At 49.6% G+C, this 65,478-nt stretch overlaps 1 protein-coding gene and 1 pseudogene across 2 annotated transcripts; one reads left to right on the forward strand and one right to left on the reverse strand.

The window, feature by feature from the left end:
• The first annotated feature begins 16,259 nt into the window (after positions 1-16,259).
• Positions 16,260-16,963, forward strand: LOC308260388 (superoxide dismutase [Mn], mitochondrial-like; annotated as a pseudogene). The gene has a single exon. The product of its transcript is annotated as a superoxide dismutase [Mn], mitochondrial-like (transcript).
• A 2,287-nt stretch (positions 16,964-19,250) lies between these two features.
• SLC28A1 (solute carrier family 28 member 1) lies at positions 19,251-51,256 on the reverse strand (the record flags this gene model as incomplete). The annotated part of the gene is made up of 17 exons (XM_080691681.1): positions 19,251-19,323; positions 19,574-19,685; positions 21,199-21,297; positions 21,922-22,003; positions 24,192-24,389; positions 24,515-24,683; positions 26,856-26,986; positions 30,567-30,692; positions 33,294-33,374; positions 33,979-34,059; positions 41,681-41,758; positions 43,445-43,558; positions 44,796-44,937; positions 47,040-47,220; positions 49,583-49,729; positions 49,944-50,139; positions 51,164-51,256. 17 exons carry the CDS (start codon positions 51,254-51,256, stop codon positions 19,251-19,253), a joined length of 2,103 nt encoding a protein of 700 aa, XP_080547807.1.
• Between the last annotated feature and the right edge of the window lie 14,222 nt (positions 51,257-65,478).

Here is a 65,478-nt window from a genome sequence, read left to right on the forward strand (position 1 = left end):
AATTGCTGGGGAGGCATGACCAGAATCCTCACCATCCCTCGGGAAGCACGGGGCTTCAAACTGCCTTTCAGATAGAGAACCGTTTTGTTTGGTGCCGAAATCTTCTTCTTTGTGGAAAATGTTTCACCCCTCAAGGACCTACATGCACAGCTGGCAGCGTCAGAGAGCAGACCCCCAGTGCTCCCACGCTAGCAAGGCTCCAGACCTCTGTCTGCATCAGGAGCAGGTGCAGTTGCTCGTGACAGGAAGCCCCAAACAACAGAGGCTTCAACAAGTTCATCTCTCAGATAAACAGAGCTGAAAGGGAGCAACCAAGGACCCAGGCTCAGGGCTCTCATCTATGGCGAGACTCACCGTGTGTGGCTTCCACCTCGCAGGTCCAAGATGGCGCCAGGCAAACCTACGCTCCAGCTGGACAGAGGAGCAAGGGGTGAAGGAGGTGACTGACAAGCCCGGCGTGCCCAGGACTAAGGGACGCCCCAGAATGCAGGACTTTCAACGCTCAGACCAGAATTCTCAGGCAAACTGAGACAAGTTGGTGATCTGAGAGAGGGCACGCCTCTGCTGAGTTGGAGTCTCTCTGGGAATGTGGGCACTGTGGGAGAGGATGGAAGGTCTGTAAGCTCCCTGCTCCCTGGCTGACCCACACTGTGCCCAGTCCTCTCCTCTCCACTTCAAGCCTCTCCTGGGAGCAAAAAATCTCTCCCTCTTCCTTCCCAGCGTCCTCGCAGGCCCACCCTTTCTTCCTTCTCTCTTCGGCACATCTCAGGATATAGAGTCATAGTTATTACGAAAGTGAGAGATTCACTAATGGAAGTTTCTAGGCTCACACCACTCAAACATCCTGAGGCCAGGGACTGTCTCTCTGCTTGAAAGAGCCAGGGGAGGAGACAGAGAAAACAAATGAGCCTGAGTCATAGGTAGATAAGTCAAGGCGCCTCAGCCGCTCAGTGAAGGGCACATCTCGTACCCGCACAGGAGCTGCTGTTGGTCTCACAGATTTCCTGGCGACCTCACCTAGCTCGAGCTTCCCTTACCCAGCATCCTCCAGGAGTACTAGGTCCACCTCGGACTCCTGCCATGTCCATCAACCCTCACCAAATGATCCTGCAGCAACAGACACTTTTTATTTTTTGGGTGGTACTGGGGTTCCTGGAAGCCCTTCTACCTCCAGGCTACACTCCCAGACCTATTTTTACATTTTTATTTGGAAACAGGGTCTCCTAAGCCAGCGCGCACAGCTGGCTTCGAACCTGCGTGATCCTCCTGTCTCTGCCTCCCAAGAGCGGGGATTACAGGCGTGCGCCACCACGCCCGGCTAGTAACAGACACTTTAACATATGGAACCTCACTATGATGTTTAATTGCAATGCATCGATATGTTATCTTAAAAAGAAGAAGGAGAAGGAGAAGAAGAGATGTATTTCTCACTCACAGTCGGAGTGAGCCGGGCTCGTGGGTCTGTTCCACGGCTTGTCTCCATGCTAGGACACAGGCTGAGTTATGCTTGGTTTCAGGCAGATGGGTGACTAGTTTAGGACATGTCCTTGCACTTGGGCCTGAACAAAATTCCTGCATAGTGCTTCCAACCCCCTTGTGAGTTAGACGATGTTCTCATTTTATCACTCTGCCACCTGCCTTGATGCCTCCCCCCCACCACCCCGTTATTCCTCCACTACAGGGCTCTGCTTGAATTTTACAAACCTCCCCACAACAGCGGGGCCAGAAGGGAAATCCTGACTTGCAGGTGCACTGACTCTCACTCTTCCCTCTGCTGCAGCCTCTCGATGCATCCGTGCACCCCCATGCCTGGTACCCTGCTTCCCTGGTCTGGCAGCTCTTGCTCAAGCTCACCCACAAACCCCTGCGGTTCCAGGGTTGCCCAGGTGTGCCTGAAGCCTGGATTTCCAGGATCAGGAAAACAATGGTCACATGGGGCCTGATGTAACGAACACCCCAGGGTACTGAGGGTTCCCCGCCCAAGGGGCGTCCAGAAGCATCTCTGCAGCAGCAGCAAGTCCCATCCGGGAAGGCTGCCGGAGAAATCTCGGGCTCAGAGAAGTTAATTATCTTGCCCAGAGACAGGGAAATGTGAAGACAGGAAGATGAAGCCCACCTACATATCTGTCTGGCTCCAAAGCACAAGCTCTCACTTCCTCTGCTCTTGTGTCCCCACAAAGAAGACAGGGTCTGCCGGTTAAACATTGCAAGTTGAGCACACCCATTCAGCTCTGTTTGCCTTCAAACGCCCCATTTAAAAAGACCAAAGAAATAAAAAATTTATAAACCAACATCAAAGAGAATGAGAGCAACAATAACAGGTAAGAGATTATAATAAAATATTTATTTATTTATTGGTACTGGGGATTGAACCCAGAGGCATTCTACCTCCAACTACACCCCCAGCCCTTTTTTTTTTTTTTTTTTTTTTTTTTTTGGTCTTGAAACAGTCTTCCTAAATTGCAGAGAGCCTCACGCTCACGATGTCACTAAAGCTGGTGGCTGTGAATCTGTGATCCTCCTTTCTCAACTTCCCAAGTACTGGGATTACAGGCGTGCACCACCATGCCTATACCTATTAACATGTAGGAGAGCACACACACACACACACACACACACACACACACACACACACACTGAATAGATGATCCCAGCCCAATCGCTCCACCGTGAGACAGCCGGTTGATAAGCCTTATTTTTCTGCACCCCCACTCCGTATCCAAACAACCCCAGTAAACAAACAACTCTTCAGGGACTCACTATTATATATGAACAAAGAGCAAACGGTCACTATATATTTGAGAAATATCCAAAATAGAAGACAGAGGTCAAAACAAACAAAACACAAGGGAGAGAAATGCAGAGCCCAGAGCAACGCAGATGGACCGAGCAGAGTGCCTTCAGACTATTAATATCCTCAGAGACAGGAAGGTATTACACACATGAAACAGGAAAAGGATATTAGCAACAAAGAAAATCTAGCCATAAGGAAAGCGCTTTTGAAAATTAAAATCATGATAGCAGGAGAAATGTTGGTAGAAAAGTTGGGAGACCAGCTTAGGGACAGTTTCCCAAAAGCAAACAAAATCATAATGGAGATAATAGAAATAGGTGAGAATATTAGAAGATTAAGTCTGGAGGGCCAAATACTAAGAAAGCCAGAAAGAGAATAAAGACCATGAGCAAGAGGAATCTATTAAAGAAATTATATTAAACTTCCCCAAACTCAATGACATAAACTTAGAGGTTGGAAGGTCTGCCTAATGCTCAGCACAGCAAATGAGAAAAAGAGCCGTGGTGCTAAGTGAGAGTGTTGAGGACAAAGCAATGACTTGACCAGCTTCCAGGAAAGAAAAGGCACTAGGGGCTCAAGGATCAGAACGAAGCTGGGCATGGTGGCTGCTGGTGCACTCTAGTAATCCCAGTACTCGGGAGGCTGAGATAGGAGGATCACAGGTTCGAGAACAGACTCAGCAATTTCGTGGAACCCTGTTTCAAAAAAAAAAAAAAAAAAGCCAGGGGTTAGGGTTATGGTTAGGGAGGTAGAATGATCTTGGGTTCAATATCTAGTACCATAGAAATAAGCAAATAATGAGAATGAAGTCCTCATTCATTGAAAATGAGAATGAAGACCATGCCTGCAATCCTACTGCCTCCCCATCAAAAATGACATCAGATCTCTCAGCCTCAACACTGGGACCTGGAATACAATTGGTAAGGTTTTCAAAACTGTAAGGGGAAATGACTTCCGACCCTAAATCCTGTTTTGTTTTCTACCAAACTGTCAAACAAGTATAATAGTATATTTTATGTGTGGTGTGTGTGTGTGTGTGTGTGTGTGTGTGTGTGTGTGTGTGTGTGTTTAGGGAGATACTGGGGATTTTACCCAAGGACACTCTATCACTGAGCTACATCCTCAGCCCTTTTTATATTTATTTTGAAAATGGGTCTTGCTACCTTGAGATCCTCTTATCTCAGCCTCCCAAGTACTGGGATTACAAGTGTGCATCATCATGCCAGGTTGGATAAAGGCAATTTTTAAGGGCTGGCGTGTAGCTCAGTGGTTCAGCATTTGCCTAGCAAGTGTGAGGGCCTAGGATCAATCCCCAGCGACATGAAATAAGCAAATTCAGATAAGCAGTGCTTCACAAATTTTGATTTCTGGGTATGCTTTCTCAGGTGCTCTACCAAAATGAGGGGGTAAATCAAGAAAGAGTAAGACAATGTCTTTAAAATAGGCCATCAAACAGATGCAAGTGCCAGGTGACAGCTGAATCACAGCCCCCAAGAGAACTAGGTAGAGTGAAGCAGCAGAGGCTCCTGGAAGAGCGTCTCCAGGAGAAAAAGGGGAGCCGACTGAGGGTGGGAGTGTTTGACTTTCCAAGAGATCTCAGGGGATTGGCTTAAAAAAAAAAAAAAAAAAAAGCTGGGCGTGGTGGTTTACACCTGTAATCCCAGTACTCGGGAGGCTGAGACAGAAGGATCACAGGTTCATGGCCAGCCTCAGCAACTTGGTGAAGCCCTCGAGCTGAGGGTGCAGCTCAGAGGTAGAATGTCCCTGGGTTCCATCCCCTCTACAACATAAATAAATAAATAAATAAATAAATAAATAATCATGTATTAAGCTGGGTGTGGTGATGCAGGCTTGTAATTCCAGTACTTGGGAGGCCGAGAAAAGATTGCAAATTTGCAACCAGCCTCAGCAACTTAGTGAGGCCCTGTTTCAAAATAAAATATAAAATCAGGCTGGGGGTGTAGCTCAGTGATAGAATGCCCCTAGGTTCAATCCTAATACCACACAAAAAATTTTTAAATAAAATAAAAATCACGTATCTATTGTTTATATAGAGCAAATACGGTACTTTGATTAAAATGCAAGGAAAAAGCGCCCGAGCCATGGGGGGAGTTGGGGGGGGGACTGGGGGTTCTCTGGGCTCCTGGATGCCTGGGTGGCGGTGGCAGCCCTGCCTGCAGCCAGCTGGGGGGACTGAGTGCAGAGCTCCCTGGAGGGCAGCAAGGCCCCTGTGGGACAGGCTGACTGTGGGGCGGCTGGGTTGGGTCAGATGGGGTCCTCCTCAGCCAGGACCTATTCTACCTCGGCAGCCTGGGGAGGCCGCAGCCAAGCCCCCGCCCCACCTGATGGAGGAAGGGAGACTGCACTAAGGATTTACCAACAGCTTTACAGTTGAGAGGAATCCTGCTTTACTACTTTCCTTTCTTTTCTTTTCTTTTGGAATTGGAGATTAAACCCAGGGACATTCCACCATGCTATTGTATATTACTATTGTTGTTGTTGTTATTATTATTATTATTATTATTATTATTATTATTTTGCGATACTGGGGATTGAACCCAGGGGCATTCCACCATGCTATTTTATATTACTATTGTTGTTATTATTATTATTATTATTATTATTATTATTATTTTGCGATACTGGGGATTGAACCCAGGGGCATTCCACCATGCTATTTTATATTACTATTGTTGTTATTATTATTATTATTATTATTATTATTATTATTATTATTGCGATACTGGGGATTGAACCCAGGGGCATTCCTCTGAGCTACACCCCTGGCCCTATTTTTAACTCTTTGGTTTTCGTCTTTTTTTTTTTTTTTTTTTTTTTTTTTTGGCGGTACTGGGGTTCCTGGAAGCCCTTCTATATCCGGGCTACACTCCCAGACCTATTTTTTTTTTTTTTTGAAACAGGGTCTCTTAAGCCAGCAAGGCTGGCTTCAAACCTGCGCGATCCTCCTGTCTCCGCCTCCCAAGCGCGGGGATTACCAGCGTGCGCCACCATGCCCGGCTAACTCTTTAGTTTTTGAAACAGGGCTTCAAAAGGAAGTAGGTAAATTGCAGAGGGCCTCACTAGGTAGCTAAGGCTGGCTGTGAACTGGCGATCTTAGTGTCTCAGACTCCCAAGTACTGGGATTACAAGCATGCCCCACCACACCCGGCTCAACCTTATTTTTTTATTTGTGTATGTGTGTGTATGTGTGTGTTACTAGAGATTGAATCAAAGGCCTTATACATGCTAGGCAAGTGCTGTACCATTAAGCTTCATCCCAGATCTTATTTTTTATTTTGAAACAGGGTCTCAGTAAGTTGCTGAGTGTCTCACTAAATTGCTGAAGCAGTCCTCGAACCTGAGATCCTCCTGTCTCAGCCGCCTGGCTGAGTCCTCAGTGTCAGTGTTCTCATTCCAGATGCTCCAGGACCAGGCGTCTTTGATTCTTGTTTTGGGGCTGCTGTTATCTGCTGATGTGTGGTCAAAGATCCTAAACTTTCATGCATAAAACAACCACTATCTGTTGTGCTCCTGCATTCAAGGTGAGGAATTTGGGTGGGGATGGCTTGTCTGGTCCCAAGCTGTCCTTAGGCTTCAGCTAGAAAGACTCAAGGGGATGGAAGCTGGAGTCTCCTCATTCCTGTGTCCCACCTGGGCTGGGAGGACGGGGAGGCTGGGCTCACCTGGGACTCTCAACCCAGCGCCTGCAGGTTGCCCTCCCTGTGGCTCAAGCTTCCAGCCAGCCTGGCAGTTTCAGCATGACAGCCCTTGAAACAGGTGCTAGGGTGTAGCTCAGCAGTAGAAAGGCCTTGGGTTCAATCCCCAGTGCAGAGAGAAGAAGGGAGGAGGAGGAGGAGGAGGAGGAGGAGGAAGGAGAAGAAGGAGCAGCAGCAGCAGCCTGGCGTGGTGGCTCACCCTTGTAATCCTGGCATTCGGGAGGCAGAGACTGGAGGATCATGGTTCCCCCGACAGCTCAGCTACTTAGCGAGACCCTTCGCAACTCAGTGAGACCCTGTTTTAAAAAATAAAAAGCCGGGCGTGGTGGCACACGCTTGTAATCCCAGCATTCGGGAGGCTGAAACAGGAGGATCATGGTTCGAGACAGCCTCAGCTATTTAGTGAGGCCCCTTTGCAACTCAATGAGACCTTGTTTCAAAAAATAAAGAATAAAAAATAGGGCTGGGGGTGTAGCTCGAAGGTAGAATGCCCCTAGGTTCCATCCTCAGCACCGCAAAAATAAATACATAAATAAATAAATAAACAAACTACAAAATAGGGTTGGGGTGTAGCTCGGATGTACAATGCCCCTGGATTCCATCCCCAGTAGCATTTTTTTTTTTTTTTTTTTTGGTGGCGGTACTGGGGTTCCTGGAAGCCCTTCTACCTCCGGGCTACACTCCCAGACCTATTTTTTACATTTTCGTTTTGGAAACAGGGTCTCCTAAGCCAGGGCGCGCGGCTGGCTTCGAACCTGCGCGATCCTCCTGTCTCTGCCTCCCAAGCGCAGGGATTACAAGCGTGCGCCACCACGCCCGGCCTCCCAGTAGCACTTTAAGAAAAAGAAGAAGAGGAAGAGGAGAAAGAGGAGGAGGAGGAGGAATTGTAAAGGAATTTGCAATATGCCTGTCCCCTTAAAATAAAGTGTTGGGCATGTAGCTCAGTGGTAGAGTGCCCCTGAGTTTAATCCTTAGGAGGAGGAGGAGGAGGAGGAGGAAAAAAGGAAGTAGGTAAAGAAGAAGAGATTTTTTGTCCTGAATAAAATATCATTCTGATTTATATATTTTTAAACAAAAAGATAAATTGCCCATTAACTCCAGTATTTTCTCTTTTGTAGGGGGACTAATAAATTATTGTAAGACACCTTTAAGTGGTCTCGTAATAAAACTCACTAGCATGTTGAAAGCTACCAACACAGCTTCCCAAACCTCATTAGTGCTTACGGAATTCAAGATAATTCACTGATACTTCTTTTTTGGTGGGGGGTACTGAAGATTGAATTGAGGGGCATTCTACAGCTCTGAGTTACATCTACAATCCTTTTTAATTTTTATTTTGAAACAAGGTCTCACAAGCCTGTTTGCTAAGGGTCTAGATAAGTTGCTGGGGCTGGCCTCAAACCTGTGATCCTCCTGTCTCAGCCTCCCAAATACTAGGATTACAGGCACACACCACCATACCGGGCTGGTTCACCGAATACAAACTGTCCAGTAGGAGGAGGCCCTTTCCACATCAGCCATCAGCCTCGGCCTCACCTCTGGCTTCGCATCCGACTTGGAAGCCAACACTCTGGCTCAGAGCAGCTGACATTGAAAGAATGCTGTGCTCCAGGCACAAAGAGGGAAATGAGAGGACATTAGAGATATGTGCCCTCTGGGTACCATCCAAGGGGAAAATCCCTTGAAAGTGGTGTGCTTTGATGAGGTTGATTTCTCCTCTAATTGAAGCATTGGCTTTGGAAAAAAAAAAAGGTTTAGTGAGAATATAAACAAGTGCTTCCTCTAAGAGTAGAAAAGGATTTTAGTTGGAGAGGAAGTTTCAAGGGATAAAAGCAAATTTTCATTTTTAAAGTAAGTTTCCCATCCCTAAATGACGTGTTTTTTTTTTTTTCCTAGAAAAAGAAAAATGGAAGTTTTTCTTTTTTTATTGTTTTTGGTTTTTGTACTGGGATTGACCCCAGCGGTGTTCTCCCTCTGAGCTACACCCCCAGCCCTTTTTATTTTATTTATTTGTTTGTTTGTTTGCAGTTCTAGGGATGGAACCCAGGGGATTCTACCTCTGAGCTACACCTCCAGCCCTATTTTTTATTCTTTATTTTGAAACAGGGTCTCACTGAGTTGCAAAGGGCCTCACTAAGTAGTAGCTGAGGCTGGCCTCGAACCGCGATCCTCCTATCTCAGCCTTCCAAATGCTGGGATTACAAGGTTAGCATCTTCCAATGGTTGAAGGCCTGACATGTGGAAAGGGACTAGAACATGCCTAAAAGGCACCTAGCTATATGATTGAACTTTTAAACATAATGAGCAACCATGACTTGGGTATTGAGGAAAAAAAGAGCTACAGATACTGTACATAAGATGAGACTTTTTTTTTTATTTTCTTTTTTGAGATGAGACTTCTTTTGAATGGCCCAGAGCAGCAAAACTGGGATCAAAGTAAAACACTTTTTAATATTCAAAAAAATGAAAAAGAAGCCAGGCATGGTGGCGCACGCTTGTAATCTCAGCATTTGGGAGGCTGAGACAGGAAGACTGCGGTTTGCAGACAGCCTCAGCTACTTAGCAAGGTCCTTGCAACTCAGTGAGACCCTGTTTCAAAATAAAGAATAAAAAAATAGGGCTGGGAGTGTCACTTGAAGGTAAAGTGCCCCTGGGTTCCATCCCCAGTACTGCAGAAAGAAAGAAAGAAAGAAAGAAAGAAAGAAAGAAAGAAAGAAAGAAAGAAAGAAAGAAAGAAAGAAAGAAGAAAGAAGAGAAAAAGAGAAAAAGAAAGAAGAAAGGAATGAAAAAGAAAAAAAGAGATTCTAAAAGTGGAGTTCAGCTGGGCATGGTGGTGCATGCCTATAAATCCAGTACTGGGGAAGCTGAAACAGGAGGATCAAAGGTTCAAAGCCAGCCTCAGCAACTTAGTGAGGCCCTCTGCAACTTAGTGAGACTCTATTTTAAAATAAAAAGTAAAGTGGACTGGGGTAGAATGCTCCTGGGTTTAATATCCAGAACCACACATACAAAAAAAAGTAGAATTGAAGTCGGGCGTGGTGGCGCACGCTTGTAATCCCCGCGCTTGGGAGGCGGAGACAGGAGGATCGCACAGGTTCGAAGCCAGCCGCATGTCCTGGCTTAAGAGACCCTGTTTCAAAATAAAAAATAAAAAAAGTATAAAAAAAATAGGTCTGGGAGTGTAGCCCGGAGGTAGAAGGGCTTCCAGGAACCCCAGCACCACCAAAAAAAAAAAAAAAAAAAAAAGTAGAATTGTTTGGTCAATAGTGGTACACTCCTGTAACCCCAGTACTTGGGAGGATTGTGGGTTCCAGAATAGCCTCAGCAATTTAGTGAGACTCTCAACAACTTAACAAGACTCTGTTTTAAAATAAAAAAGGGCTGGAGGTGTAGCTCAGAGGTAGAATGCCCCTGTTCAGTCCCCAATATTAATATATAAATAAATATTATATATATATATTTTTTTTTCTGGTACTGAGGGTGGAACCCAGGGGCTTTTCTACCCCTGGCCTACACCCCCAGCCCTATTTTTAATTCTTTATTTTTGAAACAGGGTCTCACTGAGTTGCAGAAGGCCTCACTAATTAGCCGAGGCTGGCTTCGAACCTGTGCAATCCTCCTGTCTCAGCCTCCCAAGGGCTGGGATTACAAACGTGCACCACCACGCCTGGCTATATACATACATACACACACACACACACATACATATGTATATGTATATATGTATGTATATTTATGTATATATGTGTATGTATATATGTATATATATGTATATATGTGTGTGTATGTGTATATGTGTGTGTGTATGTGTATATGTGTGTGTGTGTATATATATATGTATATATATATATATATATATATATATATTAAAGTAAAACTCTCCAATATGAAATGGGTTAACCTGAGAGGTGATGAGGTTCTCATCTTTGGTGGGATTTAAGTGAATGGTAAATGGCCACTTGATTTTAAGCAGATTCTTTTTTATTACAAAGGGGAACCTTTTCAAATTAGCCCAGGTTGAGGGAGACTTCTGGAAAGAATTCAGCTCTCACTGAATCCAAAGACACACTGAGCATCTAGGCTGCGGCGAGGGCGGAGATGAGATCAGCCCCACCACGGTGACTCAGCTCCCAGCTCTCTGTTTCTGGGTTTTATAATTCATATTCTTTCTCAAGAATCTGAAAGGCAGTTGGCAGGAATACGGACTTGGCTTGCCTGGGTCGGGTGTTCATTCCTGGCTCACTCCATGAGTCACTCCTAGGAGTGGAGGCTCATGATTCAAACACAAAACCGTGGTGACAGACACCGCACATGCCGTGGGCTTAAGCATCCTCAGAAAAGCAGGGGGCGGGGGTAACACAGTCACCTTAAAAAGGATGCTGAAAGTCCTGTCCCAACCCAGGGCTTCTGAGCCCAAAATCACTTCAAGCAGATGATGTTGAAAAGCGATCAGGACTAGTCAATGAAGGCATGAGCTTGAATTAAAGGGAGGGGGACAGCGGGGCTGTGGGGAGAAGGGACAGAAAGGTGGCCAGGTAGTGGTGAGTTGGCTGCTGTGCACACACTGTCTAGATCAAAGCTACTCCTGGGCTGAATTATAAGTGACCCTGCACCCAGGTCCATGTGGGGTTTTCACCCCAAGCAATTTTAGTGTGTGTGGTATTGGGGATGGAACTCAGGGGCATTCTTCCTCTGAGCTACACCCCCAGCCCTATTTATTTTTCTTTATTTTGAAACAGGGTCTCACTGAATTGCAAAGGACCTCAATAAATAGCTGAGGCTGGCTGCAAACCAGGATCCTCCCATCTCAGCCTCCCAGATGCTGGGGTTATAAGCGTGCACCACCATGCCCGGCTGAAGTCAAAGTGTCTGTTAAGAAGCCCATGGTTGGACGGCTCCGTGGCTCTGGGCCAAGGGGAGGCAGAAAGAGGCTTGGCTCCTGGCGGATGGGAAGGAGAAAGGAGGAAGGCGCAGGACCAAGATGTACCTTACAGGACACCCCTCCCCAATTCCCCCAACTAGGCCCCTCCTGCTACTAGACCATTCAATTATGAACCCCTCAATGAACGTATCCACTGATGAGATCAGACTCCCCTGATCCAATCACTTCCCCAAGCCCTGTGCCTGAAGACGGCTGCACTAAGCACCAACCATCAACACAGGGGTCTGGGGGGCGCTCCAGACCCAACAGCAGCCCAGACAGACTGGGACACTGTGGTGCACTGCCACAGTCAATGAGGGAACGCAAACACTTTATTAACTCAAAACCATACATCATTTGGATTTCATTAGTCTTTCCTTCAAGTCTTTTTTCTGTTCTGGGATCTTATCTAAGATACCCGTATTAGTCTCTTAGGACTGCTAGAACAAGTTGCCACAAACTTTCAAGTTTTACGTAAAGCATTCCCAGTACTGAAAAACAACAACAACAACAACAACAACAAAAAACCCAGAAATTTATTCTCTCACAGTTCTTGAGGCCTGAAATCTGAAATCAGTAGGGTAGGCCAAGCTGACCTACGCTCTGAGGCAGGAAGGCTCCGTCTGTGTGTCTTCTCGTTTCTGGTGGCTCCAGGTGTTCCTTCGCTGTGGGAGGCCGACCCTAACCTCTGTCTCCATCTTCATATGGCTTTCTTTGTGCGTCTCTCTGTATTGAAGAGCCCCGGATATCCCTCTCTTTTCTCTATAAAATCACCAGTCACTGGATTTCGGGGCTTCCCTAAAAACAGGACAAGTTCATCTTGAGATATTTTACCTGTATCTGCAGGATCCTCTATGTTAGTTAGCTTTCCGTTACTGTGATGAGGAACTCGAGGTAACCTCCTTGGGGAAAGGGCTATTCTGGCTCAGAGGTTTCAGTCCATGGTCAGTTGGTCCTTTGCTTGGTCCTGTGGCACCATGGTACCTCATGGCAGAACACGGGAGGAGGCCTGTTCACCTCATTGTAGCCAAGAAGAAAGAGAGGCAGAAAGAAGCCAGGGTCCTGATTTCTCTTCCCAGGTGTCCCCCTATGACTTAACTATCTCTTTTTTCAGAAGATGAGCCCTACCTCTTTTTTCATTTTCTTCTGGTACTGGGGATTAAACCCCTGGTACTCTACCACTGAGCTACCTCCCCAACCCTTTTTATTTTATTTTATTTTGCTATACTAGGAATTGAACTCAGGGGCATTTGACTTCTGAGCTACACCTCCAGCCTTCTTTATGTTTTCTTTTGAAACAGGCCATAAGTTACCACATACTGGCCTTAAACCTGGGATCCTCCTGTCTCATATAATCTGTATGTCTCATATAATCCTGTACTGAGATTATATGTGTGTGGGCCACTACACCTGGCTTAAATAACTTTATTGTCTCTAACAATAGAGAATCGGGGTCTAGCTGGGCATAGTGGTACATGCCTGTAATCCTAGTACTGAGAGGCTAAGACAGGAGGATCACATGTTTGGGGCCAGCCTCACCAACTTACCAAGATTCTGAGCAACTTAGTGAGATCCTATTTCAAAACAAAAATAAAAAGGTCTGGGAGTGTAGCTCTGAAGTAGAATGTCTCTGGATTTAATCTCCAGAACAAAAAAAAAAAAAAAAAAAAAAAAAAGAGAAAGAATTGAGGTTTGCAGACAAGTCAATATTACAGTGTGTTCTGTGTTAAAACAGGTAACTGTGATTTGTGTTATCCTACTGTGGTATTATTTTCACTTTATAATAGCCAAATAGCCTTAAAAACTGTCACTGGCAGGGCCACTGATGCTACCTGAGAGGCCCTGCTGGGATCTACCACCTGCTTTTAAGTCTGCTTGCTTACAGTGACTCCTGGGACTTCCCTTCCCAGCCTCTCTCCTCTAATAAAGACGCCAGTCCTTTGGCTTATTGAGGTCTAACTCAGGGCTGCTGCCCGATGCCCAGCTCAGAGGGTCCTGGCACATGGGGGCTCTATTGGCTGGATTGCACCCTCCTCCAACTCCCAATGTGATGGTGTTTGGAGATGGGGCCTCTGGCAGATACTTAGGTTCAGATGAGGTCATGAGGGTGGGGGCTCTTAGTCAGTTCAGACTCCATAACAAAATGTCATGAACTGGGTGGCTTGTAAGCAATGGGAATTTATTCCCACCGTTCTGGGGCTGGAAGTCCAGCCAGCATGCCAGCCTGGTGGAGTTCCGGGGAGGATCCTCTCCTAGCTTGCAGGAAGGCAACTTTTCTTTCTAACCTCACTCAGTGGAAGGGTGAGGGAGCCCTCTGGGGCCTCTTTTATCTGGGTTCTCATCCCATTCATGAGAACTCCACCCCCATGACTTAATCCTTTCTCAAAGGTGTCCCTCCTAAACGCCATTACCATGGGAGCTATGGCTCCAACTTGTGAATTTGGGGGAGAAACAAAAATTTACAATACATAGTTATAAAATAGAAAAATCACTTACACAGGCCCCGTTCTTTGTGGAAATGCAAACCCTTTTTTTCTAGAGAGCGTGTGTGTGTATATATATATATAACTGGAGATTGTGTGTGTATATATATACTGAAGGGCATTCTTCCTAGGAGATATATCCCCAGCTCTATTTTTAATTTTTATTTTGAAATAGGGTCTCATTAGGTTGATGACTCTCACTACTTGCTGAGGCTGTCCTCAAACCTGTGTTCCTCCTGTCTCTGCCTCCCAAGAACTAGGATTACAAGCATGTGCTCCCATACCTGGCTTATTTCTAGAGTCTTTATTAAAACAAACAAACAAACAATTCCTACTAGGTCAGCAACATAAAATCAGTGGTAGTTTGGGTCTATTTCTTAGCACAGAAGTAGCAAGTATCTTTCTTCTAAAATGATACCTGATGCCGGGCGTGGTGGTGCACACTTGTAATTCCCACGCTTGGGAGGCGGAGACAGGAGGATCGCGCAGGTTCAAAGTCGGCTGCGCTGGCTTAAGAGACCCTGTTTCAAAAATATAAAAAATAGGTCTGGGAGTGTAGCCCGGAGGTAGAAGGGCTTCCAGGAACCCCAGTACCACAAAAAATAAATAAATAAGTAAATAAATAAATAAATAAATAAATAAATAAATAAAATAAAATGATACCTGACCCAGGCATGGTGGCGCATGCTTGTAATCCCTGAGCTTGGGAGGCTGAGACAGGAGGATCACACAGGTTCGAAGCCAGCCTTGGCTACTTAGTGAGACCCTGTTTCCAAATAAAATATAAATAGGTCTGGAAGTACAACCTGGAGGTAGAAAGCCTCTGGGTTCCACCTTCAGTACTACCAAACAAACAAAAAAGATACCTGAAAGCCGGGCATAGTGGCACACATTTGTTATCCTAGTACTTGGGAGGCTGAGACAGGAAGACCTTATGTTCACGGCCATCCTCAGTTACTTAGTGAGGTCCTTCCCAACTTGGTGAGATCCTATTTCAAAATAAAGAATTTTTAAAAATAGGGCTGTGTTTGTAGCTCAGAGGTACAATGCCCCTGGGTTCAATCCCTCATGATACACACACACACACACACACACACACACACACACACACACACACACTACACCACACCACACCACACCACACCACCAGAACCACTTGGTGGAGGGCTCCTCTGGCTCTGAGCTGATATGGCGTCTGACCTTCCTTCCAGATGCAAAGAGGAGTGCTGGGATGAGCTAGCAATGCCTGGAGAGACTGTGCCAGGGGTGGGGAGGCATCCATGCCCACCCTGGTTCAAAAGCTGCCTGGGCATCTGGCTCCAGCGCCAGGGTCTCCTCTAGGCAGTAGATGTTTGTGGCCCCATCCTCGAGGGGCTCCCAGCTTCTGTGGGTGCACGACGAAAAGACGAAGCTTGCTGGGTGGTGGAGACGATGACAGTCTCCTGCTCTGACTAAGGAGCCCTGAATTCTGTGTCCCTCTCCCAGATCCAACAGTGATCTGTACAGATACAGCACCTTCTGCATGCGGGGGGCTCTGCGAGAAGTTGCAACTCAATTCCACAAACGTGTACTAAGGCACTGTGCTAGCCAGGCACTGGGAAGGAAACGGAGGCAGGTGAGCCCTGGGCTGCAGGGGCTTGCCTCCCAGGGAATGCCATGGGCGTGCAGTGACTGTGCAGGGAGCCTGGGGAGCAGAAAAGGGGCTCTGGGGACAGCTCAAGGGGAAGGTGCAGCCAGGCCAGGGGCTGAGTAGATGCTGCAGAGAGCAAGGCAAGGGCTGTAGCCCTGGGATGTGGGAGCCAGGCTGAGTAAGGACTGGAACTCAGAGTCAGCCTGTGGGGGTCACAGGGGGCAAGACCTGTACCCACTGGCAGGTGGAGACAAGACCTGGCTCAGTGGTCACTGCTGCCCGGAGCTCCAGACTCCCTCCACCCAGGCAAGGGAGGCCTGACCTGGGAAGGAGCAGAGGTGGCAGGTGTGGGAGGTACAGGGGCCCGGGGACTGCAGGGAAGTGAGCACTGAGACAGGAGCAGCATCGACAGGGAGAGCTGGGGAGGAGGTGCTGGTGCCAGACTCCAGAAACAAAGGCAGGGAAGACAAAACCTGGCCCACTGGAGTGGATGCTGGGGCAGAGGGCCGAGGAGGAGGCAAGATCTCTCCCGTACCTGCAGAGAGGTTAACGCCACAGACTGGGATTGGATACCCTGGGTTCAAATCCCACCCCTTAGCTTGGTGTGGTGGTGCTCACCTGTAATCTCAGTACTTGGCAGGCTGCAACAGGAGGACTGCAGGTTCAAGGCCAGCCTCAGCAACATAGCCAGATTCTCCAGATCTGGGGCCCCGCGATGCCAATGCCGACGGCATGGAGGCAGCAGTGTCCCCCAGCACGCAAGGCACCTGCAACTGGGTGCCCTCTGGCTTGCAGTGTGGGTGCAAGGCTGACCCCAGTCTTGGGTGGTCTGGGCTTCCGGCAGAAGCACAGCATCCCTGACCTCTCCCACGACTACGGTGCCCTGGAGCCGCACGCACATCAACTGCCAGCTCATGCAGCCACACCACCGTGAGCGCCACGCAGCCTACGTGAGCGACTCGAACGCCACCAAGAAGTACCAGGAGGGGCTGCGCAAGGAGATGCGGCGCCTTGGGCAGCTCTTCAGCCCGCACTGGAGTTCAGTGGTGGAGGTCACGTCAAGCACATCATGTTCCGGACAAACCTGAGGCCTCATGGTGGCAGAGAACCCAAAGGAGAGTTGCTGGAAGTCGTCAACCACGACTTTGGTTCCTTCAACAAGTTTAAGGAGAAACTGACAGCTGTGTGTGTTGGTGTCCAAGGCTCAGGCTGGGCTTGGCTCGGTTTCAGTAAGGAGCAGGGACGCTTGCAGATTGCAAGGATCCACTGGGAGGAACAATAGGCCTTATTCATAACACTGTGGGTTTGGAGGGGACTGATGTTTGGTTGCACGCTGATTACCTTCAGCATAAAAATATCACACCTGATTGTCTAAAAGCTATTTGGGATGTAATCAATGGGGAGAATGTAATTCAGTGATATCTGGCATGCATACGGTAAAACGTTATGATCACATTGAGTATGTTAAAGAGCCGGCGTGGCAGCTCACACTTGTAATCCCAGCATTCGGGAGGCTGAGACAGGAGGATCGCGGTTCACGGCCAGCCTCAGCTACTTAGTGAGGCCCTCTGCAATGTAGTGAGACCCTGTTTCACAATAAAGAATAAGAAACAGGGCCGGTGGTGTAGCTTGGAGGTAGAACGCCCCTGGGTTCCATCCCCAGTACTGCAAAAACAAAGCAAAACATTGAATATATTAAGTTTTATGCTATTTTTATAGTATAGGATCATGTGATTTGCTAATAAGCTGCTCTCGTGACATTTATTGATGTTGCTTATTTACCTATTTGGTAAACATAATTAAATGTTATGAGTAATTTTTATTTTAAATTTTATGATCAGGCAACTGTTTGAGAATCGTAAGTACTCTGTGTGATTTAATGTGAACCAAGTGTTTTCTTCAGAGAGCTAAAATTGCCAAGAGGTTATAATTGTCATCATAAAACCATCAAAACTATTCCATGACTATATTTTTGAGGCCTGTTGGGAAGCCTTTGAAACCCTGTTCTATTGCAGTTATAAAAATGTAATCTTTCAGCCGGGCGTGGTGGTGCACGCTTGTAATCCCAGCATTCGGGAGGCTGAGACCTGGAGGATCGTGGTTCGCGGACAGCCTCAGCTACTTAGTGAGACCTCTGCAACTCAGTGAGACCCGGTTTCAAAATAAAGCATAAAAAATAGGGCAGGGGGTGTAGATCAGAGGTCAAATGCCCCTGGGTTCCATCCCCAGACCTTCCAAAAAAAAAAAAAGTAATCTTTCAAACCAGGTGTGGTAGCACATGCTTGTAATCCTGGTACTTGGGAGGCTGAGACAGGAGGATTGCAGGTTCATGGCCAGCCTCAACTATTTAGGGAGGCCCTCCACAACTTAGCGGGATCCTGTTTTAAAACAAAGAATAAAAAATAGGGCTGGGGATGTAGCTCAGAGGTAGAATGCCTCTGGGTTCAATCCCTGGTATTACATAAATTAAAAAAAAAAAAAAAGATAGTCTTTTAGCTGGATTGTAATCCCAGTAGTTGGGAGACTGATACAGGAGGATCGCAGGTTTGAGGACAGCCTCCTCAGCAGGGACTGTCTCCAAATAAAATAAAATATGGCTTGGGGTATAGCCTGGAAGTAGAAGGTCCCTGGGTTCTACCCCCAGTACCACCAAAAAAAGGAAAAAAAAAAGAAAAAAGAAATAGTCTTTTGCTTCAGTTGCAACAGTAAAATAGAAAACTAAGAGAAAAAACAAGCAAAACAGGCATGACGGCTCACTCCTGTAATCCTAGTCCTTGGGAGGCTGAGCCAGGAGGACACAGGTTCTCAGCCAGCCTCCGCAACTTAGTGAGGCCCTCTACAATGTAGGGAGTCCTGTTTCAAAATAAAGAATAAAAAAAGGCTGGAGGGGTAGCTCAGAGGTAGAACGCCCCTGTGTTCAATCACCAGTACCATCAAAAAATCAAAAATAAAAAAACGGCATATAAAGCACTAAGAACAGTGCGTGGCTCTTGGCGCGTGTTTGCTGGTATGGCGGCCAAGTAGAGCGAAGCAGTTTGCACATTAGTCAGTATTTCCCCAGTTGTAACCGTGAAACTTCAACTAAAAGATGCCTCGATCACAAAAGCTCTTTCGGTCAAACGAGTCTGAAAAATGCACACTATCATATCCATGGGGGGGGGGGGACCCAACCTTTTATTTAGCCCAGAATTTTCCAGACCTAATGGATCGTGGACCCTTTGAACAGTGCTCCACGGGCACCAGTGGACTGCGCCTTGGGGAGCGAGTGGGGGTCTCTGGAGGTGGAGGGCAGGGTCTGCGGAAGACAGTTCTGGCAGGGGAACGCCTGCTCTGTAACCAAGGAGCCCTGCATCCCATGCCTGTCCCCCAGATGGGAACAGTGGTCCCAGCAGAGAGGAGGAGGGGCTTTGGGTGTGACTCCCACAGCACAGGGAAGGACGCCCACAGGAGACCCATGGAGAGGGGCGCAGGAGGGTGAGAGGAGGAGGCGGAGGTGACCCTGAGAACTCATGTTTGGGGTGGGAGATGGGAGAGCCTGAGGGGCCAGGCTGGGGTGCCCTTCATTTACTTCCATCTCTCTCAGCCGCTCCTTCCAAGGGTGGGACCCCGCAGCTTCCTGGAGGAGGGGTCCGCAGAGGGGAAGGCGAGGACAGGTGCTTCCTGGGGAAGGATGACTCCCAGCAGGTGCAAAGCTGTGTGGTCCCTTCTACGCGCAGATTGTATGGTTGTAAAAGCGGCAGCAGCTGGCCAGCGCTACTGGGCTGAGCTCTGGGCTGGTGCTGAAGAGAAGGCAAAGGGCAGGTTGTGAGTCCCAGGCCCATCTCTGCTGGCCACGAACAGGCTGTGCACCCCTGGGAAAGTCACTCTGTGTCTCTGGTCTAGCCTTCCTCCCCAGATTAGGTCCTTAAGTCTTCACATCCTCCTCCCTGGGCCCCACGAACCTGCGCTCGGTGTCAAAGGCCCCTGGCACCTGAGTGGTTTGTGCTCCACCACTGAGCTTCCCTGAGCCCCTGCGGCCCGGGTTCTTACCCCTGAAAGGCCTGGTGACAGCACTGGTACACCTCAAAGCTGCTGCTGCTAAGGGTGCTGTTCAGGAGGGAGGCGCAGTCCACCTGGGCATCCCTAGACACATAGAGGATCCCTATGGAGGTGAGGCAGGATAGAAAAAAAAATAGGTAGAAAGAAGACAAACAAGGAAGGAAAGGGGGACTGTAACCTTAAATCTAAAACCTCCCACTGGGCATGGCAGGGAACACTTGTAATCCCAGTACTTAGGAGGCTGAGAGAGGAGGATTGCAGGTTTGAGGACAGCCTCAGCAAGTAGTAAGATTCTCTTCAACCTAGCAAGACTTTGTTTTGAAAAAAAAAAAAATAGGCTGGGCATAGTGGTGTATGCTTTTAATTCCAGTACTAGGGAGGCTGAGACAGGAGGATCACAGGTTCGTGGACAGCCTCAGCTACTTAGGCCCTCTGCAATTTAGTGAGATTCTGTTTCAAAATAAAAAAATAAGGCTGGGGGTGTAACTTGGAGGTAGAATGCCCCTGGGTTTAAACCCAGTACCAAATAAGTAAATAAATAAGTAATAAATAGATAAATAAATGAAGCTTTGTAACGGAGGGCATGAGAGGTGCTCGGGGTGGTATCAACCTAAGGAGTTTGCGTCCTTTGATCCTGGAGCATGGGGCCGGTGACAATGGTCTTGGTTTTTCTCAGAATATCCAGGTTGATATTATCTAGTTGATGGACAGCACGTGGGTTGTGTTCATATCATTGGGCTTTGAGCATTTTCTTTCTCTAGACTTCTTTTGCTCAGTCTAAAAATACATTCTGTAAGGCAGGTGTGGTGGCGCACGCTTGTAATCCCAGCATTCGGGAGGCTGAGACAGGAGGAGCGTGGTTCAAAAACAGCCTTAGCTACTTAGTGAGGCCCTTGGCAACTCAGTGAGACCCTTTTTCAAAATAAAAAATAGGGCTGGAGGTGTTGCTCGGGGGTAGAATGCCCATGGGTTCCATCCCTAGTGCCAAAAAAAAAAAAAAATTCTGTAAGCTCACAAAGTATATAGACACTAACTGGACTTAAGAGTTACTGAACTTTTAAGGATTCAGGCCTGGAGGAAAACAGGCCTTCAAAGGGAAGGTGAGGGTGATCACGGAGGTTTTATTTTTATTTATTGAATTTTGTGATACTGGAGATTGGATCGAAGGACATTCTACCTCTGAGCTACACCCCTAACCCTCACCCCTAGCTGAGGCTGGCCTGTGAACATGCGATTCTCCTGGCCCATCCTCCCAAGTACTGGAACTACAAGTGTGCACCACCATGCCCAGCTCAAAGTTTCCTTTAAAAGAAGAGTCCCGTAACCCCAAATAAGTCTCTCCCATTCTCGAGATGGCTGCATTCTGTGTTCTTCTAGCTTCCCTAAATAAATCTCCATGTCTCTGACTGGTTTGTTCCAGAAATCTTTTCTGTCATTTAAGCCAAGGACCTGGCCAGCAGATCCTGAGTTGCACTCCCCCCCCTCTCCCCCACTGGGAACTGCTCCTGACCCTTCCTGGAATCAAACCTTCTTCCTCGACAGAGGGAGCCCAGCTGAGAGCCTCCACCTGGGGCCAGCTAGACCGTGAGCCCAGGTCCTGAGCCCTGTGCACTCACCTGCCACGCAGGCGTTCACCAGGGACACGCAGGCCCCGGTGCAGAGCGCCCGCAGCACGATCCCGGAGAAGTCGCTCTTCCTCTGGGGCACCAGGGAGGCTGTGAGGGGACAGCGCGCTGAGGACCGGGGAGCGCGCGCCTCCCTGACCGTGGGTCCAGCTCCTCCGCGTGCTCAGAGGGCAGCCCTGCCTTGTGGTGCGGGCCCTCTGCGGCCTGGCCCAAGGCCCTAAAGACGGCCCACGCCTCCCACCCTTGGTGGCGGATGCGGGGAACCATGTCTGGAGGTGGCTGCCCTGGGACTGAATCCAGGCTCTGGCTGTCCTAGCTGAGTGACCTGGGCCATGGCGCAAGGCCGCAGGTTCCTTCTCTGTGCGTGGCTAATGGGGTGTCAGGGTCAAGAGGTGAGAATAGCATGTAGCCTTCCCAGCCCTATCAGGAGGCGGTGGGGGAGGCAGGAGGACCCTGAACACTCACATGTGGGGAGGCAGGAGAGGGGGAGCAGAAAGGGGGCGGGTGGAGGCATCCTCTGCTCACTCCCCCAGTGTGGAACTAAGGCCCAGGCTTCCTGGAGGAGGGGCCTGGACAGAGATGTCCCGGGGAATCCCGGGCCGGGGCCCTCCATGGGAGTCCTGTCCGGGCTGCGCCGTGGACAAGTGGGACAGCCGAGGCTGGAGTCCTGCAAGTGCAGATTCTGACCTGGGTGCCAGGGCCCACAGGACTCACTCAGGCCTCCCAGCATGATCCCGATGGAGCTGAAGTTGGCAAAGCCACAGAGGGCAAAGGTTGTGAGGATTTCTGCTCGGACCTGGAAGTGCAGAGGCTGGATGAAGAGGGCGGTCTCATCTGACCCACTTCCCGGGTGCCCCTGGCCTGCCCTCCTACCTCTTAGCAGGATCAAACTCCACCAACTAGAGGACACGGCTGCCCTCTCCGCCATGACCTCTGACCCCTTTAATCTTAATGACCAGCCTTTCAGGGTGTGGTTCAGGCTGGCTCAGACGCTCATTTTTACCCTACTAAACTCTGTGCCAGGGTGCTGGGTGAGCAACCCTTTCCCTGCACTCTGCGGTCTTCTGCTCTGGTCTCCAAGGTGCCCAGGTTGGGCACGGAGTGTGCAGGGCAGCTGGGAAGACTGAGCCAGCCGGAGTCCAGGCAGCCTCGCCCCGAGCCTCATGCCCTCCACAGGCAGGCACCTGAGCACGTCAGTAGCTTTTTTAAAGTTTCTGCTCTCTCCACCTGGAGGGTGGGAATCACAGTACTTGTCTGGTAGGGTTGTTATAGGATCATATGATGTATGGGGAATGCCAGGCATAGGATTCTATTGTTTAATTTGCCAGAAAGAAGCATTAGGAACCAAAGTGGAACACTTTGGGGGAAAAAATTAAAAAATATTTTAGATCCATACCTCACACCATATATAAAATTAACTCTAGATCATTGAAGCAGATAAAGATTTGAAGTGTAGAATGCTAGAAAATAAAGGATGATTTGGGCATGGTGGCGCATTGCAACTCAGTGAGACCCTGTTTCAAAATAAAGAAGAAAAAATGGGACTGGGGGTGCAGCTCAGAGGTAGAATGCCCCCTGGTTTCATCTCTAGTACGACAAAAATGAAAGAAAGAAAGAAAGAAAGAAAGAAAGAAAGAAAGAAAGAAAGAAAGAAAGAAAGGAAGGATGGATGGATGAAATAACAATTATAGTTCTAAGGTCATATTACTGCGCAAAAGAACCAAGTTGAGGTCTGGAGAGGCCAAGTAGTGGAGGAAGTCCACACAACAAGAAGATGACCGGGTCAGAATTGGAACTCAGTTCTGTTTGACCTCAAAGCTCACAGTGTAACTACTTTATCACATTGTTCCAGGAAGTTAGTACTAACCAGATAACTTTCTTTTTCTTCCTTCCTTCCTTTTTTTAAATACAGTACTGGGCATGGAACCCAGGGTCTCACACATGCTTGGCATCCTGAGCTACATTCCTAGCCCTAGATAATTTCCTATAGAGGAAATTAAAAAGGGAAAGATTTGGTATAAAATCTGTGCTGGAAAAAAAAAAATCCCTGCATACAAAATGAAGGGAGATAAAAATAAACAACCAGGAAAACCTTACAGAGAAAACAGAAGAGAGCTAACGTCATTCTAACATCAAGAGTTCACCCAAGCCGGGCGTGGTGGCGCACACTTGTAATCCCAGCATTCGGGAGGCTGAGACCGGAGGATCGAGGTTCACGGACAGCCTCAGCTACTTAGTGAGGCCCTCTGCAACTCAGTGAGACCCTGTTTCAAAATAAAGAATAAAAAATAGGGCAGGAGGTGTAGCTCAGAGGTAGAATGACCTTGCAATGACCCGCAAAAATAAAATAAAAAATGATTCATCCAAATATCACTGGAGAAATATTAAGGTATCTTCATCCCCGCCTGTACAACCGTGTTGAGCAACACAGCCAAGGGAATTTTCTTCTTCTTCTTCTTCTTTCTTTCTTTCTTTCTTTCTTTCTTTCTTTCTTTCTTTCTTTCTTTCTTTCTTTCTTTCTTGTACTATGAACTGAACCCCAGGGACATTTCTACCTCCACGCTACACCCCCAGCCCTTTTTTTTTTTTTTTTTTGGTGGTACTGGGGATGGAACCCAGAGGCTTTCTACCTCCGGGCTTTACTCCCAGACCTATTTTATACTTTATTTGGAAACAGGGTCTCACTAAGTTGCTGAGAGCCTCACTAAGTAGCCGAGGCTGGCTTCGAACCTGTGCGATTCTCCGGTCTCAGCCTCCTGAGTACTGGGATCATGAGCTGGAGCCACCACACCCAGTTGCTCTCAGATATTTACAACAACGCTCTTGTCCCACAGGCTCGCACACCTCGGCTCCTAAGACACCAAGAGAAGACAGCAGCTGCACCCAGTGCTGTCGTCTCCCAGGACAATAGGATACCCTGGTTATGCATCACCTCCCTGAGCCACCCAGGTGGCAGGAGACAGGGAGGGGAACAAGGCACTCACAGAGATCCACTGCTTCTTGTCGCCAACCCACTCCTCCGCCCCTGCCAGGCGGCGCTGCTGGTACCGGGACAGTTCCTCGTAGGCCACGAACTCGTTCAGAAACAGCTTGATCCCCAGCAGCTCGGCCACTACCGGGCAGTCCTCCCAGGCTATGCCCATCAGGAAGGCCACAGGCCGCAGGACGTAGGAGCAGATGAGCTGAGGGCAAGGAGCCTGAGTGGCTGGGACCGAGGGCAGCTGGGCTCTGCTGGGTCCCCACCTCCAACTCCGCTCCCAGGGCCACCCCCTCCAAGCTGGGCCAGGGGTGGGTGCCACGCCCTCACCTGGAAGCTGAGCCCTTGGACGTCCACCATGTCTCCTAGCCAGGAGAGGGCCGCATTGATGAAGGCCAGCACGGCTAGGAAGGCGATGAGGTTGGCCGCGATGTTGGCCACCACCCCCACGGAGACCGCGGCCCCACTGCTGGCTGCCTCCAGCAGGTTCTGGGCCTCTCTGTTATGGGGACCAAGAGCAATCTTTACTGGCCTGGCTAGCTGAAGCACTGAAATGAGACCCAGAGTCCTAGCACTGTGCGGTCCAAGGTAAGTCCATGAGCCCTGAGTGGCTTTTGACCCCTTGAAAGGAAGCCCATCCTGAGCTGGGGTGGTGGCACACCCTTGTAATCCCACCCTCAACAGATTATAGAGGCCGCCCGGCAACTTACTGGCACCGTTTCAAAATAAAAAATAAAATAGGCTAGGGGTGTAGCTCAGAGGTAGAATGCCCCTGGTTTATATCCCCAGTGCCCCCACACACAGGAAACCATGTTGTGTTGCTTTTATTTGTTTTTACAGAACTGGAGATTGAACCCAAAGCTGCTCCATCACCGAGCCATACCCCCAACCCCTCTTAACGTTTTATTTTGAGGCAGGGTCTCACTAAGTTGCCCAGGCAGGGCTCTATTTGTGGTCCTATTTCAGCCTCTTGAGTAGCTGGATTACAGATGAGCATCACCATGCCTAGCTTAATTTGTCTCTCAAGTACAAAATACTCACCAGATTTTGAGGCTTTAGTACCCCATAAAAAGCAAGCAAAATATCTCAATATTTTTCCTATTGCTTACATGATGAAATGGAACTATTTTGGCTGTACTAGGTTGAATAAAATATTTTATTTAAATGACCAGCTGGAAGCCGGGCATGGTGGTGCATGCTTGTAATCCCAGTACTTGGGAGGCTGAGACGGGAGGATCGCAGGTTCAAAGGCGGCCTTGGCAACTTAGAGAGGCTCTCAAGCAGCCTAGTGAGACCCTGTTTCCAAATTAAAAATAAAAATTGGGCTGGGGATGTAGCTTGGAGAGAGAATGCCTCTAGGTTCCATCCCTAGTGACACACACACACACACACACACACACACACACACACACACACGACCAGCCAGGCATGGCCGTGCATGCCTGTAATTCCAGTGCTTAGGAGGCTGGGGCAGGCGGAACACAAGGTTCAAGACCAACCTCAGCAATGTAGATAGACTCTCAGTGACTAGAGAGACCTTGTTTAAAAATAAGAAATAAAAAAGGCCGGGTGTGGTAGTAGATACCTGTAATTCCAGTACTTGGGAGGCTGAGACAGGAGGATAGCAGTTTTGAGGACGGACTCAGCAATGTAGTAAGACTCTACAACCTAGCAAGACCCTGTTTCAAATAAAAAACCTAAAAAGAGCTGGAGAGGGGGTATAGTTTAGAGATAGAATGCCCCTAGGTTCAAATCTCAGTCACACACACACACACACACACACACACACACACACACACACTAAATAAGGAGTGTAGCTCAGAAATAGAATGCCCATGGAGTCAATCTTCAAAAAAAAATCCTGTTTCTTTTTGTTCTTTTTGCTTTTTTTATTTTATTTTCCCCCCCCCAGTACTGGGGATGGAAGCCAGGGGCATTCTACCTCCAAGCTACACCCCCAGCCCTATTTTTTATTCTTAATTTGAAACAGGGTCTCACTGAGTTGCAAAGGGCCTTGCTAAGTAGCTGAGGCTGTCCATGAACCAGGATCCTCCTGTCTCCGCCTCCCAAGCGCGGGGATTACAAGCGTGTGCCACCATACCCGCTTCTTTTTGCTTTTTTAAAGGTGGCGGCTAGAAAATGTAAAGTGATAGGTGGCTCAAGGTCTATTTCCGCAGGATGGCACTGCCTCGGGGCTTCAGGGGGCTTGCGGCTGCAGGTACCTTGTGTCCCCAGGCGCATCCATCCAAAGCAGAGCCTTTTCAAGGTCTTTAAAGAACTGAATGTTACAGGACGGTGGTTAAGACCGCCAGGCAGACAGGTTAGGCGGCTGGCACTCCGCACGTCAGGACGCGGCTGCCACCTAGTGGCCAGAGCTCAGCCATGCAGCACAGGGGGCCGGCGTTGGGGGCTTTCTATGACCCTCTCCACATCCTGGCCACTCTCCCCTGCCCTCACCAGTCCGGTTGTTTCCTGTTGCTCAAAGACTAGAAATTATGGGAGTATGTATAATAATAATAATAATAATAATAATAATAATAATAATAATAAATTATTATTGTTATTATTAATTTTGCCATTGACCAAATAGAGGTGGGCCTGGCTCCACGGAAGCCGGCTGCTCCCTCCACCTCTGCACCCCGCCCGCCCTCTGCAGGCCCCTGCTGCTCACCCGTAGGTCAGTTTCACTCCTTCCTGACTCCTGAACCTGGGCTCCTCCACCTCCGGGTAGACCAGTTTGGAGAGGGCCAGCGCGCACGGGGCAGCCATCACCGAGGCGGCGATTAAGGAGGCAGCGTCGATCTGCAGAAGGAGGGAACCACAGGGGGCAGCGAGGGCACCGCCACGCCCAACTAAGAAATTCATTAACGATGATGACCACCAGGCACGGGGGCACAAGCCTGTAATCCCAGGACTTGGGAGGCTGGGACAGGAAGATCACAAGTTCACAGGTTCAAGGCCAGCCTCAGTAACTAAAGCCTTAAGCAACTTAGTGAGATTCTGTTTCAGTGATAAAAATGTGGGAATGGCTGGGGTATAGCTTGGAAGTAGAATGCCCTTGGATTCAATAAATCATATACACAAGCAAAAAAAATCGCATCTTTTGGCTCTAAGGGTCATAAGGTTCTGCCTTTCTGGTCTGTCTCTCTTTGACCACTGATCCCCACTGGACGAGGAATTTGTGATGGTGTCTGACAAAGCACTGGAACCTGAGAGTCGTGATGGATCAAAGAGGCAGCCCAATTCAACCTCTGCAGAGAGAGTAATACTGCTGCGATCCTCTTATAGCACCCCTCTTTTTTTTTTTTTTTTTTTTTTTTTTTTTTTTTGGTGGTACCGGGCTTCCTGGAAGCCCTTCTACCTCCGGGTTACACTCCCAGACCTATTTTCTATTTTTGAAACAGGGTCTCTTAAGCCAGCGCGGCTGGCTTCGAACCTGCGCGATCCTCCTGTCTCCGCCTCCCAAGCGCGGGGATTAAAAGTGTGCGCCACCACGCCCGACTAAATTCTTTATTTTTGAAACAGGGTCTCATTGAGTTGTAAAGGGCCCCACTAAGTAGCTGAGACTGGCTGTGAATTTACGATCCTCCTGTCTCAGCCTCCTGAATACTGGGATTGCAAGTGTGCGCCACCACGCCCAGCTTGTACATTGTTTTTATAAACAGAAAAGCAAAATAGACTTTTTCTCCTTAGAGTTTATAATAAGCCAATAGCAGGTATGTGCATGGGGGGGGGGGGTTACAGGGGTGTTCTACTCTGAGCTACACTCCAAGCTCTATTTTATTTTTTTATTTTAAAACAGGGTCTTGCTTAGTTACTGCATGTGCTGGCCTTGAATCTGTGATCCTCCTTTTCAGCCTCCCAAGTACTAGGACTAGTACAGGAGCATTCTATCTCTCCGCTAAACTCCCAGTCCTATTTTATTTTTTATTTTGAAACACGATCTCACTAAGTTGCTAAGAGCCTTGCTAAATTGCTAAGGCTGGCCACAAACCTGCGATCTCCTTTCTCAGTACTTATAATCCCAAGTACTAGGATTACAGGCATGTGCTCCACCATGCCCAGTATCTAGCAGCCATATATATATATATATATATATATATATATATATATATATATATATATATTCGGTATTGGGGATGGAATCCAGAGGCTCTACCTCCAAACTACACCCTAGCCCGATTTTTTTATTCTTTATTTTGAACCAGGTCTCTCTGAGTTGCAGAGGGCCTCACTTAGTAGCTGATGCTGTCCGTGAACCGCGATCCTCTGGTCTCAGCCTCTCAAATGCTGGGATTACAAGCATGCGCCACCATGCCTGGTTCCATATTTTTAAAATAAAAGGAAATAGGTGAGATTTGTTTTAATAAACCTAATATATCTTTCAACCGTGTAATCAGTATGAAGTTAGTAATAAAATGCCTTACTTTTTTTTTACTGTGCGGAGTCTCCCAGCACATCTCATTTCAGACTAGCTATCTTTTCAAGTGCTCAATGGCCAGGTGTGGTCAGTGGTTACTGGTTTGGATAGGGTAGGTCTAGAATTCTCCATATATCCGTAGTAGGAAGGAGGAGCCATAAAAGAGAGGTCTTCAGAATCTGGGATTGGAGGAGAGAGCAAGAGGAACTTTCTGGAATTCGGGATTTGCAGTAAGAGCAGCAGACACTGGGCGAATCTGGCTGGGAGAGGGAGGCAGGAGAGAATGGGGGCCAGCCGTGGAAAGACCGCGATGGCGCAGTGGCAGCCAACAGCCAGGTGGGGGGAGAAGAGAGCTGCTCTGGAGCCAAAGTAGAGGCAGACGCAGGGAGGGAAGGTGGAGAGCTAGGCGGCCCCTGCCTGGGACCAGTGGCTCATCCTGGCTGCCTCTGCACCTGCTGCAGAGCTAAAGGGACGTGGTACCTAGGGCCACCAGTCAGGGGGCCAGGCTGCCCAGGGCTCAGAAAGGGAGGGAAGGGCTCTGAGTTTCAAGCCAGATTGTATAAAATGGAGAGTTCTTCCAGCACAGATGCTCCCTGACTTAGCGATGGTTTATTTCCAGTTCTGGGATCACACCCAAGGCTACATCCTCAGCCCTCTTTGTTTTTATTTTGGAAGAGGGTCTCACGAGGTTGAGGAGAGTCTCACTACTTGCTGAGACTGTCCTCAAACTTGTGCTCCTCCTGTCTCAGCCTCCCAAGTACTGAGATCACCGACATGCATCATCATGCCCGATCAGCTGAATGTTTTTTGATGTTATGATGGTGTGAGAGAGATGCTTTCAGTTCTAGAAACTACTCTTTTTGTATGTGTGTTCAGGAGATTTTTATGGTTATTTTTTTGTTTGTTTGTTTTTTTTTTTTTTTTTTTGGTGGTCCTGGGGATGGAACCCAGGGGCCTTCTACCTCTGGGCTACACTCCCATACCTATTTTATATTTTATTTGGAAACAGGGTCTCACTAAGTTGCTGAGAGCCTCACTAAGTAGCTGAGGCTGGCTTCGAACCTGCGCAATCCTCCTGTCTCAGCCTCCCAAGCGCGGGGATTACAAGCGTGCGCCACCATGCCTGGCTGTACAGGAGATTGAACCCACAGGCGTTCTACCTCTGAGCTACAACCTAGCCGTATGTATGTATGTATGTATGTATGTATGTATGTATGTATTTTTGAGACAGGGTCTTGCTAAATTGCTGAGGCTGGCCTTGAACTAGCAATCCTCCTGTTTCAACCTCCGAAGCCCTGGGATTACAGGCGTGCACCACCATGCCTGGCTACCCCATTGGAATTTGACCTGTGAATGCACTCTCAGTCTAAAAGCTGAAGAAGGACCTGAGCCCAGAGAGAGGCGGGGAGGTGGGGAAGACTACGACAGATCTCCTCGGACAAGCTAGGGGTGGGACGGTGGAGAACTGAGCGTGAATTTTGGAGTCAGCAATATCTAGACGCAGACCCCGGCTTTGAGCAGTACTTACTCTGTGAACGTCACTTTTCTCAACTGTTAAATGGCGATAGTAAAATACCCAGCACAGCCGGGCATGGGGGGGGGTGCTTATAATCCTAGTACTTGGAAGGCTGAGATAGGAGGATCGCAGGTTCGCGGCCAGCCTTGGCAACTTAGTGAGACCCTGAATATACTCAGCACGTTGCTTGCTATATGACAAGTGCTCAGGAAATAGAGGCCTCCTGGAGGATCACAGATGTAAGGCCTCAGGAATCTTTGCCCCCAGTGGCCATGGGAGAAGCTGGAGCAGGCGGTCCAGCCAGGTCACCCTGGGAGCCGCTCCTCCTCCAGCTGGGGCCTCAGGTCTGGGGAGAACACCCAGGGCTGCCTGGCCCGGGCCGTATGAGGCCACAGAGGCAGGTATCAGGTCCTTGTAGACCCCAGCAGAGGGAAATTGCCACCTACCCCGAAGGAGATGTAGGCACCCAGGAGGCTGCCGGCGATGGTGGAGTAGCCTCCGGTCATGACCACGTGCACCTCAGAAAGTGTCATGTCTGCCAGGTAGGGCCGGATCAGCAGAGGAGCCTCCGTCTACAGACAGAGAGAGTTGGGCATCAATCCGACTGCCCTGGGGGTGGTCAATCACAGTGAGTTCTGGGGAGTCCAGAGGAAGAAAAGGCTGGGTGAAGACCCCACTCTGCACTAGCTGAGCCTCCCTGAACCCCAGCGCGGCCCACCTCGCGGAAGGACTCTTACCCCTCAGGTTTGCCAGCGCTTCCTGTGTTGACTGCTGCCAGGGGCCAGCGCCCCCTGAGTGCCTCGCCTACATACTCATAGATTTGGGGGGGGGTCTGGAATGGAACCCAGAGGCATTCGACCTCCAAGCTAAACCTCCTGCCCTATTTTTTTTATTCTTTATTTTTTGAAACAAGGTCTCACTAAGTTGCAGAGGGCCTCACTAAGTAGCTGAGGCTGTCCACAAACCACGATTCTCCGGTCACGGCCTCCCGAATGCTGGGATTACAAGCACGCGCCACCACGCCCAGCTACTCATAGACTTCTGAGACAGATCTGAATGCCCCTCTCTCCAGGAAAGCAAACAGAAGCTCACCGAGGTCCTGAGAATTACCCTGGCTCACACAAAGAGATGGGAAGCAGGTCTGACCGCAGGTCGAATGTCTAAAAAAACCATGGAGCCAGGCATGGTGGCAACACCTGTAATCCCAGGACTTGGGAGGCTGAGACAGGAGGATCACAGATTTAAGGCCAGCCTCAGGAAGTAATAAGACTCTCATCAACCTAGGGAGACCATGTTTCAAAATAAAATAAGGCTGGGGGTATAGCTCAGAGGTAGAAAGCTTCTGGGTTCAATTCCCAGTACCACAGAAGAAGGAGGAGGAAGAGAAAGGAAGAAGAAAGGGGAGGAGGAGGAGGAGGTAGAGGAGAAAGAAAAAAAAGAATCATGGGGGCGCCCAGAGAAAGGAGTAGGCATTGTGTGGCCACTCACTGTCTCATTAATAGTTGTGCAGCACCTACCACATCCCGCACTGCACTCTGGGATAGGAGTGCAGAGGTAAAAAGGAATTTACATCCAGGGCACAGTGGAGGCTGGGATGGGGCTATGGTGATAGTCAGGTTATAGATGATCAATTAGAAGCCAAAGCATGACATGGCTTCATTTTAAGTGATGCCATAGCTATAAAGATAACCAAGAGAGAATGCCCAGTCCAGTGGTTAGACGGTATTTATTTTATTTTATTTTTGCAGTACCGGGAATGAAACTAAGGGCCTCATGTGTGGTAGGCAGGCACTCTACCACTGAGCTATACTCCCAGCCCAGCCCGTGTGTGTGTGTGTGTGTGTGTGTGTGTGTGTGTGTCTGAGAGAGAGAGAGAGAGAGAGAGGGAGGGGGAACTCAGGGGCATTCTACCTCCAAGCTATTCCCTCCGTCCTGTTTCCTCCTCACCCCCCTTTTTAATTTTGAAACAGGGTCTCACTAAGTTGCAGAGAGCCTCACTAAGTAGCTGAAGATGGCCACGAACCTGCAATCCTCCCACCTCAGCCTCCCAAGGACTGGGATTACAAGCGTGCGCCACCACGCCTGGCTTCCCCTGTGTGTTTTGATGTGTCAGCGGGGCATGCGTGTGAGGGATGGAGAGCAGATGGGGTGGAAGGGGGAGAACCGGCAGGTGACTGCAGTGTGCAGCTGAGAGACAGGTGTCTCGGCGAGGAAGACAGGCAGGTGTGGACATGATGTGTTGGCTGCAGGACTTGCTGGCAAGTGGGATGCAGAGAGTTCAGGGAGCGGAGGCCAGAAGGCTGTGCACTGAGTTCTCCTGAGCCACCCTGTGGAGGGTGTTAACCACTTACTGAGAAGGGGAAGTCTTGGCCAGGTGCAGCTGCAATGAGGGAGACACTCAAGAGTCCTGTTGGTTAGGATTTAGCAGATTAAATTTGAGATGCTAACCAGGTGTGGTGACATATGCCTGTAATCCCAGTACTTGGGAGGCTGAGACAGAAGGATCTCAGGTTCAAGGTCAGCCTCAGCCTGGGCAGTCTGGTGCGATCCTGTTTCAAAATTAAACATAAGGCCAGGTGTGATGGTATACGCTTGTAATCCCAGTGCTTGGGAGGCTGAGACAGGAGGATCACAGGTAAGCGGCCAGCTTCAGCTACTTAATGAGGCTTTCCACACCTTAGTGAGACCATGTTTTGTAAAGAGTTAAAAAATAGGGCTGGGGGTACAGCTCAGAGGTAGAATGCCCCTGGGTTCAATCCTTGGGAAAGAAAGAAAGAAGAAAGAAGGAAAGGAAGAAAGAAAGAAAGAAAGAAAGAAGGAAGGAAGGAAAAGACAAAATGCTGTGGGAAGAACACTGGCGAGGAAGAGAAATCCTGGGCTGTGTCTTCACTGATACTGTGGGATTTGGGCCCCATCATTCCCATTCCCAGAGCCTCGGTTTCCCACTGCAGGATTTGTGAGTCTAAGCTGATGAGTACAGCCTAGGTTAGAGCAGGAGGAGTGCCCACAGGTGCTCTTTGACCCAGGCAAGGCGTGCAGCCCCGGAGTGAAGCACCCCCAGGGCAGAGGCCTTTGGGGGCCTGAGAGAAGGTTCACATGGCTTTTCCTGGGCTGAGTCAGAGCTCCAGGGACCCAGGGCAGCCTACTGTCTTTGAGGAAGCTGCAGTACTCACCTGGCTCACGAAGATGTTTCCTGCCACACTCAGGGTCTCCGTGGCCGTGGTACCCATGGTGACCTGCATCAGCCAGGCAATCTGAGAGGAAGCGGATGCCCTTTGTGAGTTGACTTTAGCCATCCCCAGAGTTAGAGAGAATCTCCCAAGTCTCCCAGCTCCCAGCTGATTCTGAGCTCACTCAATGAGAGCCTTGGAATCTTTGGGCCAGGTCCAGCGCCACCCAGTACCCAGTGTCATCGGCTGCCGTCACCTACAGCTTGGATCTGTGCAGCAGATTTTATGAACATAAGCACAGGATCTGGTACCCATACCAGCTATGTCTGGCTAACGTGGCCCACTGTGACAGTCCCAAGGCTACTCCTTCCCTCACATAGAGACCACATTGGATTTTGCTGCCATTTCTCTTTAGCACTGTGACAGGCGACCTTGAGAAAGGACATGTGGTTTGCAGGTGACTCTGGGAGAACGTGGGGCCATGGGAGCAGTGGATTTGGGGAAGGTATGGATCTCAGCAAGGAATTCTGGGAGAGTATGGGCCCTGGGGAAGGGGATTTTGGGAAGGTGTGGGGCATGTGATCAAGGGATTCTGGGAGGGTGTGAACCCTGGGGGAAGGGGATTCTGGGAGAACATAGACCCTGGGATCAAGGGATTCCGGGAATGGGAACTGGGCATGAAACTCACCTTCAAGATCACCCATTGCATGAGGCCCAGGTAGTATAGAATTGACATGAAACAGCTGAAGAAAACAATGATGGGCAACACCTGCCGGGAAGGCGAGCACAGGACCCAGGTCAGAGGCAGGAGGTGGCAGGGCCCAGCGGGGACCAGAGGCCCCTCACAGCCACTCCATCCGGGCCTTGCCACGCAGGCCCAACAGGCAAAGAGCAGAGCCAGGCATGCCTCTCCAGAGCCACCACTGTCCTCCCGCTCCCCTCCAGATGCCGGCAGTCCCCAGGCCGTCCTTCCTCCTCAGTGCCCACAGGCCCCTTAGTGCCAGGAGCGGGGCCCCAGGCTGCTCACAGCCTCAGCCTCACATGGGGATGTGTGCTCACTTCGCAGGTGGTTCTGGAGGCTACGGGGGCTGCCTGGGGCCCAGCACCTTGCGGGCAGGCATTCTCCGGGAGCTCCATCCTGGCCTGACTCTGGCCTCCCGCCCCTCCACACTTTGGGCCTGAAAAACAGGACCCTCGTTCCCCTGGTGTCCATCCCACTTCTACTCAGCACAGGGAGCGTGGAACAGACTCTTCCTGGACCCACGGCAGCACCCGTCCTCTTACCCCGCTGCCTGCCAACAGCCTTGGGTGTCTCTTCACTCACTCCCAGACTCAGTAATTATTCCTGCTCTGGTTTTACTTATAATGGCAGCCTGGCAAAAATTCACAGGGCTTTTAGCAAGGGCTAGTTTCGTGACCTATGGGAGACCACAGGATGGGCTGAGGTCAGGGAACAGGGATGAGGAAGCGCTCTATGGGACTCTGTGGCTGCTGAATGAGGAGGAAGGTGAGCAGCTGGGGGAGAAGAAAGGACAGGATAATTGTTTTTCTTTTGGTACTGGGGAATTGCCCAGGGGCGTTTTACCTCTGAGCTACACCCCTAACTCTTTTTATGTATTATTTTGAAACAGGGTCTCACTAAGTTGCTGATCCTGGCTGTGAGCATGCAGTCCTCCTGTCGCAGCCTCCTGAGTACTGGAATCACAGGCACGTGTCACTGTGCCAGGTTTGATTTTGTTTTTGAAGAAGGGAGAATCTTGAACAACCAAGCTTAGGCTCTGTTCAAAATAAGTATTGATGATCAGAAGGTTCCCGATAAGATCAGAGATCCTGCCCCAGGTGACAAGTAGGAGATGAGAAGCCAGTCCTGCTGGGGCCTCCCTGCACAGTTGGGCTCTGTCTGAGCTTCTGTACTCCACATCTGAACTGCAGCTGGCGATGTCACTTGACAGGGAGCTCAGACACCGGCCTCCCGCCCCATGACGCCCGGCTGCCTGGGGCTGGAGACTCCCCCAGCACAGGGGTGACCTCATTCTGCTCTCCCAGGAGGGAGACACGTAGAGGATCATGTACTGTCTAGACTGCCCCTGCGGCTGATCATGTGAGGGACTGCAGGGCGGCTGGCAGGACCCAGGGGAGGCCGGGCCAGGAAGGAGGTGCCGGCTGTTAGCTCCCGACCCACTGCAGAATTAGTACCAAGAGACATCTTTGCAAGGTGGGATTTGGGGCAGATAGGAAGCTGTGTTTTGGAGGAGGTGGTGACTGCTAGAGAGGGAGGGGAAGCAGAAGAGAAGACGGGGTGACCCCCAGTTCTCTCAGGTGGGATATTTAATACTAAATAAGGTCCTTCTAGCTAATATGATCTCACAGCCCAGAAACAGCTTTGGGGCTTGCAGCACATGAGATGACAAAATAACAGGGTAGGCAGTACAGGGCAGCGTTGCTGTGGATGAGGGAAGTGGCATCAAGTCCTACTGTGTGCCTGCTATGAGGCCCTACTATGTGCCTGGTACCCACAGTGTGTGACTCATTGATCCTCAAAGCAAATGAGCAGCTGAGGAGTGGGCACATCAAGGGGCTACCTGCCCAAGGTCTCACACAGAGATCTGCCTGCCGGGCAGGTTGCTGGTTCCTAAATGACCCTGAGGCAGGTGTGTCAGCACACACCTGGAATCCCAGTGCTTTGGAGGCTGAGCTAAGAGGATCACAGGTGCAAGGCCCTTAGCAGTTTAGTGAGACTCTGTTTCAAAATAAAAAAAAAAAAAATTAAAAAGGAGCTGGGGTTGCAGCTCAGCTGTAGAACACCCCTGGGTTCAATCCCTGGTACAACCGCAAAAAAAAAAAGCACCAGCAAATTCAAAAGATGTAATATAATTCCTTGCATCTTTTCAGACCATAATGGAATTAAAGTAGAAATCAACAACAGGAAACTCAAAAGAAACTATGCAAATACGTGGAGACGAACGATACACTATTGAATGATGAGTGGGTAAGAGCAGAAATTAGGGAAGAAGTAAAGAAATTTTTGGAAATAAATGAAAACAGAGACACAACTTACCAAAATCTCTGGGACGCTATGAAGGCAGTATTAAGAGGAAAGTTTATTGCATTGAGTGCCCACATAAGAAGGACTCAGAATCACCAAGTTCATATTCTATTGGCACAACTCAAGGATCTAGAAAGACTGCAACAGTCCAACCCCAAAACCAGCAGAAGACAGGAAATTATTAAAATTCGAGCAGAAATAAATGAAATAGAGAACAAAAAAACAATTCAAAGAATCAACAAAACAAAAAGCTGGTTCTTTGAAAAGGTTAATAGAATTGATAAACCCCTAGCCAACCTAACCAAAAGAAAAAGAGAATCAATCAGAAATGAAAAAGGAGACATCACCACAGATAGTGGAGAAATTCAAAGGATTATCAGAAACTACTTTAAAAATTTATACTCCAATAGACAAGAAAACATGGAAGAAATAGATAGATTCCTAGACACAGTTAACCTACCTAAACTGAACCAAGAGGACATAGCAAGCCTAAACCAACCAATAGCAAACAATGAAATAGAAATGGCAATAAAAATTCTTCCATCAAAGAAAAGCCCAGGCCCAGATGGGTTTCCAGCTGAATTCTACAAAGTCTTCAGTAAAGAACTAATACCAATACTTCATAACTTATTCCAGGAAATTGAAAGAGATGGAACTCTCCCAAATTCCTTCTACGAGGCCAGTATCACATTAATCCCCAAACCAAATAAAGATACCTCAAGAAAGGAAAACTACAGACCAATATCTTTAATGAACATAGATGCAAAAATTCTAAACAAAATACTAGCCATACGCATTCAAAACCATATCAAGAGAATAATACACCATGACCAAGTTGGTTTCATCCCGGAAAAACAAGGTTGGTTCAACATACTCAAATCAATACTTGTCATCCACCACATAAATAGAATCAAGAATAAAAACCACATCATCATAGCAATAGATGCTGAAAAAGCCTTCGACAAAATCCAACACCCATTCATTTTAAAAACACTACAGAAAATTGGAATAAAAGGAACATACCTCAACATCATTAAGGCAATATACAACAAACCCAAAGCCAACATTATACTGAATGGGGAAAAACTGCAAGAATTTCCCCTAAAATCGGAAACAAGACAAGGATGTCCACTATCACCTCTCCTCTTCAATATAATCCTTGAGACTCTTGCCACAGCAATAAGACAAGAGAAGGAAATCAAAGGAATTCAAATAGGAAGAGAGGAATTAAAATTATCCTTATTCGCAGATGACATGATCCTTTACCTAGAAGACCCTAAGAACTCAACCAAAAGACGTCTGGAGTTAATTAACAAATTCAGCAAAGTTGCAGGATATAAAATCAACCTAAAGAAATCAGAGGCTTTTCCTTATACCAACAATGAATCCACAATGAAAGAAATAAAACAATCAATTCCATTCACTATAACCTCAAAACCAATAAAATACCTAGGAATAAACCTATCCAAAGATGTAAAAGACCTCTACAACAAAAACTATAAAACATTAAAGAAAGAAATTGAAGAAGACCTTGGAAGATGGAAAGACCTCCCGTGCTCATGGATAGGCAGAATAAATATCACCAAAAAGGCCATTCTGCCAAAAATGATTTATAGATTCAATGCAATTCCCATTAAAATACCAACTACATTCTTCACAGACCTAGAAAAAGCAATCATGAACTTTATATGGAGAAAGAAAAGACCCAGAATAGCCAAAGCAATTCTCAGCAACAAGAATCACGCAGGAGGCATCACAATCCCAGACTTCAAACTATACTATAGAGCAATAGTAGTAAAAACAGCATGGTACTGGCACAATAACAGGTACACTGACCAGTGGAACAGAATAGAAGATACAGAAACAAATCCACACACCTACAGTCAACTGATCTTTGACAAAGGGGCCAAACTCATACGCTGGAGAAAGATAGCCTTTTCAACAAATGGTGCTGGGAGAACTGGCTATCCATTTGTAGAAAGATGGAACTAAACCCCTATATCTCACCATGCACAGGAATCAACTCGAGATGGATCAAAGACTTAGAAATCAGACCAGAGACTGTGAAGTTATTAGAGGAGAACATAGGCTCAACACTACAACATATTGGCACAGGCAGTAACTTTCTCAACAAAACCTCCAAAGCTCAGGAAATTAAAGCAATAATCAACAAGTGGGATAGCATCAAACTAAAAAGTTTCTTCTCATCAAAGGAAACCATCAGTAACCTAAAGAGGAAGTCTACAGAATGGGAGAAGATCTTTACCCGTCACCACTCCGATAGGGGGCTAATATCCAGAATATACAAAGAGCTCAAAAGACTCTGCACTAGCAAAACAAACAACCCAATCAAGAAATGGGCAAATGAACTAAATAGACACTTCACAAAAGAAGAGATACAAATGGCCAATAGATTCATGAAAAGATGTTCTTCATCATTAGCCATCAGGGAGATGCAAATCAAAACTACACTGAGATTCCATCTAACCCCAGTCAGATTGGCAAGCATAAAGAAATCAAACAATAATAAATGCTGGAGAGGATGTGGAGAAAGAGGAACTCTTTTACATTGTTGGTGGGAATGCAAACTAGTTCAGCCACTATGGAGATCTGTGTAGAGATTCCTTAGAAAACTGGGAATAGATCCACCATACGATGCAGCTTTACCACTCCTGGGTATTTTTCCAAAAGGGTTGAAAACAGAGAACTACAGCAACATATGCATACCTATGTTCATAGCAGCACAATTTGTAATAGCCAAAATTTGGAAACAACCTAGGCCCCCATCAACAGATGAATGGTTTGCAAAGTTATGGGAAATACACGCAATGGAATTCTATTCAGCTATAAAGAAGAACAAAATCATGTCATTCGTAAGAAGATGGAAAGGGCTGGAAAGCATTATGTTAAGTGAGATCAGCCAAACACAGAAAGAGAAGGGACATATGTTTCCTCTAATATGCCCTAACGAGTGAGCATTGGGGATACCAGAGGGACTCCAGATAATGGAAGGGAAATCTCAGCAAAGTTTGAATGGAAAACTAAGAGAGGAAGGAGGCTGAACTTGATTGATGAGCGGCTATTTCCAAATAGGTGTAAAAGTACGAATATAGCAAGGTTAGCCTGGGTATTAAATATCGGGAGGGAGGAAGGGAAACGAGGGGGGGAGAGGGCACCAAATACAGATTAAATGTATAACATTTACTTTCAATTAAAAAAAATTAAAAAAGAGCTGGGGTTGCAGCCTAACTGTAGAACACCCCTGGGTTCAATCCCTGGTACCACCACAAAAAAAAAAAAAAAAAAAAAATTCTGGAGTCTTCTTTTCAGCTCAGCATCCAATAAAGCCACACTACCTGGAGGCCAAGTTCCAAGCTTGGAAAGTGTGTGTGTGTGTGTGTGTGTGTGTGTGTGTGTGTGTGTGTGTTATACACAGTGAGTGAACTAATTTTGGTGACTAGTGAGGAGAATCCAGGGAGCAAGAGGGGCCCTCAGCCTGACCCTGCCTTACACTGAGCAGGAATTTGTCCAGAGGACATGACCTCTGCGGGAAAAGGGCTTGTTTGAGAAATACTGGGTCTGGTTAATGATAAACCCACATCCCTTATTATTTCTCTCTACTCAATTACAAATCTCAAAGTCTTGCTACCATGGATATGTTTTCTTTTTCTTTTCTTTTCCTTTTTTTTTCTTTCTTTTTTTTTTTTTTTGTGGTACTTAGATTGAACCCAGGGACGTTCTACCCTCAAGTCACACCCCTAGCCCTATTTTTTTTTTTTCTTGGTACTAGAGATTGAACCCAAGGGCATTCTACCCCTGAGCTGCACCCTCAGCCCTATTTATTTTTTATTTTGAAACAGGGTCTCACTAAGTCGCAGAAGGCCTCACTAGGTTGCTGAGGCTGGCCTTGAATCTGTGATCCTCTGGTCTCAGCCTCCTAAGAACTGGTATGACAGGTGTGCGCCACCATGCCAGCTCGTGGGTGTGTTTTCAAGTGTTCATTATTGTTCTTAGGGCTGCTCTTTGTATGTGGAGGAGAAACAAGGTGCCCCTGATCTTTCTATATAGGGGAGGACTTGGTTGGGAGTGCGGGGAGGGTTGGCTCTGGTAGTGGGCCTGACCTCCCTCACAGAGTGGTCCTCACAGAGTGATCCTGGCAGGGACCCTGCCTGTCTCAGGGGTTGGCTGGACCCTCTGCCATAGGAAGAGGAGGCCCAAAGCCACTGAGCTCCCTCCCAGCACTCACAGTGGATGAAGTGTCGGTTGTAAAGGGTGATTCAGGGAGACATGTTGAGTGGCAGGTGTGCACTCATTTTTCCAGAATGAAAGGAAAAACGGGCAGAAATTCTGGCGAGGAAGGGGAGCACCGGTTACAAGCCAGGAGATGCTCTCTGAGCTGGGGAGAGAAGCAGGGCGGACGCTGCGGACGCCTGGCCTGCCTGGCACCCTTCCCTCATTCTAGAGATAGTGAGGCTTTAATTTCCCTCTAAGAAACCACCTTCCCCCGCTTGCAGCTCCTGAGCTTGAGGTTTGACCATCTGAAGCCAGGTATCTTTCTTAGCCACCACTCAGGCATACACTCGAAGCCTGGCTTAGTGAGACCCTGTTTCAAAATAAAGAATAAAAAATAGGGCTGGGGTTGTACCTCGGAGGTAAAGTGTCCTGCGTTCAATCCTCAGTACCACAAGAATAAGGAAATAAACAAATAGGGCCAAGGCTCTACGATTGGACAACAGGGCTTTGGAACAGAACCGTGTCTTTAACCTTAATTTCCTCTATGACATTTTGCATGGTAATAGATGCACAGTAAATGTTTGCTGGTAGCAAGGGAAGAAAAAGGGAGGGAGAGAGGAGATGGATGGAGGGAGATATAAATTGAGGCTACACTGAGAAGAGCCAGTCTCCTGGCAGAGGTGGGCTGGGGGATTTGAGGGGAGTCCTGAGAGGCCCCCTGGAGCCTCTGGAGACTATCCTTTATGGGGCCACAGTCCTTGCAGCATGTCAGGGGTTAAGGTCTCAGCAGGAGCCCATACCCCCACCCCTCTTCTTGTCCTCAATCTCCCCAAATTCTATCATCTGTTCATCTTTAAAGCCAAGAGTGCAGAAGTAGCCCACTTTCCCAGATTTTACAAAGTGGAGCAGAAACACATCTCCAGGCAGAAGCATTACCGGGTGCCTCCCAGGACCCAAGGCTTAAGCTTCATTAACTTTCCAGGCCCCAGCCTGTGTGGCTGGAGCCCCTTCCTCTCCGCCCAGGCCCTGCCCTCTCTCAGCCTGGCCCCGCAGGCTGGTGCAGGCCTGGGCAGCAGCCGCTAGCCCCTTTTGCATCAAGAGTCAGGCTGACCTGAAAAGCAAAGACGTCCTTGACCAGAGCCTCGCCGAACACAAAGCTGGAGCCGGCCTTGCTGTAGCCCAGGAAGATCTGAACAGAAAACACAGCAGAAGCACAGGGTGGGCTGGGAAGGGGGAGCAGCCACAGCCAGAGCTGGGGTGAGCAGGGGCTGCCCGGGTGGAAGGAGGGACTCCAGGCCACAGGCCTCCTCGACACGGTCTGGCTGTGGGTAGAGCTCAGGTTATAATGCGCCAGAGTTCAAGTCTCTGTATTTTGCAAAAATATAAAATAAAATAAATCGTGATTGTTGCACATGATTAAATAAATGAAATAGATCATGATTGTATATGAATTTAATGGCATTTACAGATGATTAAAATGGTAAATTTTCTCTTATGTATATTTTACTACAATAAAAAATTATAACTTCAAACTGGACATGGTAACACACACCTGTAATCCCAGCTATTCAGGAGGCTAAGACAGGAGAATCACAAGTTCAAGGCCAGCCTGGGCAACTTAGTGAAGCCCTGTCTCCAAATAAGAAATAAAAGGGAGTTGAGTGTGGTGGTGCACGCTTGTAATTCCAGTACTTGGGAAGCTGAGACAGGAAGATCAATGGTTCAAGTCAGCCTCAGCTACTTAGTGAGGCCCTCTGTAACTTATTGAGACCCTGTTTCAAAATAAAGAATAAAAAAATAGAACTGGGGGTATACCTCAGAGGTAGAATGCCCCTGGGTTCAATCTCTAATACTGTAAAAAAGAAAGAAAGAAAGAAAGAAAGAAAGAAAGAAAGAAAGAAAGAGAGAGAGAGAGAAAGAAAGAAAGAAAGAAAGAAAGAAAGAAAGAAAGAAAGAAAGAAAAGAGAAAAGGATTCAGGAGGCTGAGACAGGAAGATTACGGTTTGCAGCCAGCCTCAGCTACTACTTTTCAACTCAGTGAGACCCTGTTTCAAAGTAAAGAATAAAAAAAAAGCTAGGGGTATAGTTCAGAGGTAGAATGCCTTTGGGTTTTATCCCTAGTACTGGAAAGAAAGAAAGAAAGGAAGAAAGAAAGAAAGGGAAAGAAAGAAAGAAAGAGAGAAAGGGGACTGAGGATATAGCCAGCTAAGTAAAGAGTGCTTGCCTAACATATATAAACCTCTCAACTCAATTCCCAGTTCTGCCAAAACAAACAAACAAACAAACAAACACAAATATACATCTGTTTTATATATGTGTATGTGCATATATGCAATATATACGGGTATATGTAAATATATATAAGCATATGTATATATATATTTCAATAAATAATTTTCGATTCCCCTTCTGCAAAAAAAACCAACAATGAAATATATATATAGTTCAATAAATAAACTTCAGTAAACATCATTTCTAAGAACACATCAAAGTAAATCATTTGTGGAGTTTTGTTTTTATCAACTTTAACTATTCGAAGTTCCAAATCACTGGTGACCTTTGCAGGCCACGTTCCGTGGTGCTCAGCACCCTGAGAACCTCCCTGTTTGGGACTCCTTCATATCAGACCCAGCCTCTGGAAGGACAGACGCTGTCCCTCAGGCCTGCAGCCCCAGCCTGGGGGAAGAGGCAGCGGTCCTGGCCTCCGCAGGCCACCTGGTCTGGGCCCCATCCATGCCTCCCTCCAGGTCCCAAGCTTCTCTGCGGCCTCCCTCCCTACCTTCCCCCCAAGTGGCCCCTGCCCCATTCCCCACCTCCTTAGGTGCCCTGAGCCGCCAACACACACACACACACACACACACACACACACACACACCTGGATCTGGTCCCCCAGCCACTGGAACGCAACAAATCCTGGTTCTGTTCTGATGACGAAGAGTCCAAGTGCAAACTGTAGCCCAAGGCCCCAGAGCACGGCCCGCCAAGACACCTGCCACAGAAACATCCCGTGAGCTCAGCTCCTGAGGTCCACGGGGCGGAGGGGGATGCACCCTCCCTGGGGTCCCTGAGAGACCGTGCCCTTGCAGTCGTGAGATGGGCAGTGGGCGGGGTGGCACACGAGCCAGCCAGGGGCCCTGTGAAACCAGTCCAACTTAGAGCATGCGTGGCCTTAATCCCTGGGTTCTGGCCTTGAGATGTGGGCACCAGCCTGCCAGGGCCCAGGGCCCCTCCCACTCAGTGTGCATGCCCCGCCCACCTGGATCCCCCATCTCCACTCCCTCGATGCCCACCCCACAGAGGAGAGCCGCTTGACTGTAGCCCTGGGGAGGGGTCCTGATCCCATGGTGGGGAGGGTTGCTGGGAGTGGAGGCAGAGTGAGAGGGGGAGGGGAAAAGGAGGGGGGAGGGGGAAGGAGAGGGGTGCCTCCAGCAGGGCCCTCCTTGAGGGGCAATTGGGCACTGGTGTGCTTTAGAATGCCCGAGGACTTGCTGAAATGAAGACAGCTGGGCCTGACTCAGTGGGCTTGAGATGGGGCCTGACAGCTTTTCTTTCTTTCCTTCTTTCTTTCTCTCTTTCTTTCTTTCTTTCTTTCTTTCTTTCTTTCTTTCTTTCTTCAGTACTGGGGATTAAATCTGGGGGCATTTTACCTCTGAGCTATACCCCAACCCTATTTTATTTTATTTTTTAATTTTGAACAGGGTCTCACTAGGTTGATGAGAATCTCACTCCTTGCTGAAACTGTCCTTGAACCTGTGATCCTCCTGTCCCAGCCTCCCAAGAGTGCGCCACCGCGCCCGCCTGAGAGCTGGGATTACAGGCATGTGCCCCCATGCCTGGCTTGAGAGTTGCTGTGTTAAACTACTAATTCCAGGAAGCTCGCGGCTCCTCCCACAGACTGGGGCTCTGGGATAGGAGGGCGTCCCTGAAGCTACAGACTTCAGGACACACAGGAAATAAAGCCCTGATGACATCTGGGTTTGGCCCAGCGGGCGTCTCCTGGCAGTGCCGCTGCCTTGCTGGGGAGTTCCAGGGCTCTGCTAAGGAGGGTGACTGCCTCGGGGGGTTCTGATTCCCAGGATGTTCCTCACCAGTTGCCCGGGGAGCCTGTCCTCTGTACAGCCACCTGCCCGACTGGAGCATTGGCCCCTGCCCTGGCTCCCAGCCGCAGCTCGGGCGGCAGAGGGGGCGCCGGCTCACTTGTGCCCCGCTGACCACTAGGCACTCACAGCGCGGCGATACTTGGAGAAGGTAAAGAGGAGGGCGAGGAACACGCAGATTCCCACAAAGGATACCAGCTGCTCAGGCCGCTGGGCGGTGTCCAGAACCAGCCACAAGATCAGGGCCAGGGTGGCAGCGAGGGCGAAACCTCTGCAGGGAGAGGCAGAGAGCAGTTACACAGGGCGGCGCCTGAGGAAGGCCCACCAGGACTCTTCTGGGGACTCCGCATGACCCCCTGGGCTTGCGGGCTTGTCACTCCTGCTGTTGGGAGGGAACGCTCTCCCTGGCTCTCTGGTTCCGGGCACAAATCCCTCCTATCCTGTGCGCAGCCTTTCCTAGGCTGTGGGCAGTTCCTTGGATTGCGGGGTGCAGCTGAACGTTTGAGGGGGCCTCTGCAGACCTCTGAATTGGTCTAGGCAGCTCCCCTTTCCTGCTGCCCCGCAATGTGCTGCCCTCAGATGCCAGGGCTGTGGAGGTCCGGCTTCCTCCACTTGGATTCCAGAGGAACAGCCATGGGGGCAGGGGCGTCGGGCAGACCTGCTGCAAGAGCGAGGCTACCCTTGAGCCCCCAGATCTGCAGAGCCATGGTCGTGTGCAAGCAGCCTGGAAAGGTTTCAGGCACCTGCGCACAATTCTGACCCACTGGGGCTGAGCCCCCCGCAAAGCCGTGGTGTCAGGGTCACCCAAGGCTTTGGGGGACCAAACTGCCCCAGTGTGTCCAGGAGGCAGTGCACAGCGTGAAAAATTTGTTCTGGAGTCTTAAGACATACTGTCTTGCCTTCCTGGGGTTCACATGTGCTTGGGACCTTTCTCCCTGCCTCCCTCTCCCTCTGGGGCTGTGGGTGCTTCCCGACGCCCGTCCCGCTGTTGTATGCTGGAGGTAGATGGCTTGTCTTCTCTTACAGGCTCACGGCTGGGAGGAGTGAGTCTCAGATGAGATTTTGGACTTCAGAGTTTTGAGTTGATGTTGAACCAAATTCAGTCTTTGAGGTCCATTGAGATGAAATGATTGTGTTTTGAATGTGAGGGAAAGAGTTTTGGAGGGCTGGGGCAGAAAGCTCTGGCTGGGATAGGGTTCCTCCCAAGTCCTAGGATTACGAGCCTGCACCACCACACCTAGTTTTATGTTGAAACTTAAAAGGCACTGAGGCGGTGCTGAGGGATGGGGCTTTGAAGAGGCAATTAGGTTGGGATTAATGACTTCCTGGGAGGAATTAATGGTTTAGGAAGTATTAATGACTTCCGTGGAGGAATGGGTTTATTCCGGCAGGAAGGGGTCCAGCCCTCAGAGGACTGATCAGCTACTGTAGGCCTGGATTGTTGTAAGTCACGCAGCCTCTCCTATTCTGTGGCGGGCCCTTTGGCTTCCTGCTAGGAGTCCAAGCAGCAGGAGGCCCTCCCCAGAAGCTGAGTAGCTGCTGGGCCACACTGGTGGACTTCCCACCCTCAGAACTGTGAGCCTGAATAAACGTGTGTGTGTGTGTGTGTGTGTGTGTGTGTGTGTGTGTGTTAGTGGGGATTGAACCCAGGGTGTTTTACCTCTGAGCTATACCCCCAGCCCTTTTATTTTGAAACAGGGTCTCACTAAATTGCTAAAGCTGACCTCAAACCTGTGATCCTCCTGTCTCAGCCTCCCAAGTACTGGAATTACACATTTGTGCCATCGAACCCAGCAAAACCTTTATTCTTTATAAATCACCCAGTCTCTGGTATTCAGTTACAGCAACAGAAAACAGACTTAAATGGGGAAGAGTCTGATAGTCTTTTCCTTAACCTCACTCTTCTACCCTATGCACCTCCATTGTTTCCAGAGCTCCAGGGAATCTAGTTTCCAGACCAAGGGATCCCAACCCAAAATGTTCTCCTGGAAAATGGCTGGCTACACCAGAATCCGCTGAGGGCTAATAAAAAAAATATTGGCACTGGGACCCCAATCTAGCCTGCTGAACCAGACTCCAGAGGTGGCCCGGCAGGTGTAGGGCTCAGGCTTGCTCCAGGTGATCTGACAGAGGCTGGGATAGGCCCTCTGGGTGTGAGGACCTGTCAAGTCCTGTCCCAGCCAGCACAGTCACCTGCAGTAACTGGGGCTGAGACTTGGCAAAGCCCCATGGAGACAGACGGAGCTACTCAGCCTTTGAAGCTACTCAGCAACTCCTGCCGGGGGCACAGAAGGCAGGCAGGGTGAGGCGCATTCTCCACTGCACAAGAAGCCGAGGCTGGGCTGGGCCCGGGCTCCTCCCCAGCTCACTCACCTTTCCAACCAGAGGCCGAGGCGGGAACACCCCGGGAGCTCCACACACCTCAGCTTCGGTCCCAGAAGCCTCTTCAGCAGTCTGCAAGCCAGAAAGCCAAGGGCCACACAGGTGAGGACGAACAGCGCCAGGGCCCGCTGGAAGTCCAGGAGGCAGGCCACGAGCAGGAAGGAGGCAAAAGCTGGGGGTGGACAGGGCAGGGTCAGCGCGGGCACCACCTCTCCAGGACCTGGAGCCCCCCAGCAAAAGCCCCCTTCAAAGTCATCTGGTCTCTCTCTCTCTTTGTACTGGGGATTGAACCCAGGGGTTTTCTACCTCCAAACTATACCCGAACCAATATTTGTTTCAAAACAGGGTCTCTCTTATAATGTTACTGAGGCTGTCCTTGAACTTGTGATCCTCCTGACTCAGCTTCCCAAATACTGGGATTGCAGGTGTGCACCCCCACCCCCAGCTGTCACACAGTTTCTCTGAGCCTCGCTTTCCTTGTCTGGAAATGAGAACTCTTCCCCACTCTGTTAGGAATTCACTGGTAGCATGTGTAAGAAATGGATTTGCGCCAGGCATGGTGGCACATTGCCTGTAATCCCAGTTCTTGAGAGGCTGAGACAGGATGATCGTGTGTTTGAGGACAGCCTCGACAAGTAGTGAGACTCTCATCAACCTCGGGAGATCCTGTTTCAAAATAAAAATAAAATCGAGCCACACGTGGTGGCACATGCTTGATTTGGGAGGCTGAGACAGGAGGATCGTGGTTCGCGGACAGCCTCAGCTACTTAGTGAGGCCCTTTGCAACTCAGTGAGACTGTTTAAAAATAAAGAATAAAAAATAGGTCTGAGGGTGTAGCTCAGAGGTAGGATGCCCCTGGGTTCCATCCCAAGTATGGCAAAAAAATAAAAATAAAAATTTAGGCTTGGGGTGTAGCTCAGAAGTAGAATGCCCCTGGGTTTCATCCCAGTGCCAAAAAAAAAGGGGGGGGGAGGGCTTTGCAAACTGTAAAGTGCTGATCAAATGTGAGAAGGACATGTATTATGGAGACCCTGAGACAGTATGGTGTACATCTTTGGGCTTCGGTGCAGCACAAGGTCCATGGAGGACAAAGCCATGTCGGTGAGCTCATGAAGGAGTTTCTGCGGGCCTTGTCCCACTCTGAGATGTCACCAGCCACCATCTTCTCCTGGCAGTCTCCCTTCTCTGCCCCATCTCCTGAGCTGGCCGTGCCCACGTGCCCACGCTCCAGAAAGGAGTGCAGCTGAAGCCACAGGGGCGTCAAGTTTCAACACCCAGGGCTCTTGAAGGGTGGGCGGGACTTAGAGCCACAAAGGTAAAATGTGGAGGAAGCGGGACCGCAGAGCAAGGACCCGGCAGGTCCCAGAGAGGCCCACGCCTGGCAAGGTGGCCAGAGCCCAGGATTTGTGGCAAAGCGTGCGAGGGAGTCCTGGGAGAAGCTGAGATGTCGGGGGCACCATGGGGCATATGGCAGAGTCCCAGCAGGCTTGGGACAGCAGAAGTGACCACCACAGGAGAGGTGGGGACAGAACAGGCCACGAGGGGGGGGCATCTCTGAGGCTACCTGCCAGCCTCGGGACCAAGGGCAGCTGAGAAGCAGACAGGTCGGGGTGGGAGAGGTGGAGCCCCAGGGGAGGGGAGAGGGGAGGTGCTGGCACTGCTTCCCTACGGCTTTGCTATCCAGCCCTGCCATTGCTCACCTCTCAGTCTCATTTTATTTTATTTTATTATTTAGTACTGAGGATTGAGTCCAGGGACTTTCTACTCTGAGCCACACCCCTAGCCCTTTTTAAAAAATTGTATTTTGAAACAGGTTCTCGCTAAGTTGTGAGGCTGGCTATGAACCTTCCATCCTCCTGCCTCAGCCTCCCAAGTACCAGCACCTCAGGCATGCACCACAGAGCCCAGCTCCACCTCCCAGGTCCACACAGGCTGCAGCCCTCCATGTCTCCTCCCTGGCTCTCCCGCGCCCTCTTCCAGGTTCCTGTGGCCACGGATATTCTACTTGGACACTTCCCTGTGCCTTCGGTGGCTCTCTCTGGACTTGAGAGTAAAATCAAAGTCCTGAGCACCTCCCACCCGCCTCCAGTACCAGGCCTCGTGTCCTGAGCCACCGCTTCAGAACTTTACCCCTGGCCCCATTAGACTTGCCAAAGCCCACAGCCTACTGCTGTCCGCCTTTGCTTGGTGAGGCCTCTGCAGAGGAGGCTTCTCACTCCTCCCAGGCCTTCCCCTCCACCCAGCTGATGCCTACTCTCCCGTGAGAATGCAAGGTCACCTCCTCCCAGAAGTCCTCCTTAACCATCCCAGGCCTCCTGGGTGCCCCCCGATGACCTGCTGCATCTGGTGGGCACACCTGTGCCCATCCTTGCTGGCGAGGGAATGGATACTTCAGGGCAAGATGTGGTATGGCTCAAATGATGCTCAGTGCCCAGCCTAGGGGCTGGCCCTGAGCTGGGTGAACGGATGACCCTCTCCGGGATGCAGAGGCCAGGGCAGCAGGGAGTGTCCTGGGTGGGCGGGGCCCGCTCACCTGTGCACAGCAGGCCCGTGACGATCCACTGAAACAGCTGTACATGCTCCCTGCAGAAGCCGCGGGCTCTCGGGACCAGCTGCTGCAGGCTCCTCCTGGGGAGAGACCAGCAGAGCCCACGAGTGGCCCCCACTCCCGCCAGGGACCCTCAGCACCCTTCCACCTCAGGTGAAAGCTGCTTGAGTACGGCCCGGTGCCCAGGGGGTCAAGCACGTGGGCCTTGCAGGCAGGATCTGAGCTTGGCCTGGAACAGCTCCGCAGGCCCCGCCACCCCAGAGACACCCAGGCTTCCAGGCCACAGGAGGAAATAAAGTGATTGGGTTAGACCCGTGTCAACACGCAGGACCGTGCGCTGCGCCACCTCCTCGGTCGTAGCTCCGCCTGTCCACGGAGCCGGCGAGGCTCCCTCTCCACGTGGGCCCCTGCTGGACCAGGATGCTTATCTTTGTTGGCAACAGCTGTTCTAAAAAGAGGGTGTGCTGTGCGAAACAGCTTGGCTCCTGCCTGCCCCAATTGCCTCTGGGGCTTAGTCCGGTCATTTGGTCACCTCTCTGTCCCTGGAGGGAACAGAGACCCAAGATGTGAGCCCAGTGTTCATGGAGCTCAGCCACCAGCAGCTGCCTCGAGGAAGGGAGGTGTGGCTGACTTTGCCAGGGCAGGGGGAGCCCTCAGTCCTCTCCAGGGGCCTGTGCCTGGCTTAGTTAGCTGCAGGTGCTGCCAAAGTGCCCGGTGGCCCCTTCAGCCAAGGGGGAGGGAGCCTCCACCTCCAGGAGCCCAGGCTCATCCTGCCCAGCCCAGCCCACAAACTGCAGAAGCCACCTACCATCTAGAGGAGGGCTTCGGGGCCCCAGCACCCCAGCGGCCCCTGCCATCTGCAGAGCTCGAGTCTCCAGGGAGCCGGCCTTCCTCCTAAAGCCATGGGGAGTGGTCAGGGCCAGCCTTCCACCCAGCGCACCATAGGAAATAATCAGAGGGCTGCTTAATGGAGTTCTGCCGTGCACACATTGAGCCCGCGCAGTGTACAGGCCTCTGGGCTGGACACATCCACCCCTCAGGGAGCTTGTGGCCTGCGTCAGGGAGGGACACTGATGACTGCTGTGGCTATGGGCGTCCTGGGCAGGCTACCTCGCTGTGACTCCAGGGCACTGTTTACCCTCAGTCATGGAATTGCATTCTTGCAGGTAACACAGTGCGAGCTTCCCCGGGGCTGGAAAGGGAGAGGGGCCTGTGGGAGGAGGCTGGGGGAACAGAGGGGGTCTTACTGAGTTCCAAGCTCATATCAAGGTCAAGATGAGCTCCTTCCGGGCTGGCCTCCCCAAGGAGCCCCTGCCCCGCAGGCCCACCGGCTGGTCTCTTCTCATCTTTCTGATTGCAGTATAAATGTTGCGCCCTTGCTAGGACCTTCATTAAATGTTTAATGAGTAAAATAAATTGCTGGGGGGTCCAACATCCCGGGGATTCCTAGTGGCACAGGCAGAGGTAAGGAGGAGGCAGGAGAGGATGGCCAAGACCCCCCATGCTCAGCCGAGACCCCCCCGCCCGAGGCCCAACAGGCTGCCGTGCAGGTGGGGAGGCACACACCGGGCTCTCCAGGAACTCGGCCCCTGTGTTCTCCACGCCGTGGGCCATGGGCGCGAGAGAGATGGACGCTCTCCTCGGAATGTCGTTCTCCATGTGCCAGACCTTCTAGCTGAAAGAGTCAGGGAGACCCAGGACTGAAGGGAAGGCCACACGGGCCTAGGCCAGGGGCCTGGGGAAGCGGGGACAGGAAGGGGAGAGGCGGGATGGGGGAGACACTGGGGGGCACACATGCTACCTCAGGCTCACTCCCAACCTGGGCCCTGCACACAGAGCAGGCGGCCTTTCTACCTCACTCTGAACCTGTGAGAGCCAAGTCCCCTTAAGCCCTGGGAGTCCCAGGCAGAAGAGTACACTCCACCATTCACAGGGAAGGAGAGGAAGGAGTCTCTCTGCAGAGGCCCCACTCTCGTGGCCACCCATGACAAGTAAACACCGCTGACGTTAAGTGATATGCTCACTGTATTGTACTTTCCCACCCTTGAGAGATGGAGACATGACATTCTGAAGACATTGTTCCAGCCCCTAGATCCAGCCACACCTGAAACCAGATACCCCTGGACTTTTCAATTCCAAGAACCAATCCAGTTCTTTTTCCCCCCCAACATTTAGTTCATAGGTTTCAACTCATCTGTAAACAAGAATCCTAACCCCCCTCTCGCAATTTCTGTCTTGCCTCTAGTCCTCCTCCTGGAGAGCACCCTGCTCCATCTAACTCCAGTAGAGTTAAGTGGACACACCCAGACCCACACACCTGGGCCGCACGCGCACACGGAGCCCGGGGAGCCCGCTGCCCGTGCACCCAGACCCACCGTTGCGCAGAGGGGCACGACCTGGGTCCCACGCACAGATGTGTAGCGACAGGTGGCTCTCGGAGGAAGACGGAAGCGACAGGTGGCTCTCGGAGGAAGACGGAAGCTGGGGTTGCTGTGGGGACGAGCTGGGTCCAACCTGCTTGCACTCTGGCCTGTCTTCTAATTTCTATGAAGTTTCTGGGCAGAATCCAGAGTTGCAGTAGCTTAGGCCTTCCCAGAGGGCAGGGCCACAGCTGGGGCAGGGACCCCAGCTCTTCCCCGAGGAAGCAGAGGGCCTGGCCCTCGGTGGGGCTGCCTCTCCTGCTGCCCCTCCTCCCCTGCCCTCCTGCCTCGGGCTCCCAGGCTGACCTCTTCGGGGCCTGGCTCCAGGCTGCCTCCTCCAGGAAGCAGCCATCCCTGTATTCTTCTCCCCTGCCTCTTCGGCTCCCTCTTCACTGGCTCAGTAATTATAACAGCAACCTGTTTCCTAAGCCGGGGGACTAGAAAGCAGCAGCTGTCACAGACAGGAGCCGTGCTTCAAATCTGAGCATCGAGACAGTCATGATGATGAAACAAAATCTCCCATTTCCTCCTCATATCTCTCTCTCTCTCTCTCTCTCCCTCTCTCTCTCTCTCTCTCTCTCTCTCTCTCTCTCTCTCTCTCCCTCCCTCCCTCCCTCTCTCTCTCTCAACTAAACGCTTGAGTAGCCATGTGCAAAAGTCAAGGGACAAATGCTTTAGTTTTTCAGTCCTCAAACTAAACATTAAGCTTCTCTGACAAGATTCACAACATCTCTTTAATAATTAATGGCATGAGTTCAGGACAAATTCCTTTAGACACAAAAATATTTGCAGGTAGCTCAGGGACTGGAGTGCCCCCCAAGTGGGTACTAGTTGTTATGGAAGTTTGGAAAAGATGATGGGCGAAGGGTGGAGGTCCCCCTCTCTTTGGAAACCTTCTTTTTTCTCCATTCTAATTACCAAAGCATTATATGTGCACTGCTAAACGTTTCAGAGTTACAGAAATGTACAGAAATCCAGGCATGGTGGTGCACACTGGTAAGCCCAGTGCTTGGGAGGCTGAGATAGGAGGATCACAGGCTCGAGGACAACCTCAGCAAATAGTGAGACTCTCATCAACCTGGTAGACCCTGTCTTCAAATAAAAAATAAAATGGGGTGAGGTGGAGCTTGGAAGTAGAATGCCTCTAGGTTGGGTCTCCAGTACCACAGAGAGAGAGAGAGAGAGAGAGAGAGAGAGACAGACAGACAGACAGACAGACAGACAGACACAGTCAGTCAGACAGACAGACAGACAGAGAAGAAAGAAATGTACAGAAAGCAGGAAGTTAAAATCCACGCCTAGGGGGTGAGCACTGTGAGTTAGTGGCATTTTTCTTCACTTTGCCCCTAGTGTCTGCTACTTGGTGTTACTGCTTTTTCAACGGGGATAGGGCGGTACCAGCATCCTCAAAATGTGCCCTTTTTGGCAGGGATCAGCACTCTGCCTACTCCTACCGTTAGAGCCATGTGTCCCTTTGCCTGTAGACTAAATGTCAGGAGGTGGTGGCAGGACACAGATGGACAGGCCCAGAGCTGTTCTTGAAGAGGCCTTGCCAAGCCCCGGGGCAGGCAGAGGATGATGTCATCCCACCGCCTCTGCCCCCCCAGGGCCCCTCCCGCCCCCTCGGTCCTGCCCAGGAGCATTCTGCCTCAGAGCTACAGCTCTTTTTGTTTGGAAACCAGTCTCACTAAGTGGCTGAGGGTCTCACTAATTTAGTGCTGGGGCTGGCTTCGAACCTGCAATCTTTCTGTCTCAGCCTCCCATATACTGGGATTATAGGTGTGCGCCACCGCGCCCGGCTAGGCATCTTCTTTTTCACTGAACTGACTCATGCATCCAAATGGCGGACAAATAGACGCTAACCACCAGTCACATTCCACGAGCCTGCCAGGAGGTGGTGGCAGTTGGCATTCCTGAGAGTGGGGCGGATAACAGGCCCTGTGCTCAGAGCTCACCGTGCACTACCTGAGCGAACCCTCAAGAGAACCCGGGAGGAAGGACCTGCCCTCCACAGGGAGCAACCTCGGAGGAGCTGGCCGGCCTGAGGGGCCTCCGTGCTGCGTGCTAGGCTTCAGGACCTGAGCTGGTCCTGGAGGCGTTGACCCCATTACGGCCTTGCCTGCAGCCTGGCTGGCAGGAGGATCCTGCACCCGTGCTCCTACCCGGTGCCTGTGAATCGTGTCCTCTGGTTGGAAACTGTGGACACCGTCTCTGAATCCGTGTGAATTCTGCAGGGGCTGGGTTCCCGGGCAGTCGGCCCCACGTCCTCAGTAAGAACCCGACTGCTTCATGAATGTGCGTTTGCCTCGACCGCACCAGCAGCACATCTCTCTGTGAACGCACAGAGCAGTCCCCTTGGCCTGAGATGGGGGATTCTTGTTCAAGAGCTGTACTGGGAACCTGGCATGGGGGTGCACGCCTATAACCCCAGTACTTGGGAGACTGAGACAGGAGGACCGCAGTTCTGCAGCCAGCCCCAGCCACGTAGCAAGAGTCTCAGCAAATTATTGACACCCTGCTTCAAAATAAAATCGGACTGGGGTTCAATCCCCAGTACATCAATTAATCAATCAATAAAATAGGGCTGGGGGTGTGGCTCAGAGGCACAACATCCCTGGGTTGAATCCCCAGTACCAAGAAAAAGAGAGAGAGGTATTGGGGGAGGGCTCCCACAGGGGAGCACGAAACACAGTATGGGGTAAGGGTAAGAAGCCAGAGTGTGGCCTGGCTGGAGACCGGCTTCCGTTTGACCCCACAGGGAAACTCTGGCGTGCACACGTGCCCTGAGGCGGTACCAGGTCCAGCCAGCCTTCATGCCCTCTGCCAGCCATGGCCAGCGATGGGAGAAGGCGGCAGGGGGGTCTCTATGTCAGGTGGCTTCCCTGGGCTCGGGGCAGTGCTGGGGGATGGAGCCCACAGCGAGGCCCCCGCAGGGCACCAGCAGCAGCTAAGAGGAAGGACCCACTGCTTCTGTTGGCCCTGGGCCCGGCAGCTGGACACAGGAGCAGGGCCTGTGGCACAGGCCCATGACAAGATGGAGCCTCTTCCTACAGGACTTGCTGGCCTTCAGGGGTCTCGGAGGGCCTGACTCTGCCAGAGCCATTGACTGGACCATGCTAACCGCAGCCCAGAAATCTGTCTACTCATTATCCGCTTTAGCGCTGCCACCCTCAGATCCCGGCAGAGTCCTTCCCCCCAGGCGATGTGTAAAGTGGCTGACACCCACAAGGCCTGTCGGAAATAAGCCAGCCATCAGTTCTGAGGCCAGGCCTCTGGGTGCCAGGAGGGGGAGCCTCCTGCCCAGAGGTGGCTACAGCAGAAACACCAGAGCCTGGCTGAGGGGGGATGAAGGGGGTGTGACCCTTATCTGTAGTAGTCACTGTTTGAAGGCCTTTCTGTTTCAAGTGTGACCCATATAAGTGGGCAGTGAAGGCAGTTTAAAGAAAGCACACCGGGAGCCGGGCACGGTGGCGCACGCTTGTAATCCCAGCACTCGGGAGGCTGAGACGAGAGGACTGGGGTTCTCCAACAGCCTCAGCTACTTAGTGAGGCCCTCCGCAACTCAGTGAGACCCTGTTTCAAAATAAAGAATAAAAAATAGGGCAGGGGGTGTAGTTTGGAGGTCGAACACCCCTGGGTTCCATCCCCAGTACCACAAAAAGAAAAAAAAAATTTAGAATAAAAGAAAAGAAAAGACTAAAAAAAAAATAGGGAGTGGAGGAAGACTTCCGGGAAGATGGCGACCGAGAAAAGCGGGGCTTAAAAGCCCCGCTAACAACAAACCTCCATTACCACAAAATCAGCGCCTTTCATAGCCAGAAAACACCATCACCAGTGAAACAAAAAATCACCAGGCTCCAGAGAGAAAGCGGACTGAGAACAGAGCCACAGAGGAGATAACCGGCCTATCGCCCGAGGACGCGGCAGACGCGGCGGCAGCAGCGCCATACTGCCGGCGAATTTACGGGACGGCTACAGCAAGCCGAGGTGAGCCACTGCGAAACAGCCAGGCAGGATTTCTCCGCGCAGAGAGCATCTAAAGTTCCCAGTGGCCGAGCTCAGCACACGCTGCAGGGATTCAGAGTGGAAACCAAAACCAAGAAGAAAAACACCAGCTCCACAGTCGAGGGCGTAGCAGCGGCGCCATATTGCCACCGGCGGCAGCAGCACCGAATTCACCGAGTCCAGTACAGCAACATCTGCGTACTCAAGAACAGTGAGTCAAATTGCGGGCCACAGAGGAGAAATCCCAGTACTGTACTCCCTGGGACTTGACCCAGTGGGGGAGGGGCGGTGGCAGAGATATCACACCATAGGAGAACGTGCAACCTGGCACCCCCCACAGTCTAAAGCAGCCTCTATCGACTCTCTGGGTCGGAGACTCTGCGATACAACCCAGTAAAGGAGTAGTGGGGTCTGAGATACTACTGACTCGAGATCCAGAACACCTTAAGTGAAGTCATAGTGACCCAAGGGAAGAACCCAGAGAAGGCACAAACATCCGAAATCATGGGAAAGAGGAATAATACTGGAGCAATAAATGCCCACAACCCCACAACATCAGAACCTGATAAAACTGAAAATCAGAGATTTCTAGAAGATCAAATCAGGAAAATAACTGTAGAAATAATAGAGGTGCTTCGAAAAGAACTCAGAGAGAGCCAAAAAGAGATAAAGGATGCAATTAATGAAGTAAAGGCCTCAATTCAAAGCACAAACAACCGATTAGAACACATGGAGAACAGAATCTCGCTCTTAGAAGATGAGCAATCCAAAACTGAACACATAGTTTCTAATCTAGAAAAAAATATCCAACAGCAGGAATCTGATATTGAAGAAATATGGGCCCATTTTAAGAGAGCTAACCTAAGAATAATTGGAATAGAGGAGGGAAAAGAAAGTGAAACCAAAGGGATCAACAATCTCTTCAAGGAAGTAATAGCAGAAAATTTTCCAGACATAGAGCAAGAGGTTGATACACAGGTCCAGGAAACTTATAGAACTCCCTTTAGACAGGATCGGAGAAGAGGATCCCCACGCCACATAATTGTCAAAATGACCAATGTGGAAGCCAAGCAGAGAATCTTAAAGGCAACAAAAGCAAAGGGCCAAGTGACATTCAGAGGCAAACCAATTAGAATCACTCCAGACTTCCCAAACCAAGTCATGAGAGCCAGAAGGGCTTGGAGTAACATATTCCAAACTCTGAAAGAAAACAACTTCCAGCCAAAAATTTCCTACCCAGCAAAACTTTCTATCAAAATAGAAGGAGAAATAAGAAGCTTCCATGACAAACAGAAACTGAAGGAATTTATGTCTTCAAAACCAGCACTAGAGAAAATACTCAAAGAGATTAACTACAAAGAAGAAATAGGTAACACACTCCAGAACTAGAGAAACAAGATTTTCCATCCAACAAACAACTAAGATTGGTTATCTGTGGAGATTCATTATTTATGTTAGTCTTTTACCTATCTCTAAAGGGTATTGTTTGCCTTTATTGTTGTTAATTTCTAGGATTCCTAGTTGGAATATTAATATACCTTCAGATATAGCATTTGGAAATATTTTATCCCATTCTATTAGTAACTGTTAACTCTGTTTACATTGTCTTTGGATATACAATTTTTTTTAGGGAGTTTGTATATTCCTCTGTTGCCTGTGCCTTTGAAATCATAACCAAGAAATCACTGCCAATTTCAATGTTGTGAGGTTTAATGACCCAGATTCTCTCCTAAAAGTTTATAGTCTTAAGATTTATATTTAGGTCTATTATCTATTTTGAGTTAATATTTGTATATGGGATTAGGTAAGGGTCCAATTTTATTCTTTTCCATGTAATTATTATTTTTAACAATATTTAGTTAAAAGATTAATATTTCCACCACCAAATGTTCGTGGAAACCTTGTCAAAAATAACTTGACAATATAGGGAAGAATTTAGCTCTAGGCTTTTATTTAACTCCAATGGTTTATATATCTGCCTTTAGAATAGTACTACACTGTTTCAATTATTGTAGCTTTATATGGTTTGAAATCAGAAAATATATATCTTCTAGCTTTGTTCTTTTTCAAGATCGTTTTGGGTACCTAGAGTCCATATTCCATATTAGGATAGATTTTTTTCTGAAAAATAAATATATAAATATATGATAGTTTCACCTAAAAAATAGAAAAAAATATTCTCTGGTAAGAAAGAAAGCAAAAAGAAATATTGAAATATTATCTTTAAGTCATCAAAAGCTTGGTATCAGACAAATGAAAATGTTATGTGAGATTATCATTTTTAATTTTAGATAAATTGCCATAATACTAGATGTCAACTACTAAGCCAAGCATGGGAGGGAGGGATAGGGAGAGAATGGGGTGGGGATTGGGTGGGGGCTGACTGGGAAAAATGTGCATGTATGTCTACAAAAGTATGTATCCTACTATGATGTATGAATACAGTGCACCAATAAAAATAAATAAATTAAAAAAAAAATAGGGCTGGGGGTGTAGCTCGGAGGTACAATGTCCCTGGGTTCCATTCCCAGTACCAAAAAAAAAAAAAAAAAGAAAAGAAAAAGAAAAAAAGAAAGCTCACCACTAGAAGCCTTGGGGGGAATGGAGCCCCCCTAAACCAGAGACTGGCTTCATCACACCCCACTCCAGACTGTCACAAGCAAACCATCCTTGTCTTTTCACTTACAGGAATCTTTATAAATAAAATAGATGATAGATAGCTATAGATGATGCGTAGATGGATAAAAATATAATTTTAGATTTTTTTGGTATTGGGAATTGAACTCAGGGACATTCTACCTCTGAGCTATACCCCCAGGCCTTTTTTTTCTTTTTCTTAATTTTGAAACAGGATCTTGCCAAGTTGCTGAGGCTGTCCTCAAACCTGCAATCCTCCTGTCTCAGCCTCCCAAATATGGGATTACAGATGTGTGCCACCACACCACACCTGGCTCATAATTCTAGATTTTTATCATCAACCCTAGACACTGTTTCAGTTGGCATTCTCACTGCTATGATCCAAAATATCTGAGTAGCTGGTTGTGGTGATGCATACCTGTAATCCCAGTTCTTGGGAGGCTGATCCAGGAGGATCGCAGGTTCAAGGACAGCCTCAGCAAGTGGTGAGACTCTCATCAACCTAGTACCACAAAATAATAAATAAACAAGCAGGTAAATAAATGTATAGTAAGTACATAAGCCAGCAGCCTAGCCATTTATTATCGAATACCAAGGACTGTACCTCACTGTGTGTGCTGTGCTTTACGACAGTCCACAGTGGGTTTGTTGACAGCAGCGTCACAACCTCACAATGGCTATGCCAGGTTAGTGGGAGGGGTTCAGCTCTATTATAATCTTACAGGACCATTATCAGATATGATGCGGTCCATTGCTGACCACAACATTGTATGTGGTACATGACTGCCTTCAAATAACTGTTCTTGAGCCGGATCTCGGTTCGCGGACAGCCTCAGCTACTTAGTGAGGCCCTCCACAACTCAGAGAGACCTGGTTTCAAAATAAAGAATAAAAAAAAATAGGGCAGGGGGTGTAGCTTGGAGGTCAAATGCCTCTGGGTTCCATCCCCAGACCCGCAAAAAAACAACAACAAAAAACAAACAAACAAACAAACAAACAAATCTTCTTTTTTTTCTTCTTTTTGTAATGGAGATTGATACCAGGGGCACTCTACCTCCAAGATACAGCCCCAGACCTATTTTATTTTTATTTTTTTGAAGCAGGGTCTCGCTAGGTTGTGCGCACTGAACTACTGTTCTTCTGGTAACAAAAGTTCACACTTGACATAGCCCAGGGAAAAAGAAGCTGAATCCCAGGGGGAAAAAAAAGGGCTGTGCCCAGAAGAGACTGCACAAACCAGTGAATATACATTGTCAAAAAATTAGAGAGACGCCAGCCATGGTGGCGCACGCTTGTAATCCCCACGCTTGGGAGGTGGAGACAGGAGGATTGCGCAGGTTCGAAGCCAGCCGCGCTGGCTTAAGAGACCCTGTTTCCAAATAAAAATATAAAAACAGGTCTGAGTGTGTAGCCCGGAGATAGAAGGGCTTCCAGGAACCCCAGTACCACCAAAAAAAAAAAAAAAAAAATTAGAGAGAAGACAATTAAGGACATATAATTAAAGGCTGTTTGACCAAGATGAGCAGAATATAATTTTGTTTAAGTTGTATCTATTGATGTTAGAAAATAAAGAGGCAAAGGAACACGGCTAGACAGCAAGGAATAGGCTTTATTTGGGGTAAAAGCCAGAGAGGGAGCTGCTGACTGGGGAGAGGACCACCAGAGTCAGAAGCTCATCCCGCACAGGCTCCAGGCTTTTATAGGGTTGGGAATGAGGTAGGAGAGTGGCTGTGTCAGCTGCTGACTGATAAGTCCCAACTCATGCCCTGCTTGGTAAAGTCCGTGGCTGGGAGGCAGGGTGGCGGTGAGGGGCTTTGTTCTTTTGTGCCCACGGTTTCACGCCATTAGTTTGTCTCCATTTCTTCAGCTCCAGGCCTCGGATGCCATGGCTACTGTGATTGACATGTTTTCTCATCAGAGACCTTAAATTCAGTGTAGACACTCACACAGCCAGATACAGTTCTTATCATTTAGAGAGACTTGGATAACACAAATCTCACCCAAATGTTGACCTATGCGAATTATATTAAAAGACCTGAAGCCAGGTGTGGCGACAATCATCTGTAGCCTCGACTATTTGGGAGGCTGAGGCAGGAGCATTGCTTGTGTCCAGGAGTTCAGGGCAGTCTGGACATCATAGTGAGAACCATCTCTCTGGTGGTACTAGGGATTGAACCTAGTGGTATTCTGTGTGTGTGTGTGTGTGTGTGTGTGTGTGTGTGTGTGTGTGTGTGTACTAGGGGTAGAACCCCAGGAATGTTCTACCTCTGAGTTGCAACTTCAGCCCTGTTTTAGTCTTTTATTTTGAAACAGGGTCTCATTAAGTTTCGGAGGGCCTAAGTCGCTGAGGCTGGCTGTGAACCTGATCTCCTGTCTCAGCCTCCCAAGTATTGGGGTTACAAGCATGAACCATCATGCCTGGCTCCCCCATCTCTTAAATAAAGGCCAAAAAACCCAAAGAAGGCAAAAATTCAAAGATTTCATGGGACAGAAAGGCTTTATTGGGTCCCTGGCATGCACCCAGCCCACCCACCCTGCTGTCCCGGCAGAACCAGAGGGGAGGCTCCTTCCTTTCCCTGAGAATAAATGGGCGGGGCCCTGCTGGCTTCCTCTCTAGGCCTGGAATCCTGGCTGGAGGAACATCTATGAAAATAAGTTCTCTGACTGCAGCGTCAGAGACCAGCAGGAGAACAGAGCTGGGTGGTTGCTGAAGGGAACGTGGGTGTGGAAACGAGATTGTGGGGAAGGAAAAAGGCCAGGCAGCCCCCCCAAAAAGCCTCCCCAGTAACTACTGCAGCTGAAGACTCTGGGTGGGGCCAACGGGCCCATGTCAAGCTGCCAAGGTGAAGTGGAGATTCCACTCAACCCCTACCTTCACTGGAGGGGAAGTTAAGTACCCCAGTATCTGGGAAGGAAAACCTTACACTTGGGCTTACTGCCACCCGGCCTCGCGGCCTTCCCCAAAGCCACCTGTGCCCATTTCTCTAGGTCTACGCAAGGGCTGGGGGTCAGCAGTTTCCCTAGACGCCTCGGTAAGACAGATGCAGGTCAAAGTCAGAGGGAAATCACGGAACACAGTGCACACGCTGCCCCCTTGAACAAGTTCCAGGGGTTGAGGGGGTCTGTTGAGGTCAGGACGTTGCTTTCATAATGTGAGCCCAACTCTGGGCAATGAATGCCACTTTTGGGCATCTTACTCCAAACCAGTGACTGCCTGGCCCAGCCGGCTGCCAGCTCTGGGTTGGCTCTAGAGCTGGGAAAGCCCTTGGCATAACTGATTCTGCTCCCAGGCGGCATGGCCTGCTGGTGTTGTTTCAGGAGCCACACAGACGCTGTGACAGAGAAGAGGCTCTAGGGAGCTTGCTGTAAATCCCAAAAGAAAAATACAGTGGTGGAGCCCAGGGTTTGAAGCATGTGACACTCTGATCAGCAGGTAGCTGTTATCCTCGTGAGAAGCTCCCCTGGCTCTCCCCCAGGCGCCCTGAGCCCACGTGCTTGGCTACGGAATGCTAGGCGGCTACGCTGCTCTTGTGGTGAGATCTGACCTACCACCCTTGAAGACAGGAGGACACATCCCGAGGGCCTGTGGAAAAAACCCCTCGCTTCCCCTAGCGCCACCTCTGCGGCTCTAAGAGGGGCAGTCACCCGTCTGGACTGTCTAGGCTCATGTTTCAGACCCAGATTGGTTCTCCTTACCCATCATGCCTTGCCCTCCAGTGATATAACCAAAGCTCACACGTCTTACTCGACGGAGAATGCACTTTACAGCAGAAGTAAAGTCTGATGCGTAGGGCATCGCTCCTCTTGCAGGACTGCCATGGACCAGAAGCAGCGGGCATGGAGAGGTGGTGTATTGAAAATCCAGCCGTGACATGCTTCTCCTCGGAGCGAGGAAGCAGTTAGAGGTGGACATGCCACCCCGAACCTCGCACCTCCCTCAGACCTGAGGTTTGGGACCAAGTGGTGCGGAGGTTCCGGTGCCCAAGGAAGAACTTTTCCTTAAGGACACAGTAACTACTGAGTCAGAAGCAGATTTCAGGCGCCTCACACCTCTGAGGGGCAGATGAAGTTGGCCAGAGGTTATGGGCGTGGCTAGGATGATGAACCCTATCATGGGAAGATACCATTGCTGCTGCATGAGACGGGCAGGACTAGATGCACCCGGAGGCCCACCAGGAGCCCCCCCCCCCCGTCACCAAGGCGGGACCAGTAAGAGGCAGGACTGCAGAACTAAACTCTTAACAAGCTGAAAAGCCCCAATCATAAACACGAGTTCTCATGAGCCCCTGTAGAAATGGACTGTAGCCTTTACCTGTACTGCCTTTCTTGCTGGGTTATATAATTTGGGTAGAATATGGTTAATGAGACTACTTAATCCATAGGTTCCAGAATTTCTCTCTCTCTCTTTTTTTTTTCTTCTTGTTACTAGGGGCATTTTGCCTCTGAGCTATGCCCTCAGCCTTTTTTATTTATTAATTTTTATTGTCAAGCAGGGTCTTGCTAAGTTGCTGAGGGTCTTACTAAATTGCTGAGGCTGGACTTGAACCTGCTATCCTCCTGTCTTAGCCTCCCAAGTAATGGGATCACAAGCACGTGCCAACACACCCAGCTCTGGTTATAGAATTTCAAAATGGATGGTGATAAAACTAAAATGATACTGAACTTTGGAGGAGAGTAGCCCTGTTGGTTATCCCTGGACTTAGGTCATAGGATGTGGCCTTGAATTCCTCAAGCAGAGAGGAATCTTGGCTAGCTTGTAAATGGGAGAGTCGTAATACATCAGATGGGAAGAACTGTGTGTGTGTGTGTGTGTGTGTGTGTGTGTGTGTGTGTGTGTGTGTATGTGTGAATATTTTTTGTGTGGTACTGGGGACTGAACCCAGAGGCATTGTACCTCTGAGCTACACCCCCAGCCCTATTTTTTATTCTTTATTTTGAAACAGGGTCTCACTAAGTTGCAGAGAACCTCACTAAGCAGGTGAGGCTGGCCGCAAACCTGCAGTCCTCCTGTCTCAGCCTCCCCAGTACTGGGATTACAGGTGTGCACCACCACATCTGGCTCCATCAAACCCTTTCTACCCTTCTGCTCTGCACCATGTTTCATTTCTGCCCTTGGGGAAACTGCCTTTCCCTCAGTCTTAAGAGGCCGTGAGCTTCAGACCAGATTCTCTTCCCTGGGATTTGAATCCTGAGTGGAGGGAGACCCACTGGAGCCAATGGCAGGAGTTGCTGGTGGGGAGCACCAGAGCTGCCCTGGCTCCCGCCTCGCCAGGGCCAACCTTTCTACTGTTCCTTGGGTTCCGTGAGCTACCCCAACATGAATGCTTCCATGAACACTTTTTCTTGCCTAGGTTGGTCCATGTCAGTTTGGGCTGCTCCACCCCCAAGCATCCTGGGCAGTCCCCCCAGACGCTGCCTGCACCCCTCTGCCTCCAAGGGTGGCCAGCCCAGGACCTGGCAGGCAGCAGGTGCTCGGGATGCGTCTGCTGAAGGAAGGGGTGAGCAGATAAATGAAATAACAGCACTCCAGCTCTGGCTTCATCAGAGTAATCTGGGTATAGGCTGGGAGAATCGGGGTCACACGGATTAAGAGGAAAAAGTGGGGGTCACCTGAGCAAAGAAGAGGTAGAGAAGTTAGAAACATCAAAGTGGGAGGTGGGGAGGTGTCAGCGAGGGAGGCCGCAGGTGGGGTGGGTGGGAGAGCTTTCCACCAGGGCAGCGGCTCAGGGTCTCGGGGCGGGTCTTGCTGAGGTGCAGGTGGCCAGAGACGCAGGGAGTTTCCGCTGAGCCCCCACTCTTCTTCTTTTCTAGGCTCCTTCCTTTGTGTTCCTCTTCCACATGTAGGGGCAGCTCCAGTCACTAAGTCCCTGGATGCCCTGCTTCGTGGCACAAGCCACCAGACTGTCAACTGTGGCTGCAGGAGGCCGAGACTGAACTTCAGGCTAGGAGCCCAGATAGAGGTTCATTTAGCCGGTGGGCCCAGGACCCACAGGGCTCCTCCTCAAGCCTGCCTGGGAAGAGGGGATCCTGGCTCTGTGACCGCACCAGAGGGGGGCCAGCAGTATACAGGGCTGCTGCTTTTATTACACTCCAAGGGAAGCAGGCTAGCGCCAACCACCCCATCCCAGGTCTCAAGTGGGATGTCCAGGAGGGACACAGGGGACCGGGCCCAGCATGGAAATTTCTTGGGAGCTGGAGCCCTGGTTTGGGGAGCTAATGGTTGGGAAGGGGTTCTAATTTCCATGCACAGAGATACCCCTCCATGCCTGCCTGAGAATGGGGTGCATCCTTCCCAGAAGGCCCACATGTGCTCCCCCACGCATGAGGAAGAGCCCCAGGCCTCCATCCCTTCATGAGGGGGACATGGAACTCGCTGTGACCCCTCTGCCTTCCATACGGAGCACAAGGCCCCTCAGAGTCAACCCCCTCATGCCAGTCACTTCCTGAGCCAAGAGGAAGGGAAGGTGGGGGAGGGAGAGAAAGGCCGGTCTGTTCCTCTCCTCCACGCTGGTGGGGAGCGTGTGAGGTCGGGGTTGGGGAGGCCTTGGACAAGGGACAAGCAAGGGATTGTGCAGCAGGCTGTGTCTGGGGGTGTGAGGTGCACAGGAGAAGGGTATCGGGAGGAAGAACAGGAGCAGGTCTTGTTAAAAGCCACTGCACGGGCCCAGGGACAGGTTAGTTGCAGGATACACTGTGAAGAAAGAGACAAAGTTCCTAGAAGGAGAAGATGCCTTGAAAGTCATCAGGCCAGACCCAAAAGGAGACCTGAGGATAGGGGTCCAGGGCCACGCAGGGGCGTAAGGGTACAAGTTGCCCCAA

The sequence above is a fragment of the Muscardinus avellanarius genome, assembly GCF_963383645.1.
Source record: "Muscardinus avellanarius genome assembly, chromosome: 3".
NCBI lineage: Eukaryota > Metazoa > Chordata > Mammalia > Rodentia > Gliridae > Muscardinus > Muscardinus avellanarius.